This window comes from Dasypus novemcinctus, chromosome 6 (genome assembly GCF_030445035.2).
Source record: "Dasypus novemcinctus isolate mDasNov1 chromosome 6, mDasNov1.1.hap2, whole genome shotgun sequence".
Lineage (NCBI taxonomy): Eukaryota > Metazoa > Chordata > Mammalia > Cingulata > Dasypodidae > Dasypus > Dasypus novemcinctus.
The window spans coordinates 114,906,931-114,979,019 of record NC_080678.1 but is presented as its reverse complement, the minus strand read 5'-3'; the positions used below and the strand labels follow the sequence as shown (position 1 = coordinate 114,979,019).

At 38.6% G+C, this 72,089-nt stretch overlaps 1 long non-coding RNA gene and 1 pseudogene across 1 annotated transcript; both read left to right on the top strand.

Moving 5' to 3' along the window:
• Positions 1-17,653: 17,653 nt before the first annotated feature.
• LOC131278805 (uncharacterized) lies at positions 17,654-53,548 on the top strand. Its single transcript, XR_009186237.1, has 3 exons — positions 17,654-17,741; positions 18,827-18,942; positions 53,246-53,548. It is a non-coding gene; the product is annotated as an uncharacterized lncRNA (long non-coding RNA).
• Positions 53,549-60,319: 6,771 nt separating this feature from the next.
• On the top strand, positions 60,320-60,505 carry LOC131279059 (U1 spliceosomal RNA; annotated as a pseudogene).
• Positions 60,506-72,089: the final 11,584 nt, after the last annotated feature.

The window sequence follows — 72,089 nt, the reverse complement described above, 5'->3', positions numbered from 1 at the left end:
TCTGTTGCTTGGTGACTGGATAAGAGGATGGGGTTGGAAGTTTAGAGCCTTCATGGTCACTCTTTTAGAACTGCCTCATTGAAGCTGAGCTTGCCTCCCCTCCTCATGCCTCTTTTTGTTCTCCCCACCTTGTTGTCCCTGAGTGAGTAGTTGGACAGCTTAAGCCACTTGCTTCATAGTAGAGCAGGGCTGTCTTGAAGCACGAGTGCCATTTGAAATCTTCAGGAGCAACCTTGTTTCCAGAGGTGGCTCAGACTTCACTTGCTAATCACAAGACTGCTGGGAAGTGGCCCAGAGGCTTTCCAGAGAAGGGAGAAGGTGGGGGTGATGAGTTGGGAGAGGGAAGATTTTCAGAGGTGGGAAACTTGTTTCTTTTTTTCCAGCCTTTAGAAGCTCAGGGCTCAAGCCATAAAGTGACCTAGAAATCCAGAGCATTGGCTTTCTCTTCTCCCTTTTAACTTCTCTCAGAGGGAAGATGTCTAAGAAGAAAAGGGTTGTGGCAACATGTGTTTTCTTTTTTCCCTAAGGGTCCAGGACTTCTCAAAGGAACTGATTATACTCTAAGTTCAGAGAAGAATATTTTAACCATGACAAATGAACATCAGTCTTTCTAGGAGAGAATTTATGGACTTAGAATTTTCTAATTGAAAAAAACATTGCTGAATCCCTGTTGTTTTTTTTCCCCCAGTTTTGTTTTTTAAGTTTTCTTCTTATATTTGATGTCCCCTGTTTTAAAGCTTATGTTTGACATGTTAGATAACTAAAGATTAAGAACAAAGGTGGCCTTGAGGCATATGAGGACAAATAATTTGAGAGAGGTTGGGAAGTCCCCTTTCACAAGTTATCTCCCTCACTTCTTGTTTTCCTAACATAGATGCCTTCTTTGTCCTGTAAGTGACTGTTTTTTCAGGAGACCCCCCATGAAAATGCTCATGTATTAAAGGGAATTAATTTAAAGGTAGAATCTTGAGGGAATAGGCAGAGCAGTCATTTCTGAAGAGAGACAATGGCATTTTACATTTTCCTTTGAGTCTACCCTGGCTTAATCTTTTATTGAGTTTCTCATTTTAGACCATATCCACATATGCCTATTGATAGCACATTATGAAACATGTGGCTGGAGTTCCTCTCTTGATAATAGCAGAACAAATTGCATTTTGTTGGAGAAATATATTCTTATATTAAGAAAAACTTGTTACTTAATAAAACATATTTATAAAAACAATCAGATGCAGGCATGCCATGTATGCAAAACTCATTATGGTAAAAGTAATGAAGCATTATATGATTTCTCACTTTGCAGAGGTGGCTGTTCTGAGATTGCCCAGGGATGATGTGCAGGTAGCCCTTGTGTAGGTCTTTCTCTCCTGGCAAATGTGAGGCAGGAAATGCAATTAAGTAGGACCTGCTCATTGAGACAGCAATGTGTTCTCCCAGCGAGGTAAACACTACTGTACCAAGGGTCCCCAAATCCACCCCCAGATTCAGTAATTGACTGGAAGGCCTCATAAGAATCAGCATGAAGTTGTAGGGCTATTACAGTGAATTTATTCATTGTGATATTTACAGTATAAATAATTACACTGTGATGATTACAGTGAATCTATATAATAAATACAGGGTACCAGTTACAAAGCAAAATCAGCAAAAAGGAAAGGCTCGTGGGGTAAGGTCTGAAGGAGACCAGGTACATGCTTCCAAGAGTCATCTCTCAGTGGAGTCACAAAGGCTTCAGTTCCTCCAGCTACAGGTTGTGACAAAACATGTTACTGTAACCTGAGGCTAGGAGTCCAGGGGTTTTATTGGAGGTGAATCATGTAGGCACAGACTCAGGAGACTCTCAGGAGGACAGCAGGTGTTCAACATAAGCCACATTGTACAGTTGCTTCAGCACATTGATCCACTGTTACCAGTTAGTTTTATATCAGTTAGGGAACTGTGTACAAGTCAGGTTCTCAGATGTCAACCAAGGGCCAGCTGTGCAAGCAGGCCCCTCTAAGGTAGCTGTTTCCAGCCTACTCTGTTGACTGTCTTTTGCACAAGTATGTAATGTGCACGTGTTCTTGACTGTCATGATCTCAGGGAAATTGTTCAGTTGTCACCTATAAATCAGTAGTTCCTTGTGTTACATATGCCCAGGTCTTCTAATTGGTGATGCAGGAACTTTGTACTTTGAAATAAAGTCCTGTCTGTAATTAGTGGTAGAGAGGGGAAGGAATGAGGGGAAAGAAAGGACAGATGGACCCAGGGTTCAGGGGCTTGGAGGAGGAAATATGCTGAAGCAATTTACATCATGAAAGAAAGAAACTAGATTATTTACCTTGGCGCCTAAATAGCAGAAGCATCTAGAAAATGGAGTAATTTAAAAGTGCTATTTTAAGTGTTTAGTTATTTTTACTTATTCCATTTTAATAATTGCAAAGCATTTGCTCAGAGTGAGGTTCTGTGTCGATCAGTTGCAATTGTTGGCAGGGGTCCGATCCTTATAATGCAAAAAGGATGATAATGGAACCTGGGACTATCACAGAAGTCCTTGATCTTGCTGCTAACACATGGGATGTGATAGTTCTCCATCATTTCTCTGAGTGGTAGGTAAAAACTTGTTTTTAATGTTTAAACTTTCATTAGTAACTTGATTGTTTTCATGCAATTGCTTCTACATATTTTATTTTAACCTTTATTTTTTAATTAATTGATTTCTCTCCCCTCCCCCCCCAGTTGTCTGCTCTTTGTGTCCATTTGCTGTGTGTTCTTCTGTGTCCACTTGTATTCTTGTCAGTGGTATCCAGAATTGTGTCTCATTTTGTTGCATCACCTTGCTGCTGCGTCAGCTCTCCATGTGGGTGGTGCTAATCCTGGGCCGACTGCACTTTCTTTCATGCTGGCGGCTCTCCTTATGGGGTGCAGTCCTTGCGCTTGGGGCTCCCCTATGCAGGGGACAGCCCTGTGTGGCACGGCACTCCTTGCGTGCATCAGCACTGCGCATGGGCTAGCTCCACAGGGTCAGGAGGCCCTGGGTTTGAACCTTGGTAGGCAGAGGCCCTATCTGTTGGGCCAAATCTGCTTCCCATTTTTACCCTTAATGAAGTGAGTTATTTATCTTCTATGGTTCAAAAATCAACTTTATTAAAATCATTTTACCTTTTAAAAATCAACTTTTTTCAGATACAGTTATGTACAGTAATCTTTACCTGATGAATAAAGTCCCATTTATTTAATTTTTTGGCCTATTTGAATACCCTTATTTCTTTTCCTTGCCCATTAGTATTGGTCAGAACTCTAGTACAATGTTGAATAGCAAGGGTGAGAATGAATGTACTTGTTTTGTTCCTGATCTTAGGTCAAAGCATTCAGTCTTTCACCTTTAGGTATGATGTTAACTATAGTTAGAACTTTTTGGCAGATACCATTTATCAGATTGAGGAAATTCCCTTTCATGCCTAGATTGCTGGTAATTATTATCAGGAAAGGATTTTGGATACTTTTTCAAATGACTTTTTTCCTATATTGAGGTTTTCATATGGCTTTTTAGGTTTGTTATTATGGTGAATTATATTGTTTGATTTTTGAATGTTTGCCAACTGTGAATTCCTGGCACAAAGCCCATTTAGTTATGATCTCTTACCCTTGAAAAACATTGTTGGACTTGATTTGATGAAATTTTGTTTTAAATTTTGCATCTCTGTTCAGTGAATAGTTTTATTTTTTTGTAGTGTCTTTGTCTTATTTTAGCATCCTGGTGATACTGGCTTCATAGAATATATTGGGCATAATTCACTTCTCTTCAATTTTTGGGGAACATTTGTGTAGATTTGGTATAATTTTCCTTTGATGTTTGATAGAATTCACCAGGGAAGCCATCTAGGTCTGGAGATGTTTTGATTTTAAAAATGATTCAGGACTATTCATATTATCTTTTTCTTCCATAATTGAGCTTTTTAGTTTGTATCATTCAAGGAATTTGTCCATTTTAATTAAATTATTGAATTTAATGATATAAAGTTGTTATAGTATTTCCTGATAACCTTTTTTATATCTGTTGAATCTGAAGTGATGTCACTTCTTTCACTTCTGATTTTTGTGGTTTGTATCTCTCTTTTTTTTCTTTATCAGTATGGCTAGAGTTTTATTAATTTTATCGATCTACTCAAAGAACCAGCTTTTGGTTTCTTTGGTTTTCTCTTTTGGTATTTTATTAGTTTTTTCTATTTCATTAATTTCTGCTTTAATATTTATTTAATTTCTTATGACTATTTTGAGTTTTATTTGCTTTTCTTTTCCTAGTTTCTTAAGGTGGAAGCTCAGGTAATTTGAGCTCTCTTTTCTTTTTTAGTGTAAGTGGTAAATTTCTCACTCAGAACTTTTTTAGCAACATTCCATAAATTCTGTTATGTTAGGTTTTAATTTTCATTTAGTCTAAAATATATTCTGACCTCCTTTTTGGTTTCTTCTCTGATCTGTGGGTTATATAAGAGGGAGTTATTTAGCTTCCAAATATTTAGGCTTTTTTCAGAGACCACTCTGGTATTGATATCTGATTTAATTCCATTGTGGTCAAATAATATACTTTGAATAACTTGAATTCTTTTGAATTTTTAAAGATTATTTTATTGTACAGAATTTGCTTTATCTTGGCAAATGTTTCATGTGCACTCAAGAAGAATAATCTTCTGTTTTAGGTAGAACATTCTATAAATATTAGTTATGTCAAGCTGCTGGATGATATTGTTCAAATCTACTATATTTTTTGCTGATTTTCTTCCTACTTGTTCTATCCATTTTTGAGAGTGGGGCATTTAAATCTCCATCTATAATTATGAATTTGTCTATTTTTCCTTAGCAAACCAAAATTCTTGTTTTTTTTATTTTGAAGCTTTGTTATTGGGTGTATAAATGTTTAGGAATATTATGTTCTCTTGATTAATTGACCCCTTTATCAATGTGAAATGACCTTCTTTGTTTCTGGTACCATTCCTTGCTCTGAAATTGTCTTCTGTAATATTAACATCGTCCCTCCATCTTTCATTTGACTAGTGTTAGTATGATATAGCATTTTCCATCTTTTACTTTTAACCTATTTGTGTCTTTATATTTAAAGTGTATTTTAAGTAGCATATAGTTTGGTCTTTCTTTTTTATTCATTCTGATGATATCTGTTTTTTAATTGGGGTATTCAATCCATATACATTTAATATGATATTGTTATAGTTACATTTGAATCTGTCATCTTACTTTTGTTTTCTATTCGTCCTGTCTGTTTTGTGTTCCCTTTTCCATTTTTATTCCTTCTTTTTGATAAAGTAATTTTGTGGTTGCTTCAGAATTTATAGTATACATCTTTAAACTATTACAGTTTACCTTTAAGTGATTGCCTTAGTTTCTCAGCTGTATGGACAAGAAATACCACACAATGGGTTGGTTTAACAACTGGAATTTATTGGCTCCTGGTTTCAGAGGCTAGAAGACTTGCTTCCTCTTGGGGTAGGCAGTGTTCTGGTTGGCTGGCAATCCCTGGCTGGGTTCCTTGACTTTTCTGTCACATGATGTATCCTTTCTTTCTCTTCCAGGCTCCATTGACTTCCTGCTTCTACTTGTCTATGTGGCTTTCTCTTCAAAAAATTTCCAGTAATAGGATTAAAGCCCAGCCTCATTCAGGTGGGCCACACCTTAACTAAAAATAACGTCTTCAAAAGGTCCTATTTTCCATGGGTTCACACCCACAGGAATAGGTAAAGATTCAGAGCATTTTTTTTTCTGGAGTACATAATTCACCCTACCAAAGTGATATTATGCCACTGCACATATGGTGTTAGAATCTTTATTGATAATATACTTCCTTTTCTCCTTGACCTTTATAATATTTTTGAGTGTGTGTGTATGTCTCCCAGTGTGACTCCCTTATCTGTTTGTTTTTGCTCATTGTCTGCTTGTTGTCTGTTTGTTTTTTTCTTTTGGAGGCCCTGGGAACTGAACTCAGGACCTCTCATGTGGGAGGCATGCACTCAACTGCTTGAGCCATAATCGCTCCCCTTTGTAGTATTTTTGTCATGCAACTTACTTATATGGTTGTAAACTGTAAAATGCATTGTTATTATTTTTTATTAGTCAATTTTCTTTTTAAGTGATAAGAATATTTGTGATATATTTATCCTTATTGTTACCATTTCCTGTGCCCTTCATTCCTTTGTATACATATAGATTTCAGTGTGATATCATTTTACTTTTGCCTAAAGGACTTCATGTAACATATATTGTTTTACAGGTTTGCTGATTAAGGAGTTCTTTCAGCTCTTGTATGTCTGAAAAATCTTTATTTTGCCTTTGTTTTTGAAAGAGATTTTCACTGTTTATATATCGCTATATTGTCCATTTCTTTCTATTCTTAAACAAAATTTTTTTGTGTGATGTTCTTCCACTGCCTTTCCACTAGTATCCTTACCTTTGTTCTTTTATCAATAGCATGTCTTTTTTCCTCTGGTTGCTTTTAAAAAATTCCCTTTATCTTTGGTTTTGAGCAACTTGATCAGATGTACCTGAGTGTAGTTTCCTTACTCATTTTTTTGCCTCGATTTCATTAAGTTTCTTGGTCTGTGGTTTCTCATCAGATTTGGAAAATGACCATTCTTTCTTCAAATATTTTTTCTGGCCTCCCTTCTTTCTTTGATGGAATCAAACTACATGCATATTAGACTGTTTGAAGTTGTCTTAGAGCTCACTGATGCTCTTTTCATTTTATTCAAAGATTTTTTTGTCTTTGTGTTTCAGTTTGGGTTTTTTTGTTTTTGTTTTGTTTTGTTTATTTTTTAGGAGATACCAGGGATTGAACCCAGGACCTTGTACATGGAAAGCAGGTGCTCAACCACTGGGCTACACCTGCTTGTGTTTCAGTTTGGATATTCTATTGCTTTGCCTTCTAGTTCACAAATCTTCTCTTTTATAACAACTTTTAATATATTTACCTGCTAATTCATCTGTTAAGGCTCAGTTTTAATTAAGTATTTTCCTTCTTATCTTTGCATGCTAGGTAATCATTTATTGGTAGTCAGACTGAATTTTACTTTGTGGGTACTGGATATTTTTGTTTTCCTAGAAGTCTTCTTGATCTTTATTCTGGGAGCAGTGAAAGTCAGTTGGATTACTATTATATTTCCTCTCTGTGTGATTATGCCACCAAATTTATATAGAGGTTTTTTCCTTTAATTTTGCTTTCAATTTTTAGTGGATCTCATTTTCAAAATTTAATTGTTTCAAAGTTATTTGCATGGTTTCAGAGTTAAATTTACACAAAGCAAGGTTTAGTCCAAAGAAGTCTCTTGTCCAATCTGTCCCTCTACCCTTTATCCTTCCTTCCCTTATATTTAACCATTGTTTTAAGTTTAAAGGTACTTGCTTCCATTTATTAAAAAATGTTTTGTAATGTGTATTTTTGTGTGTGTGTGTATTGGTATTCTCTGTCCTTTCTTTTACTATGTAGTTTATTTAATTGCTTGCTCTATCTTTTGATAATGTTTCAGATATTTGGGCAAGTTTTTATTTTTTTATTTTGTTTTAAGTTACTGTTTTACTAATAATTTTATTGTAAGCTAGTTTACAAATTTTAGGTTATGGTTTTTAACTCATTTGTGGGCGTGCTTTTCTAATGTGCCTTTGTTACTTGAAAGGATATTATTTTTCTCCTGATTTCCTTTTTTATTATAACTTTTTGTGAGCACTGATCTCAGTGTTTTACTGTTGCTCATGTGTAGATGTGAAGAATTTTCCTATGGCTAAGAAAGGGAGAGTGGGTGAGGAGTGCTTTGCTACCTTTGTAGTTCTAGGTGTCCTCTGTTTCCACCAGGTGTTCAAAGTGTGCTTTTTATGACATGCACTGGTTTCCTCCTATCCCCATTCCCAACTTTATTTGGCCCTTCTGTTTCCTTTGATCCTATTTTCCCCCGCTGCTCAATTTGATTTATACTCCTGGCAGTTTCTCTTCACTATGAAGCCTTGTCCTATAAGAAAACTTTCAGCTGGTTAGTTTCAGGACTTTATAGGATTCCCATCACTCTAGTACCCCCCAGCCTTACTATGTTTCCATTGCACTCATCCAAGAATTGGACCCTGCAAAGCCACTTCCAGTTTCAGATGTTGTTCTTCGACAGATTTTCTGAGTACCTATTGGAGATTTGGGGGTTCTGTAACTTTCAAGACCATCAGAAGTCCCTTTTTCTTTCTTCCTCTTTTCTTCTGTACAGTTGCTGATACTATGCAGGAAGTGTTGGTGGAGTTATGCTGAAACCTTTTTTGTTGTATATAATATCTATTTTTTTTGATGGCTATCCAGGTTGCTCTATTTTTGTGAGTAGATTTTAATTGTTGAAATTATGTGAATTTTAATAAGTTTTTGAGTTGTAACAATTCCATAATGCAAGACTGGTAGGATAAAAGGTGCTTTAGCATATTGGTTGGCCTTATAACCAGGAATGGCTTCTGCACATCTGTTGCCCTCTTGTTTTCAGGTGTTCTGGGGTGTTGTGTACACTCAAAATATGCCATAATTCTTAGTTATCTACAATGCCTTGGTATGACTAAGGAGGAAGTGGCTACCTGCCTATAAGATCTAATATTTGAGTCACTGTCTTTTTTCCTAAGGTATGTTTATTCATATTTGTCTAAATCCCTGATATCACATACATGTTATAATATTAACATAAGACTAAGACATTTCATTTTCTGTTCTATGTTTCAGTTTACATTAAAGATTATTTTCCAACATATCCAAATATTTCTGTTTAGGGCTACATAGAAAACTACAATTTGCCAAATTAGATTTTTCAGCAACAACTTTTGTTGCTTCCATATATGCAAATACTAATCTATTGAGTTGAATCTCATTTTATATTCTTAAAAATTCTTCACCCAATATTTCCAGGTCACCTCACAGTTCTACATTGCCTTATTACATGTTTTCAATCATAAGGCTTTTTTCTTTTTTCAAAATTCTACATATAAATTGTATTATTTTCCAGTATGAGTTAGCTGATGTGAAATCCAGCTGAAGGTTTACCCATCTGACCTTCAGAATGGTTGTTTCTTCATTGGAAGAATATTAAAGCTACTAGGAAATGAATGCTCACTGAACACACTCTTTCATATATGACCTGAAAAGTGTTTTAAATAATGTGAATTCCTACATGCCCTGCAAATGTTGCTGTATGAATAAAGGATTTCATGTGGTTTTCATCAAACAGTTTTTCAGCATGAAATATCTGGTATTCCTCCTAGGAGTTTTGTCTTTCTCATAAAGACTTTTCATGATTATTTTTTGTTTTTAGTGATTATTCCTACACTGAATTTTCTTTTGCACACCAAGGTTGGTCCTTGAGTAAATAGTTATACACATCCATTACAAACTTAGTGTTTCTCTTGTTGTGTTCCTTCATTTAATTTAAAGGAGAATATAAACTTAGGCATTCCTCCATTGATTTACAATGTAGAATTTCTCTCACATATCATTTTCCTGGTTTCTTTATAATTTTGAAAAGCAGGTGAAGACTCTTCTATTTTTATTGTATTTATATAATTAGTTCACTCATTTTATATCAAACCATCAATAGAAGGTTTTGCAACAACTATGACATTGTATAGATTTGCTTAGGTAAGATGAAGTAGTTATAAGATAAAAAGCTATTCCCTGTTGATTACAAGCATAGTGTTTCTTCAGTGTGTGAGCTCTGTGGTGTATTAAAGGTTAATTTTATGTTTATAATCTCTTCTGTATATTGAATGTTAGTGACTGCTGTCATATCCTCAGATAAAAACATTGCTTGAGAGCTGTCCCATATACTTGTATTTTATTCCTATTTAAGTTCTTATATATTGCGTAAATTAAAAAAATAAACTTAAGGTCTTCCCATTCATATTAAGACATTCACGCAGTTTCTTTCAAATGTGAGTACACTCATGTCATCTAAGTTCAGAATGAGTGAAAGCTTTCCCACACAGACAACATTCATGTGGTTTCTCCTCATTGGGAATTCTCTCATGTTTCCAAAGGAGAGAACAATGAGTTAGGACTTTATGACATAGGTGATATTCACATGGTTTCTGTTCAGTGAATTCCCTCATGTTCTCTAAGGTAAGAATAATGATGGAAGGTTTTCCAACATAGATGACATTCATAGGATTTCTCTCCAGTGTGGGTTCTCTCATGTCATCTAAGGCCAGAATGAATGAAAGTTTTACTACATAGAGAACATTCATGTGTTTTTCCCTCATTGTGAAATCTCTTATGATGCTAAGGGCTGAACAGTAAGTGAATGTTTTCCCACATAGATGACATTCACAAGATTTCACTTTACTGTGAGTGTTCTCATGTTTTCTAAGGTCAGAACAATGGGTGAAGGCTTTCCCTCATAGATGGCATTACTAGGGTTTTTTTTTTTAACCAGTGTGAGTTCTCTCATGTTGTCTAAGGACAAAAAAAAAAGGCAAAGGCTTTCCCATATAAATGACATTCATAGGGTTTCTCTCCAGTGTGAATTCTCTCCTGTTGACAAAGGCTTGAAAAGTGATTGAAGACTTTCCCACATAGATGACATCCATAGACTTTTTCTCCAGTGTGAGTACTCTCATGTTGTCGATAGTGGGACCAGTGGATGAAAGCTTTGCCACATAAAAGACACTCATATGGTTTCTCTCCAGTGTGAGTTCTCTCATGGCCTTTAAGTTGGGAACTTGTTCTGAAGGCTTTCTCACATAGATGGCATTCATAGGATTTCTCTTGAGTAGTAGTCTTCTCCTGTTTCCTAAGGCCAGAAGAGTGATTCTGTATGTGGTTTTCCCACATACAGCACATGTGAAGGGCTTCTCTCCAGTGTGAAGCCTCTCACGTTGCCTAATGCTAGAAGAAGTGTTGAAGACTTTCCCACATAGATGGTCTTTTTAGGGTTTCTCTCCCTGTGAGTCCTCTGGTGCTAAGGATAGATTCAAAGGCTTTCCCACATATATGACATTCATAGGGTTTCTCTCTGGTGTGAGTTCTCTCATGTTGCCTAAGGGTTAAAGATTGACTGAAGCCTTTCCCACATAGATGACATCTGGAGGGTTTCTCAACAATGTCAGATCCATTGAATCATCTAAGGGCATACGACTGAATAAAGGTTTTACCATTTATGTGATATTCATATGATTTACTTCTACTGTGAACTGGTTCATGTTGAGTAAAAGATGACTGTCACTGAAGGCCTTTCCAAATTGCTGAAACAGGGTTTCTTTCCCTTGTGAGTTGACACATGTTGAAAATCTGTTGATCTTTGTGTGAATTCTTCTTGCAAATATATTACATCTAGAGGGATTCTTTCAAATGTGAAATCTCAATGACATGATGGAAGATACATCTTTCCTGCAGATATTTTGTATGGCTACCATTTATTTTTTTATGGCTGCTTTGCCTGCTTGAACTCTAGTCATGGGGAAATCCTATTCCTTCACTCCACAGTTCCTCTACTTGCTCCAACTGGGAAAAGACATCTGATTTGCAGACCTGAATACCCACCGAAACCAGATGATTGGTGATCTCTGCTGTGACATCTCTGAACACCTTTCCCTGGGACTGGTCCAGGAGAGCCTATTCTTCTTGGGGGAAGTCTATAGCTACATCTTTAAAGGCCACAGACTCCATAGGTTGCATTGGCAGTTGTCAGCTGAGAGCTATATTTTTCTGCATTTCTTTTACAACCAGAAAACCAGTAGTCAGCCAAACTGTGGAAGGCAGGCCATGGGGGTGATTGGTGAGCACAGGCAGCTTGAGACACTTGTTGGTGGCCTGAGAGGGAGATCTAGTTTTCTGTTGTGGTGGTGGTGGTTTTGCTTTTTCTCCTTATTTTGTTTATTTCTCTTTCTTTCATTTCCCCCTCTTTCTTTATTTTTCTTTCTTTCCACCTTCTCTTGTTTGGTCTTTATTTCATTCCTCTCTTCTCATCATTCTGATCTTTTATATTTTTCCTCTTACTTTTATTTCCACCTTTTAAATTTTTATTCCGTTTTTTTCGAGTGTGATTTTTCACTGTTATTAGTCTGGCTCTTTTATTCTTCTTCCATCCTTTCTTTTATTCTCCTTTTTCTCTTCCTCTTTCTTTCCCTTTTAGTGAACTTAATATTTCTTTGGTGGATGTCACATGACTTGTCCCAGAGTCACCAATGCTCCCCTGAGCCACTGTCTTTAAGTAGCAGTAATATTTTCCTATAAGATGACTGCACCTGAATTATGCATATCTGTAAGGGGGAAAGTTGTTGATTTATTTAGAGCAAGTCTAGAATAGTGATTTTTACATCTTTTAAGTGATAAAGATATGTATAAAATTACTCGGAGATGATTACTTAAAATACTGTTTGGAACAGTTGTTTTTGAACTTCTTTTAGTGGAAGAACTTTGTTGAAAAAATTATGGGAGCCTGGAGGGATCCTGGAGCCCTGCCTTCTGTGTCCTTTGCTTTTCGCTCCCTCACTCCACCACACTCGTCTCCACCACCACAGCAGCTCTTGAGGTAGCAGTTCACACCTCTCTTCTCCCTGTTTCCCTGCAACCCTCTCTCCAGACACACATACTGAGAATGGTTAATAAACTACAAAATGAAATTTCCTATTTGTAACTTTACTATTGGTTATCTTTATAGTCAGAAAAATCAACAATAGTAATTCTTAGAAAAAGCATAGTCTGAAAAAACAATTCTTAAAAGGTATAAATAGTGCTGTATAATTTGTAATAGTCCAACATGCTTACACTGGCACTTGGCCACAGGAAAATAGATTTCAGAGGAGGGAACTCCTCTCTTCATAGGACTACAGGAAAGACAGCAAGAGCCATTCAGTATTGGGCACTTGGTCTTCTTTCCTGCCCTTTATTCTAGGCTAATACACGACTCAGTGAATGGGGTATGACAGAACCTTCAGGAGAGTTTGAAGAGTCTCAGCCTGTAGTTAAGAATTAGCCTAGACAAGGTGCTCAGCAGGTCATTTCAACTTATTTATCTTGGCATCTAGTACCTGCTTAAAGTCCATTATGAAGAAGTGGTCTTTGCCAGTATCTGCTAAAGTTTTGAGATAGGCTATAAATAGTACCCCAACTGGATTTACAATAGTTATCATTTGAAAATAAGAATTCATTGGTTCTTCCACTATGTCACCCTAACTTCTGAAGGAAAATGTCATGCTTCTTTTGCCTGGGCAACACAAACACTTGTGTTTTCTTCCTCTTATGATCAAATGGGATCACTTTGCATCAGGTTAGACCACTTTTTCTCTCTCCTGAGTTATGTATCCAGAAACTAGCTCTGCTTTTAGTTTTCTCCCTTCTCAGGGTTAATGCCCTGATTTTCAGCACTCTGGCACCTTCCCCAGGAGTTGGAAGGAAACCTTGAACTTTATCTTTTACAGCCCTTCTCTCAGGGACCGTATAAGACTTCTGAGACTTCCCAGAGTTATTGATGTGGCTGTGTGGACTGATCAGTGATGATACACATTTTCATGAAATTAATTAATCGAACATTTCTTGAGTATTTCCAATGTGCTAGTCACTGAAGAAACAGCAACAATTCTACCCTTAAATGCTTAGATTCTGATTTGTCTGAGAGGAAGCTCCGCTCTGCTGAAGCGGTAGGGAAGGATGAGCCCAGGAGGAGGTCGGCAAGGCTGTCTGCTAAACCTGCTCCTATGAAAGCAGACGTGAAGCCAAAAATGACAGTGGGAAAGGATAAACCTTCAGACTGAAAAGTGCAACCCTCAAAGGGAAAAGGGAAGCAAAGGGAAAACAAGCTGACGTGGTAACCAAGAAACTCAACAGGATTTACTTACAGAAAATGGAGAAACTAAAAATGAGGAGAGTCCAGCCTCTGATGAAGCAGGAGAGAAAGAAGCCAGGTCTGGTTAAATATTGTATACCATGTCTTCTCAGTGGTCCATTTCTCCTTTCTTGTATAACCCAGAGGAATATTTTTATCAGCTTTTTTTTTTTTACATTTTTAAAATTAATGCTAATAGATTGTAAAGAATGTTACATTAAAAAACATAAGCGGTTCCCATATAACCCACTCTCCACTCCCCACCCCACCATTTTTGTAAATTGTATTTTTTTGAAAATATATACATTACCAAAAAAAGTTATTTTATAAATGCAATGTTTTTAGTAGCTCTAGAAGAAACAGTGTTAAGAAGATTGGGATCCCACTTCATCCCATTTTTTAAAGTGTAAATGCTTTTTTTTTTTTTAAGGGGGAAGTCATTTGCTGGTTGTTTATTTCTTGGTACAACCAGAAAATAGTGGATATTGATAGTCTTTGACTATCTTGGATGTCAACTTTTTTTTTTCATTGTAAAAAATATATACACATTTCTGGTATATTAGATGTCAACACTCCATGGCAGGGGGAAGCGGACTTGCCCAGTGGATAGGGCATCCATCTACCACATGGGAGGTCCATGGTTCAAACCCTGGGCCTCCTTGACCCATGTGGAGCTGGTCCATGTGCAGTGCTGATGCACGCAAGGAGTGCCCTGCCACGTCCTTGCATAGAAGAGCCCCCCACACAAGGAGTGCTCCCCATAAGGAGAGCTGCCCAGTGCAAAAGAAAGTTCAGCCTGCCTAGGAATGGTGCTGCACACACACGGAGAGCTGACACACAAGATGACGCAAGAAAAAGAAATACAGATTCCCGTGCTGCTGACAACAACAGAAGCGGACAAAGAACATGCAGCAAATAGACACAGAGAACAGACAACTAGGGCGGGGTGGGGGAAAGGGGAGAGAAATAAATATAAATATTAAAACAAACAAACAAACAAACAAAAACACTCCATGGCGTAGGGGTTGGCAATTTTTGTACCTTGTAATGCATATTAACTGGTGATTTGAAATCACAGTCATGCATTGAATATGGTTGAACATTGTTATTAATCAGGGTTCTCTAGGGAAACAGAATCAACAAGAGATATCTGTCAATTGTATGTTATTTTATGAGTCTGTATTATGCAGCTGTGGGGATGCACAAATCCAGGTTTTGCAGGCAGGCTGCAACCAGGGGCTCCGATGAAAGTCCAATGAAGTTTCTTGATAAGTTCTGGGAGATGTTGGTTGTCCAAAGATGAGCTGGGAAATTATCACGCAATGCTGAAATCACTTCCTCTTTTTTTTTTTTTTTTTTTTAAATTTTTTTATTTTTTATTGACTTTGTAATAATATTACATTAAAAATATATATGTGAGGTCCCATTCAACCCCACCCCCCACCCCCCCTCTCCCCCCCCCAACAACACTCGTTCCCATCATCATGACATATCCATTGGATTTGGTAAGTACATCTTTGGGCACCTCTGCACCTCATATAAATTGGTTCACATCATGGCCCATACTCTCCTCTATTCCATCAAGTGGGCCCTGTGAGGATTTACAATGTCCGGTGATTACCTCTGAAGCACCATCCAGGGCAGCTCCATGTCCCGAAGACGCCTCCACCTCTCATCTCTTCCTGCCTTTCCCCATACCCTTTGTCCACTATGTCCACTTTTCCCAATCCAATGCCACCTCTTCTATGTGGACATTGGATTGGTTGTGTCCTTTGCACCTCTATGTCAAGAGGAGGCTCAGATTCCACCTGGATGGTGGATGCAATCCTCCCATTTTCAGTTGTAATCACTCTAGGTTCCATGGTGTGGTGGTTGTCCTTCTTCAACTCCATCTTAGCTGAGTGTGGTAAGTCCAATAAATCAGATTGTAGGTGCTGGAGTCTGTTGAGGCTCAGGATCTGGCTATCACATTGTCAGTCCAGAGATTCAAATCCCCTAAATATATCTTAAACCCCAACATTAACTGCACCTCCAGCACATTAGCATGAAAGTCTTATGAAGGGAGATCCCATCTGAGTCCAGATTCATCACACATAAACACCATTTCCAAAGAGGGGCCATCTGCCCTGGTAGTTAACCCCATCGGCCATGACCATAACTCCCATGGGTCTCTTTAGCCCTCAAAGGAACCAATATCTGGGGGTTGTATCTGCTTTATCTGTCTCTCTGACTCTGCTCAGTTGTGCATGAGGGCAAACCTTCTGCCAGCCTCCAGACTCTTTTTTAGAAACTCGTAGCCATATAAACTCATTTCTCCTTTCCATTCCCCCCTTACTTTAGGTCAAACAGCATTTTAAAGTCATGGTATTTTATGTAGACATGGATATTCTGCTGATCCGCATTGAACCTTCCGTATAAGGTCATTTTCCAGTTGCATCATCAGTTGGTAGTTGATAGTGGTCCCTCGTTGCCAGGGAGGCTCATCCCCGGGTGTCATGTCCCACGCTGGGGGGAAGGCATTGCATTTACATGCTGAGTTTGGCTTCACTTCCTCTTTTAAGGCATTCAACTGATTGGGTTAAGTGTCACTCACTGCTGATTGCAATCTCCCTGATTGATGTAATTATAATGAGCTCTCTATGATTTACCACTGCAGTAAAGTCAATGGTGACTAAAGTCCATAAATGCCCTTGTATTACAGTTAGCCCAGTGCTTGCTTGACCAAACAACTGGGTACAATTACCTGGCTGAGTTGACACAGTAGCCATCACAAACATTTTAAATTACTTCTATTCCCCTGTTTTTTAGTAGAATTCTTTCTTGAAACCATCCCTTGTCTGAACTGTGTGTACTCTATAACATCCTTGGTCATGGCCATCCAGTTTTTCTAATAACTGTGTTATGTGCTGTGAAAGATTGGAAATGTGTGTTGTGTGTATGATATTGAATTGTGAATTAGTGGGATATAAAGATGGAACAGCTTATCAGCACTTGAAGATGTAGGTACTAGATAGCCTCTTAAGGAAAACTTACATTCAAATTTTAAGCTGGAAAGTAACTGGAATAACTTTAGAAAAACAACTACATGGCTTTTTAGGTTTTTGGTATTTATATTTAGAATTGTGTTCAGATTGTTCATAAATGTCTGTGTACTGAACTTCAAAATGACTGATAAACCTCAATTATGAAAAGAAAAAAACCCCACAGAACAGTGTTTAACCATAAGTTAAACCATGGACTACAGTTAATGGTATAATTATAAACATGTGTGTTCATCATTTGTAACAAAGGTACCACACCAGTGCAAGTTGTTAATAATAGGCTGGTATATGGGAATCCTGTATTTGATGCACAATTGTTCTAAAACCCTCAACTTCTCTAATTAAAAAAATAACCAAAAATCCCCACAGAGATTAGAGGGGAAACACTAATGGCTGCTTACCTAGCCAAACTTGGGAGGAGGTGGGCACTGTATTTCCTGAAAAGTTTTCTTTTGCTTTATAATAAATGAAATAATGATAGTAAGGGTGGGCAGGAGAGGGAACAGGGATTTATATAATTTATTTTTTAAACTTTATGGACTGACTCGGCACTCAGTGTACATTTGTTGATGGTGACTTGTATAAACTGTTACTTAGGCATTATGCTATGTCTAATTTACTGCAGTAGTTGCAATTTAAAATTGAATTAAATATTAATCATCTTAACGTTGGTATTCTTTTATCTAGTTGTACTATGATATACTAGATAACATGTAAGAGAAGAGAAATTCATCCAGTTGATGGACTTTTGTTTTTCTATAGGATTATCTCTGATTCATTACCTAACAAGTCCCAGAAATGGGCATGTGTTTCTAATCAAAACTGTTTGTCCTGGAAGCACTGCTGACTTTGGTGGAAGATTTGAAATTGGTGACTCTTGGTATGAATTAATATGAGTTTCAGTCTATTTATTTGTTTGCTAGAGAGACCTTATCTATGTGTGTGTGTGTGTGTATGTGTGTGTACAAAGAAGATAAGTTGTTTGGGTACAGGGCCATTCACATGTTTATTTCATGTGGGCCATTTATTTAAACCCTGGTACTTGTGTTAAGGGTTTCACTAATTATCAAGGACTGTCTTAAAATTAATTTTCAGACAAAATTTTTAGAGAAAATTGACTTTAGTTGTCTTTAGTTAAAAATATACCAAGTAGTTGGATGGCAGATCCTCTGGTCCTTAGTGGTTCTTCATTAACAAGGAGGTACTTCAATTCTCAGGTATGTGTACAGGGAAAGCTCTTCATTGCCAGTCACCATAGTTCTTCTTTTTGAAAAAGAGATGCCTTTTCTCCTTGTCAAAGTAGAATTAAAAAAAAGTTTACAAATAATATGTCATTTCACTAAGTGTAGGACTCTTAGTCAACAGTAAGCAATGAGTGGACCAAAGTACAATTTCCCTACGTTATTAAATAATCCTTGGGAGGGCCAGTTAAACATTATCCTTATGTGGCATTAAAAGGAGGTGCCACCTACATTTTTGCCTTAAGGAAAAATTTTAAATATTTTTCTTAATATTGTAAATCTCAGAGTTTTTAAAAATGAATCTGTTTAAAACAGTAATTTTTGGTTTCAGGTTACAGTAATCCCATTTCATTTGTAGGTAGCCAGACAAAAAATACTCCAAGCTTTAACAAATGACAGCAATGTAACATGACCTTGCAGTCCAATTATGGCAAATATTAGAGGAAAAAATGCTTTTTTACATGATAATATTTATTGATTGAATCAAGGTGACCACATTTCTTGAGGACAGGCTCTATAGTTAATTCTTATTTATTATTTCCATATTGAATCCCCAGCATCTAATTCAGTGTAGATGTGCTATTTAAGGAATTAAGTATCCACTGAATGACACTGACTGAATAAATGAGTAATGTGTCAGAGCTGTGGAAACACCAGTTGTCTTATAGAAAATCCTTGGCTTTGTGTTTGCCCAAGTGAAGGACTGTTGTGTTCTGGCCCCCAGGGTGCTGACTGGGCCTGCCTGCCTCAGGACACCAAGCTCCATATCTGCAGAAGGCTTTGCGCCACCTCATGCCGGCTATGGCGACATGTCTTTATCCAGGGTCCCAGCAGAGTCTGGTAGGTTCCCACACACTGTTCACTTGGGGAGGGTGTGGGGAGTGGGGGGTGGGGAGAAGAGCAGAGCTTTTCAGACTGAGATGTGCCATCTTGTTAACAGGACAGTTTGGGGTCCCTGGGTCCCCAAGTTAGGTGTTTCTAACAAGCCATCACACTGAAGAGTAACAGTGATTATTGTGTTTTTTGGTCTTTATTTTCCCAAAGAGCATGGGTTCTCTGATTATAAAAGTAATACATGTGCATTATAGAGGATTTGGAAGGTACAAATAAGCACAAAAGCACCCTGTAATTTGCCACAAGTCTCTTAGTATTTCCATATTTTTCTTAGATATGGCTTTAGGGGATATATTTTTCTAAGACTTTTGGTACGTAATACTAATGTGATTTCTTTAAATTAGATGCCAGCTGTCTTCCAACTGACCTGTATTGTCATTACCTTGCCTCAAACCTGAGTAGCTTGCCCTCGTTTTTCATGTCCTTCTATGTTTCCTTGTTCCTTCTGCGTTAGCCCTGTCCCTGTTCCCTCTCCTGCCCACCCTTACTGTCATCAGTGCTGCTCTCCTTCTCTAGAGGTTTAAAGCCACAGCCGTCTGCAGGACAGTCCTTTGCCAGGCTGCTTCTGGGTATGTCTGCTTACTCGCAGAGAGATCGGAAACAGCTTTCTTTCTCATTGTAATATTAATTACTCCATAGCAGATGCATTGTTTCCAGTTTTTTCTTCCCTATTATAGACATTACTATTCATACCATGTTAATATTTGTGACTTTTATTCTTTCATTGAATTGTTTCTTTAGGATAAATTCTCAAGAGTGGTACTCTTCAACTACGGGTGCAAATTTCACATTGCTTTTGCTCTCTGTTGCTATGTTATTTTCCAGAAGTGGTCAAACAATTTACCAGCGTTACTCTATTTACACTGCACCCACACGAGCTTTTGGTGTTATCATAGCAAGAAGAGACCTGATAATTTATTTGTGAAATGATGCCTTGAGCTTCTTTGATTTATATTTCTTTGATTACCACCCAGGATTATTTATCTCCTTTTGTTGTAGCTTAATTTTCTTTTTTATTTGCTTGATACTCTTTCTTTTTTGTAGTAATTGTGCATAAACAATTCTGTCAGTTAATAGTTGGTCTCTTCTGACCTATTCAAGAAACTGATGAAATGATAAATTTTACTAAAGTCATTTTAAGTATGATTTCCACTCAGAGTCTTCCCTATTTTACACAGACACTCTGTGCCTTTATTTTAGCTTCCAATAAAAAGGAAAAGGCAAGCACATAAAAAGATAGTTGAGGCACTCATTTAATACATTTCCTTTGTAAATTAATATTAAGTGGCCAAGCTAGGTGGATTGTCTTAAAAGAAATTACAATGAAAGTAGCAACATTTGTTATATTTTATGGGCAGAAATTTTGAGGTTCTAAATATATTTTATCTGTATTCAAAAAGTACTGCATCATGTTACGTTAATTTATAGTTCTGCTCTTCATTTCCACCTAGTGAATGGCCTCTTCGGGGAAAAGGAATGCTTTGCAAAATTGAAAGGTTAGACAGCTATAGATGGAGAGCCCCTGGTTACTTTAAGTGAATTAGTCTTTAGCCATAGACACAGTACTGAAATCACTAATTAAAAGCATTTACAGTAGTCATGGAATCCCCGCTGGAATGTGTATTCCCTTTTCGGGGCTCCTGTGAAGCTTTATTTATATGCCTATTCAAGTGCTTATTTGTTGTCTAATTCCATTTATTTTTATATTTCTCTAGTGGAGTGTTAGCTCCCTGAGAAAATAGGCCAGGTCTTTTTTCGTGTTCATTTAGGCAGGCTCAGTACTTGGTATGCTGTAGAAGGTTCATAAACATTTGTTGGGTTGAACATTTCCTCAGAGCCACTCTTGGTGGTGTAAGCAACCAGAGAACCAAAGTACTACTAAACAGAAGTTTCTACAGTACGTTGTCCTTTAAGAAACTACTAATTAAAAATCTTGGTTTATGGCATGGTTCCTAATACTAAACAGATGGAGTGTGAGCCCTTAGGAAAGAATGTTATTATCTTTAAGAACTGGCTGAGTTTCTTTAAGTCAAGGTGGGCTAGCCCAGCTTCTAACCGGCATTGTGGAGAGCAGCCCTGGATCATGAAGACGTTCACCTCTTCCTGGTGGGGCAGGCACTCTTCTTCCTAGTTATTAAAACCACCAAACCCCAGGGAATTACTTGCTTAAGTACTTTGTGTCCCTTAAGCCACACTCCCCTTAGGAGGCCAGACAGGGGTGCTTGAGCCTATCATTGTTTTCTGTAATCTAAAACCATCCCTTTTTGATAATAAAAAGGGTAGGATACATAGGAGCTGTGTTAATACTTACCAGTACAGCAAGATCACTGAGATGTTCCATTGGTAAAAGCCTGTGTGAAGGTCATCAGTTTTTTCCATCTTTCAGACTTCTTTAAAACTTAGCCACGATAACCTGAAATTGCTCTATCAGGTCCAATATTCTGAATTACATAGGACCTTATAGGACCTGAGCCAGTGATCAGGGTTTATGTTACTTATCCTCAATTTCTGAGTAACCTCGGAGAGCCTCACCCTTCCTAAGATGCCCAGAATACAGTTCTCATTCTATGCAATGACCTTGCCAAAACAGACCATATGGCTCTTTGTGCTGGCTCACCTTTGTCTCCCCCAGTCAACCCCATTTTTTCGGAAGAGATGTTTCTTTGTGTGCTTCCCACTCATGTGTTGAGAGAGGGCCACATTTATTATGTCTTGCACTTAGAAGACTCTCCAAGATCATGTCCACCTATCAGTAATCCAGAAGGGGCATTTAAGGAGTCACTGGGAAGTACTTTGGGTACTGTGCCTTGTATGGATAAAATAGTAGGCTACAGAGCTACTATTTTAAATGTGCAAGTAGTTAAATTGGCATACACATCTTTCATAGTAATAATGTTTTTCACTTCTAGTTCTATATTTGATCTAGTGCCATCCTGATTCTGGCCATTGGTCAAGGAGTCTCAATCCACCAGTAAGGATTTTAGGATACCCCACCAAAGACCATTTACTAAGCCTCAACTGACACAGCATGGCTCTCCAGTAGACAGTATCGAATTAGGCAATCTAGAATCACTCACCTCCCATGAAATCTCTTTGACCTGCCCATTCAGGAAACTCAAAGACTACATTTTGGGTTCTTCCCAAATTGCTAAAGTAATGAAGGTTGCCACCTTTCTGCCTACCATGGCTTCATTCATATTATCCCTGTCTTTCACTGTCAATTGGCATCCCTTTCAACCATATCCAGCTCCTTTGGACATTGCAGCCAGTACTTTCAGGATGTGCTCCACACACTGCCTCCACCAAGACCTGCTCCAGCACCTGAGTCAAGAAGAGAGATTGGACAACAGAGGAGTACATAGGGACACTATCTCAAATAGATTTTCTTTGGGGTGGGATCTTAACACTGGGAAAAGGAACATCCTGTTCTTATCCTGAGGCAGTACCATCTGTGAATTATAAGACCTGGAGGAACTTTCCCAGCCTAGATTATCAATGAATTTGGGAAAGTACCTTGCCCATTATACTCTACTAATCTAGAATCCATGATGAAAGGGTTCCCAACCATAGTGGAAGTTCTTTGTTTCCCAGGTATATTGGTCAGCTAAAGGGCTACTGATGCAAAATACCAGAAATCGCTTGATTTTTATAAAGGGTATTTATTTGGGATAGAAGCTTTCCATCACAAGGCCCTAAAAAGTCCACCTAAAGGTACTGTAAGAGGTACTTTCTCACCCAGAGTCTGTTGCCACATGTTGGAGCAGGATGGTGGGTGATGCCTGTGAGGGTTCTGTCTTACTCCTCCTCCCAAGGCTCCATGGTCTAGCTTCTTCCAGTCTCAGCCACAGACTGGGACAAGTCTTGGCTCTTTTCCAAGGTTTGTTTCTTTCCAGGCTCAGCTGCTCTGCTCTCTCCACAAGGCCAGCTGTAAACTGTCAGGGGAACAGCTTGACTCTCTTCCTGGGGCCTCTGCAATGTCTAATGGAGCCTTCACTCTTTCCTCATGTATCTGCTTCTTTGTGTGCTTACTTCCTGAACTCCAGGATCAAAACTCCAATTTTCTTCTCTGCCATGTCATTTTCTCTGTGACTACTACTCATGTACTACTGATGTGGCCCAGTCAAAGCCTTAATCATTATTAATCAAGTAAAAGTGAAACCTCTGACTGCAATCCAATCTAATATGCCCAGAGGAACAGACCAGTTCACAACATAATCCAATATATATTTTTGGAAATCATAAATATTATCAAACTGCTACACCAGGTTTGTCAAGACCTGGGAATAGTACTCATTTTACTAGAGAAACATAATAAAATGAACCACACAGTGACAATACAAAATTCCTTTTTTCTAGTTACCATTCTGGACTAGGCACTACATTCTGGGTTGGAAAAAGAGAAGCAGGTAAACATTTTTCCAAGGAGATTATAAAATATTGTAGACATTTATATATAGGTAATTATAATACAAATGGGAATCCTATTATAGTTGCATGAACTAAGTGCTATAGTAAGGTTATCTCAGCAGATCTAGAAAGGAAACTAAACAAGTTTAAATAAAGGAATAAAATTAAAATTTGTGTTTAATGTTAAAATTTTAGCTCTAGAATAATATGATCGAGGTAAACTGTACTTAAAATATATTCAGTGGGCAATTGGTGTATTCTCTTTTTTTTTTTTTCTTGACTGTCTTAGCTAGAGGTTTATCAATTTTGTTCATAATTTCAAAGAACCAGTTTTTGATTTTGTTGAAGTTCTTTATTTTCTTATTTTCAGTTTCACTGATGTCTGCTCTAATCCTTATTATTTTTTTCTGCTTTTTTGGTTTAATTTGATCTCTCTCTTTTTTTTTTTTTTTTTTGAGTTTCCTAAGGTGGAAGCTTATATAAACAACTTGAGATGCATCCAACGAATTTTGATAAGCTGTCTTTTCATTTTTCTGTAGTTCAAGATATTTTTAAAATTTCTTTTGAAACTTCTTCTCTGACCCATGTGTTATTTATGTTTTGTTTAAGCTCCAAATATTTTGGAATTTCCATCTATCTTTCTGTTATTGATTTCTAGTTTAATTCTGTTATGGATTGAAAGTTCTGTTCTTTTACATTTGTTGAGGGGTATCTTATAGCACAGTATGTGGTCTGTCTTGGTGAATGTTATGTGGGCTTGAGGAAAATGTATATTCTATTGCTGTTTGATGTTTCTATAGATGTCAATGAGATCCAGTTGATGGATGGTGCTCCTCAGTTCTAATATACCTTTACTGATTTTCTGCCTGATGAATCTGACAGTTACTCACAGAGGGATATTGATGTCTCCAAATATGAGTGGAGTTGTCTATGTCTCCTAGCAGTTCTATCAGTTTTTGTATCACATATTTTCGTGCCCTGTTGTTAGGGACATACATGTTAAGAATTGTTATTTTTTGGAACATTGACTCCTTTTTCGTTATGTTATTTCCCTATATATCCTTGATAATTTTTCTTGCTCTGAAATACGTTTTGTTTGAAATCAATACAGCTACTCCAGCTTTCTGTTGATTAGTGTTAGCATGGTATATCCTTCTCTATCTCTTTACTTTTATCTATCTTTGACTATGTATTTAAGGTGAGTTTATTAACAAAATATAGTTGGGTCTTATGTTTTAATCCACTCTACTAGTCTCTATTAACTGGTGTATTTAAGTCATTCACATTTAAAGTGATTATTTATATCATTCGATTAATATCTACCATATTTTAACTACTTTTTATTCATTGACATTGTGCTCTGTGTCTTCCAGTCTTTTTTTCCTTTTCTAATTTTAATCAAGCATTTTATACAATTCCATTGTCTCTCCATCTTAGAATTTCAATTATACATATTTTTTAAAAAATTTAATGGTTTCCCTAGAGGTTACAATATACATTTACAAGTAATCTGAGTACTGCTTCATGGGTAGTGCAGGTACCTTATATAACAGAATAATCCCAATTCTCCCCTTCCATTCCTTATAGCAGCCATCATATATTTAATTTATCCATAAACTGTAATCATTGTTGGTATTATAATTTTGAACAAACTTTTATTTGTTAGATCAGTTAAGCATAAGAGAAACAAAATATTTTACCTTCATTTATTTTTTCTTAGCACTCTTCCTTTCTTTTGTAGATCAGAGTTTCTGACCTTTATCATTTTCTTTCTCTCTGAAGTGCTTCTTTTAACATTTCCTGCAGGACAGGTCTGTTGGTAACAAATTTCCTTAATTTTTGTTTGTCTAGAAAGTTTACTTCTCCTTCACTTTTGAAGGATAGTTTGCTGAGTTCTATAATTCTAGGTTGTGTATGTGTGTTTTGTTTGTTTGTTTGTTTTACTTTCAATGCTTTTAGTATTTCACTCCAGTCTCTTCCTGCTTGTATTGTATCTGGAGAGAATCTGATGTAATTCTTACCCTTGTACCTCTATAGGAAGGTGCTTCTTTTTCTATGGCTTCTTTCAAGGTTTTCTTTTTTTCTCTGACTTACTTACATTTGAATAGATATGCCTAGGGGTGGGTTATTTTACATTTATCATGGTTGGTATTTTCTGAACTTCTCAGACCTGTGCTCTGTCATTAATTTTGGAAAACTCTCAGCCATTATTAATTCAAATAATTGTTTTGTTTCTTTTTTTCCTTCTGGTCAATACCTGCATACGTGCATGTTACACCATTTGTAGTAGTCCCACAGGTGTTAGATATTCTGTTCTACTTTTTCAGTTTTTATCTCTCTGCTTTTCAGTTTGGAAGTTTCTAGTTATGTATCTTCAAGCTTACTGTTTTTTTTCCCTCAGCTGTGTCTATTCTGATGGGCCTATCAAAGGCATTCTTTTTTTTTTTTTTTTTTTTTTTTAATTTTTTTATTTTTTATTGACTTTGTAATAATATTACATTAAAAATATATATGTGAGGTCCCATTCAACCCCACCCCCCCACCCCCCCTCTCCCCCCCCCCCCCCAACAACACTCGTTCCCATCATCATGACACATCCATTGGATTTGGTAAGTACATCTTTGGGCACCTCTGCACCTCATATACATTGGTTCACATCATGGCCCATACTCTCCTCTATTCCATCATGTAGGCCCTGTGAGGATTTACAATGTCCGGTGATTACCTCTGAAGCACCATCCAGGGCAGCTCCATGTCCCGAAGACGCCTCCACCTCTCATCTCTTCCTGCCTTTCCCCATACCCTTTGTCCATTATGTCCACTTTTCCCAATCCAATGCCACCTCTTCTATGTGGACACTGGATTGGTTGTGTCCATTGCACTCAAAGGCATTCTTCATTTATGTCACAGTGGTTTTGATTTCTAGTGTTTCTCTTTTATTCTTTTGTAGAGTTTCCATCTCTTTGCTTATGTTACCTGCCACTTTTTGCCTGCTGTCCACTTTTCCCATTAGAGCCCTTAACATACTAATCATAGTTATTTTAAATCTTGCCCTAATAATTCCCAAACTGCTCTCATATATCAGTCTGATATTTACCCTGTCTCTTCAAATTGTGTGTGTGTATTGTTTGTTTGTTTGTTTGTTTTTTTTGGCTTTATGCATGCCTTGTAGTTTTTTATTAAGAGCCAGGCATGATGTATCAGGTAAGAGGAACTGAGTTAAATAGGTGTGCTTAGTGTGAGGTTTTATGTTTATCTGGCCAGAGTTAAGCTGTATTTATTTTTTGCTGTAGCTGTTAATGGAGGCTAAAATTTCCTGTGGTGGTCTTGTTTTTATCTTCCCTGTTGTCTGTGGGTTTCCTGGTATACTACTTCTAAAATACAGTCTGAGTTTTGCCATTTCAACACTAATCCCCTATTTTCCAGGAACCCTACTGATGTGGTTGTCAGAGGTGAAGGAAGGGATAGCTCTACAGTGCTGTGACTAGGTCTCATTCTTTTAATGAGCTGCTGCTCCTACATGGTGACCATCCCAGGTGCTTTGCATCTTTTTTAAAAATCACCCCTTATTGGATAGTGGGGACTGGAATTGGGTATTTCCTCTTCCCCATGTCAAAAGCTAGACATGGAATTCAGTGTTCTTCGTTCACTGGGTTGGTTAGGTTCTGATAAAACTCAAGTAGGTTGGTTCTGGTAAACTAGCTTCTTTCGAGGGCAGCCCTTTGTAAAAGAGAGGAGAGCTCTCTGGGCTTTTTTTTTTGAAGATTTTTTTTCTATCCCCTGCCCTGCTGTTTTAGCTGTCTGTGTCCATTTGCTGTATGATCTTCTGTATTTGTTTCTCTTTTTGTCTTCCCTTCTTCCTCCTACTGGAAACAGAGGGGGTTTGTTATAGTTTGCCAAAAGGCTGTCTATGCAAAGTACCAGAAATCTCTTGGCTTTTATGATGGGGATTTATTGGGAGTAGAAATTTACAGTTCCAAGGCCATGAAATGCCAAATCAAGACATCAGCAGAGATGCTTTCTCACCAAAGTCAGTTGCTGGTGATACTGGCATTGTTGCCACATGGTGAAGCAAGATGGCTGCCCATCTCTACAGAAGTCTCTGCCTTCCCCTCCAGAATCCACCATCTCTTAGAGCTCAGCTGTGAGCAATCAAGCATAAGGCTTGTCTGTTTCTTTTTGGACCTCAGCTCTTTGAGCCTCTCAGGGGCTTCTGTTTTCCTGCAGTTCTCTCTCATGGCAGAGTCAAACATGGCAGCTCTCTTTTCCTGTGTCTGTCTCTCTGTGTCTCCTTTTATATCAGACCCAGCCAAAGGGTTAGACGCAACAAGAATCACACCCCGATGATGTACTCCAGTCAAATGGATCTCACATCCACAGGAATGGATTAGTTTAAAACAATCTTTTTTTTTTTTTGGATTCACACAATTCAAACTGTTATACTCCACCCTATGGATCCCAAAATATATATTCTTTCCATATGCAAAATACATTCACTACATCACAATATTTCAAAAGCCTTAAATCATTTCAGTGCAATGCTAAGTATAAAATTTCATAGAAATCAGTTATAGGTATGCAGTTTGTCTTGGGGAAATATTCCCCTCTGGCGGTAGACCAATGAAACTTACAAAGAAATTATCTGCTTCCAATATACAAAAGAGGGGCATATATAGGATAAACATTTGCTTTACCATAAGGAGAACTTGGAAGGGAAAAGGGTGTCACAGGTCCCAATAGTTCTGAAAACTTGCAGGGCATACTGCACTAGATTTCGAAGTCTGAGAGTCATCCTTAAGATAATGGTTTCTTCTCCTTGGGGCCTCATGGGAGCCCATCCTTTTCGTGGGTTTGCCCAAAGGCCATACTTTCAGCTCCATGTTCCTCAAGCATCTGGGTGGAAACCGAGCTACCGATGTTACCCACCAAGGATATTGGAGTGATGGTCACACTTTCCCCAATCTCTGGGGGACAGGCTCATTCCTCTTAGTACAGTGAAATGGCAGCAATATTCTCTCTAATCTTTGGCATATAGGCCCAACCCCCTCAGAGAAATGGAGTGTTGACCTCACTCTCCCCAAACATTGGGAAATATGCTCCACCCTCTGTAGCCTGGGGAGACCAAACTCTCCCTTAACAATGTGCTGGAACATCCGTCCTCTTCAAAGGCTGGGACAAACTCACCTTCTCTGTACACATGGGTGGGGTCTCTCTCTTGGCCCAAGGGAATATCTTAATTCCAGGCTTCAGCTTCCATGGTTTTCCTTTTGATGCTGTTTCTCCCTCAGTCTCTCCCTCCCCTGACTTTTAGTCCAGGCTGACAGTGGTTTTGTTCATACAGTTCTCACAGAAAGCTTGTTGGTTTAGATGAACCTCACAGGGGTCCAGACATCAGACAGTAGGACTTTCCACCACAGGTCCTTCCTGGATAACTGCGTTTCCAATCTTAACTTACAAGCTCCACGTTTAGTTAAATCCTCACATGGGGCACTATCATCTGGGGGCTTGTTTTCCAGAAGCTTAGAATTTCCCAAATCAGTCTTTGGTTTCTTTGTGCCCAGCAATTTAGTTCTCAGTTTATCTCTTTCCTCTTACATTTTTCTGTAAGCTGCAAGAAAAGCCAGGGTGCATTTTCCACATTTACTTTGAAACCTCCTCAGCTAAATGTCCAAGATTGTCATTTTCAAATTCTGCCTTCCATCTAACTTCAGGAGTCAATTTTGCCAAGTTCCCTGCAACATTAAAACAAAGATCACCTTTCCTCCAGGTTCAAATAATAGTTTCATCATTTCCTTCTAAGGCCTTATCAGCACTATATTTACCATCTGTATTTCTACCAACAGTCTCTTCAAAACAGTCTAGACCTTTTCTATCAACTGTCTCACAGTTCCTGACAGCTGAACTCCAAGAGATGGTTTTATAAAATAAAACTGTTCCAGCATTTTTGGGAATTGCAAACAGCGTGACTCACTCTCCTGGTACCAGTTTCTGTTTTAGTTTGCCAAAGGGCTAAACCTTCCAATTCTACCACCTGAATCCCAAAAAGCCATGTCTTTTCCATGTGCAAAATAAAATATTTCAAAAGCCTTAAATCATTCCAGTTCCAGGGCTGTGAAAAGTCAAAACCGAGGCACCACCAGAGATGCTTTTTCACCAAAATCAGCTGCCACATGTTGAAGCAAGATGGCTGCCAATCTCTGATAAGATTCCAGCCTTCCCCTCTGGGTTCACCATCTCTTGAGCTGCTCTGTGGGCTCAGCCTCTTGAGGCTTCATGCTTAAGCGATCCTCTAGCCCTCTCTCTTACATGACAGGATCAAACATGGTGACTTCCTTTTCCTGTGCCTGTCTGTGTCCCTCTCTCTCTCTGTGTATCTGTTTATATCAGCCCCAGGAAGAAAGTGAAGAATCAAACTGAGTCACAGCTCACTGAGGTAGTCTAATGAAAAGCCCTAAATCCACCTTATCAAGTAATCTGATCAAAGGTCCCTCAACTAAATTTATTGCAATCAGAGAGTAGAGTATCATATCCAGAGGAGTAGATTAGTTTACAAACTAATGATCATTCTCTTTTTGGGATTCATAAAATAATCTCAACCTGCCACATTCTACCCTCTGAATCCCAAAAAGATATGTCTTTCCATATGCAAAATACATTCATTACATCACAATATTTCAAAAGCCTTATATTATTTCAGTAGTAATGCTTTAAAAAAATCTCATAGAAATCGGTTATAGGCTTGCAGTTTGTCCTGGGGCAACATTCCCCTCTGGCTGTAGACCTGTGAAACTTACAAATTATCTGCTTCCAATATCGAAGGAGGGACGTACATAGGATAAACATTTGTATTTTTGCTTTTTGAGATTCACAAAATTCACACTGTCACAGGACTTATCTCTAATCTTCACAGTGAGAACCTGGTTGGCTCCTAGGGGTAAAACTCCTGAAAGTGTGGGCCCCTCCCCCAAGGCTGGGTCTCCAGGAGTTTTTATCTCCCAATCTAGTCCACACTCAGCCTCCAGCAATTAGCCTTTCACTCTGCAAGAAGTCCTATCCAATACTTGCTCTAATCCTGTGAATATCTATAGTGGCAAGTCTTTTTAGTTTCCATGATGATGGTTTGCCTGTGACCTCAGTTGTCAGATGGATCTGGGAAGAGTTGTTGATTTTCAGTTTGTTTCTTTTCTTTTTTTAAATTAATAAACTATTTTTAGAGAAGTTTTAGATTACATAGAAGTGAATAGAAAGTGTAGGGAATTGCCATATAACCCACCCTTCCCCTCCCATATTTTCCCCTGTTAGTAATATCTTACATTAGTGTGGTACATTTGTACAACTGATGAACCAATACTGAAGCTTTGCTACTAGCCAGGGTCTTCAACTTACATGATAGTTTACACTTTTCACTGTGCAGTTTTATAGGTTTTGGCAAAATGTGTAGGGTCTTTATCTGCCATTGCAATATCATTCAGAACAATTCCACTGCCTCCAAAATGTGCTATATTCCACCTGTTCTTCCTCCCCCTCCCCTCAGCAACTCTGGTAATCATATCTTTATATCAATGTTGTAAGTTCTTTGCTACAATATAATAATTCTACTTTGATTGGGGGTTGTATTCCCCCTTTATATTGTTCATTCCTCAATTTTGAGGCTTTTGGGATGATGTTGCCACTTGGCTTCATATTGGAAGAGGGCTTAGATCTTATGGGGCAGATGGAAAGAACTGTTTTGCTGGCAGTTGTATATACTCTTCAGTTTTGGGGGATGGGAGTTGTCCATCCTCAGCATTTTGATAGTTGTCCTGGGCAAATCTAATGGACTGGAGAGTGGGTAACTCTGCTGAGTATCAGGGTTCAGCTGGCATATAAACAGACTAAAGCCTTAGGTCTCTGGAACTTGTATTTAATGGGTATAATGCTAATTATTAGGTTCAAATGAAAGGGATAGAAACCTTAAGTCTCTGAAACTTATATTTAAGGGGTGTAATGCTACTTATAGGTTCAAATAAAAGGGATAGAAGAATTGCCAGTAGGGAAATTATGAATGAGTCTAATTCCTTATATTGGGGAAACAGAATATTGTATCTTACAGAATAAGGTCCGCTGCTGGAATGCTGATTTCGTGAGTATGTGCCTTGCCTGTAGTGACTGGATGTTACTAGAACCCTTGGGAGCACCCCTGTTTGAGGCTTTGTTTACTGTGTCAGTTAGTGAGATCTGCCTGAGACATGCATAAGCATGTCTGAAATGAACTCCTGGCTCACTTTTAGGTCTCTTAGCCATAAGAACTCTTTTGTATTTAATGTTTTCCCCTGTATTAGGGGTCTCTAGGGAAATAGAACCTATGGGAGATATCTGTAAATAGTATGAGATTTTATAAAACGGTCTCATGCAACCATGGGGATGCACAAGTCCAAATTCTGCAGGACAGGTGCAAACCCAGGGCTCAGATAAGAGTCCTCCTTGAATTCCTCAGGAGATACTGGCTGCCTGCAGTAAAGATTGGGATTCTCACTGTGAATGCTGGAATCCCTTCTCCTTTTAAGGCCTTCAGCTAATTGGATTACATGTCACTCATTGCTGATAGCAGTCTCTGCAGTTGATTGTAGAAGTAACCAGCCATCTATGCAATCAACTCACTGATAATTAAAGTCAATGTCATTGTATTACAATTATCCCAGTACTTGGTTGACCAAATAACTGATACCATTACCTGGATGAGTTGACACCATAGCCTAACCATCAAAGTCTACCCCTTGTCAACCTGGCAGCTTTATTATCACCTTAAATCATACTTGGTCTGTAAATAAAAACAACAGATTCATACATATATATGTATATTTCTGCCTAACACTATTCAACTGTACTACATAAATCAGAAACACGCTAATTCCCTCCACAATAGTGTGCAAGTACTTGGGTAGTATTCACTGTTAAACTTCACATCCTTAAATAGTGCGACATAGAGCTGTACACCTTATTTCATATAATAAGGGGAAAGGCTAGGGAAGAAAACAAAGATTCATTTTATGTATATATACAAACATACTCATAACAAAACAAGGAAGGAAGATTCATGATTACAGTTCTTATTTCTGTAACTGGTCATGTGATTGAAGTTCATATTTATCACTATTTTCTTCCACTATCCATTCCATGTTCTCTTTACCATTAACCAGCTCCTCAGCTGGCTGTGGTTCTTTACCTGGTGGGATGACCCAAACTTTCATTCCTGAAGATTCTGGGCCTTTTTTAGTCCTGCCTGAATTGGGTTGGTGCAGTTTTCCATTGTATTTAATCACAGGTCATGGTAGTATTAGGAGCCACCCTAGAGGATCTCCTGTATTCCTATTTCCCCTTGATAGCAGGATCAATTACCCCAGGAAATAGTAATTTCCTTCTTTGCCTGTTAGTAAAGAGGCATGAGGAACCCAAAGTGGCCAGGTGGCAGTCTTAACTTCCAGGTCAGTGGAATCATTGTGTTCCCTGATGGAAGCACTCCTCCTTTTGGCAATACGACCCACAGACAAGCAGAGTTTCAGGTTGCGAAAAAGGAGGCAAAATTTTTTCCTAGTGGATCACTCAGGGTAATAGCTAGTGGTGTCACTCCCATTTCCATCCTTGATTCCTGGACCTGTGAATCCTGGCTATGGGAGAAATAGTACCTTAGAGTGAGTTAGAGCATACACAGCCTCCTGGAGAAACTTGCCCCAGCTGTGTGAAGTATTGCCACCTAGTTGGTGCCAGAACACCGTTCTAACAATCCAGCTTCTTCAGGATGGTCATGAACATGGTAGGGCCAGTGAATTCCATGAGTGTATGCCCATTCCTGCACATCACTTGCTGTAAGGTTAATTCCTTGATCAGAAGCAATGCTATGTGGAATGCAGTGGCAGTGGAAAAAATATTTGATAAGTCCACAGATGGTAGTTTTAGAAGAACCATTGCCTGCAGGGAAGGCAAACCCATATCCATGGTGTATGTCTATTCCAGTTAGAACAAATTGCTGCTCATTCCATGATGGAAGTTATCCAGTGTAATCAACCTGCCACTAGGTAGCAGGCTGATCACCTTGGGGAATGGTGCCATATTGGGGACTGATTGTGGGTCTCTGCTGCTGGCAGATTGGGCATTCAGCAGTGGCTGTAGCCAAGTTGGTCCTGATGAGGGTGGGTAAGTCTATATTGCTGATCCCTTGCATAATCTCCATCCCTACCACCATGGCTACTTTGTTCATGAGCCCATTGGGCAATGACAAGAGTGGCTGGGGAAAGAATCTGAATGCTAGCCACAGAGTGGGTCATCTTATCCACTTGATTATTAAAGTCTTCCTCAGCTGAAGTCTCCCTTATGTGAGCATTTAGGTGGGACACAAATATTTTCAAGTTTTTTTGGCACACTCAGAAAGTTCTGTTCACATATTCTTCATTACCAATTTTTGAATCATGTTCTTCCAAGTCCCTGACCATCCACCTAAACCTTTGGCAACAACCCATGAGTCGTATATATACCACTTCCACTTTATGATGGAGTGCTGCTATGCATGCCAAATTTTATGGTTTGGTGGGTGAGACAATACCCAGCTCATGATAGGCAACTCGGGTCTCATGGTTACTTGGTGGCCTGTAACCAAGCATTTGTCAGATAGATAGCTGCATTCCAGGTACCAGCAGATGTGCTGATTTGCTCAAACAATGGTACCACATCTGGAACAGCAACTGTAATTGGCCTGTAACTTAGTTCAGTGTCAACTAAGGCCCAGTAGCTGGCCAAAAGCTGTTCTCAAAAAGAGAATAAATATCTACATAGGATGGTAGGGCTTTGCTCCGAAATCCTAAGGGTCTGCATTGGGATTCTCATGTAGGGGCCTGCCGAAGGCTCCAGATGGCATCTCTATTTGCCACTGACACTTCCATCCCATTGGATCTGCTGGATCATATGGCCCAAGTGGTAGTGCGGCTTGTACAACAGCCTGGACCTGTCACAGAGCCTCCTTTTATTCAAGTCCCCACTCAAAACTAGCGGCTTTTCTGGTCAATTGGTAAATGGGCTAAGTAGCACACCCAAATGAGGAATGTGTTATCTCCAAAATCTGAAGAGGCCACTTAAGAATTGTGCCTCTTTTTTTTGGTCATAGGAGGGGCCAGAAGGAAGAGCTTATCCTTTACTGTGGAAGGGATATCTTGACATGCCCCAAATCACTAGACACCTAGAAATTTCACTGCAGTGGAAGGACCTGCGGCGGCTTGCTCGGTCGGTAGAGGTGGGGTCTGGCTGCGGACGAGGGGTCGGTCCAGCTCTGGACGAGGGGTCGGTCCCGCTTGGGACGAGGGGTCGGTCCCACTTGGGACGAGGGGTCGGTCCGGCAGCAGACGAGGGATCGGTCTCACAAGGGGTTGCGCGGTTCGGCTGACGGGGTCGCCCGGCGAAGCCGGCGACGAAGGGGTCGCCCGGAGAAGCAGGCGACGAAGGGGTCGCCCGGAGAAGCAGGCGACGAACTGGGGACAAGGGAGGCCAGGCCCTTGTCGGGGGCTCTCAGGACTGGAGGGCGCACGGCAGAAGAACTACCGCGGAGACAAGGTAAACACGCAAGTCCACTTTACTGAGGGAGAGGCAACAGTTTTATAGGGGCTGGGGAAGGCTGATTGGTCGAAGCCACGCCCTGTTCTGATTGGTTGCCGGTGAAAGGTCAGTGGGCGGTACTGGACGGGGGAGGGGTGGTGGTTAGGGATTGGCTGTCGCTGTTGCTGGGGGAAGGGGCAGGGTTTAGGGATTGGTGGCTGCTGTTGCTGGGGTGGAGGGCAGACTTGAGTTTTCCGCCCACGCCTGGCTGTTGCTGCTGTAGGGGAGGGGAAAAGGGCGGGCTGGATTTTTCCGCCCACACCTGGCTGTTGCTGCTGTCGGGGGAGGGGAAAAGGGCGGGCTGGATTTTTCCGCCCACACCTGGCTGTTGTTGCTGTCGGGGGAGGGGAAAAGGGCAGACTGGAATTTTCTTCCCTGCGCCTGCGCAGGGAGAAGGAAGGCATCGTGTGGCGCCATCCGGGAGGAGGGGCGGCCGCGGAAGCATGGCTGCCGAGAAGGGGAGACCCGAGGGCACTCTGCGCCCATGCCGAGCTTCCTTCAGGGGTGGCGGTGAGTTCGACCAGCCACCCTATTATGGGGGCAGCGGCTTGGCCTACCGCGGCCGCTCCCCCGCCAGGCCAGCAAACCACGCTTCAGCCCGAGGGGTGACCGCATTTCCCCCTTCTTTTCAAATAAGGGCCAGGATGGCAGCAGCAACAAGTAGCCGAGGCCCAAGAGGCAGCAAGCAATGAGGGAAGCGGGGCTGAAGAGGGAGGTGAGTATGCCGGGGATATAAATGTACAATTTGGGGGGCGGTATCTTGCCGTTGCAAGCAAGGGTGGCCAATGTCCAATTCTCGTTGATCTCGGTGGCTATAAGGTCCATCTGCTTGTTAAAAGTCCAGGGTGACAGCGCGTTACAGGTAGTTGATCTCTTCTTGGCGGCGAAGAGCGGTAGAGGCAGACTGTGTGATGGTCTGGAGGATAGCAGCGGTGAGGACAAGTCGTGTCAGGGCACCAGCGACAGTGGTGGCGGCAGCGTCGGGAGTGGTGGAGACGTAGGCGAGGACAATAAGAAGGCCAAAGTCTTCACGGGTGCGAGAGAGGCCGATGTTAATGGGGCGGGCCGACATGGGGCGGCCCAATCTGCAACGCAGTAGGGGTTCAAGCGAAAAAAGGAGGGGGGCGGGGGACGAGAAAGGACGCTTTGGAGGCTGAGAAGAGGAGTGAGGTCGAGACAGGAGGAAGCTCCGCAGAAGTATGGGGAGCTGTTAAAAGCAGAAACGTTATTAGATGCTAGAAAGCAGGCCGCAGGCCGGGGAAAGCGGGTTGCGGGTCGTTTAGCAGGGCTGGAGCTGCTTGAGAGCAATGGCGGCATGGGGGGCCGTGGTTACAATCTTCTGGGGTGGTAGTGGCTAGACAGATGGCGGAAAATATTATCAAGAAAGCAAAGGTTATGAGAAAGAAATAGAGTATTAAAGGCTGTGGGGGAAGTGAGAAGATCATTTAGAGGATAGGGTTGAGAATGGTATGTTTAAGACAGAAGCTTTGTGGTTTGTAGGAGACTGCTTTATAAACGAAGGAGAATGAGGGCAGTAAATATAGTAACGATAGATAGGAAGATGACAGTGAGGAGGAGTCTTTGTTTAAGGTTCCAATCGTCCGGCGCAACAGTGGCTAGGCCGATAGCGAGGGGTGTTGCTAAATAGACAATGGCTGCAAAGACAAAACCATTTTTTGTTTCCTTAAGAATAACTTTTCTTTAAATACTTAGTAGCATGCAATATTAGAAACCATTTCCTAAAAGCAAGTTGGCAGGGGAGCTTGGTTGCTGTTAATCTTTGCTGTTATAAAATTACCTTTTATTATTATTATCATCAACTTAGTTTTATATATATATATTTAAGAATGACCTTTTGGAATTAGCCATTTAATACCTTAATGAAGATAAATTTTATCTTTACAGAACACATTCCCTTACGTAAAGTTATCACAATACCTTTTACACTTGCCGCATGCAAATTAAATTTCAAGAGTTTATGAAAAATTAGCCATCTTACTTTAGGACAAAATACGTCTTTTTGCAAAACTTATTACATTTCCGTTAGCATTTTTACAAACTTTTAACCTTTTTAATATTCATATAAGTTTTACATTCTTTATATTATCCTGTGAAGAAAAATAAGTTATTCATTTTAATCTAGGCAAGAACAACTTTTTATGAAGACGTACAGTTAATTTTGTTAATTAAGACTTACAATTTTTTTTAAAATTGTAGATATCTTATTAACATTTAAACTTATGTATTAATATAATAAACTTAAGTATTAATATAAGCACTTATTTAATTTTTGGCCATTTGAATAGAGCTCTTTTAAAGATTTCTAGTAATTTATATTTACCATCCGGAGGTATCACAATATACGTTGACATTGAACGAACAGACAGACAAACACAGAACAATTACAACACATTAACAGAAATATATAATTTATTTACAGTTGACTCATAACTCTTACTTTCTTGGTATAGCTGCTTTTAAATCTTTTTTTATATAGCATATCATAGATTATACCCTTCAAGATTTTTTCTGGACTTTATGTTGCCTGTAATAAGCCAGGAGGGAATCTTTTACCTTCCTGCTCCACAGCAAAAGTGACCCTATCTATAAGGCGAGTATAGGTGTCCGGGTCCCAAAGCTGACACGTGGTAAGCCACGGATTAAAGGGGAGAAGAAGGTCCCAATATACTTGAAGCTGTTTGAAAGAGATCTTACACCGGTGAGTGTCTAGGAGACCGGCGAGAGCCCGAACTTGTGGGGCTCGCTTAGCAGATAGGATGTTACCCATTGCTAATGGCCTTTTGGAGCCGATAAGAAAAGGGGCCCTTACCTTGAGAGCGCGGCGATGGGAGCCGAGGTGCGCGGTGAGACGAGGGGTCGGAGCCGGTGGGGCTCCGACGGTGGTCGCGGGCCAAGAGAAGGCCCCGACGAGGGGAGGGCGGGACGACGAGCAGTGGAGCAAGGCAAAGGGGAGCAAGCGTGAAGGGGAGGAGGCAGAGGTGAAGGCAGGGGTGGAGGTGCTCAGGCACGTGCTCCTGAGAGTTTTATTGGCGCCTCTTAATCATAGCGGGTCGGTATAAGCCCCCGACATGGAAGGAGAAAGCCATCCAGCGATTCTCCCAGACCGCCGTGGATCGTATGAGGTCGCCAAGGTTCAGGAGCAGCAATGCAGAGCGAAAAGATAGGGGTGAGAAGAGAGGAGAGCGTAGGGCTATGGTAGGGTTACTTCAGACGTGCAAGCGCGTGCTCCCGAGAAATCCAAGGCTCCTCTTAATCATAGCGGGTCGGTATAAGCCCCCGACATGGAAGGAGAAAGCCATCCAGCGATTCTCCCAGACCGCCGTGGATCGTATGAGGTAGCCAAGGCTCAGGTAGCAGCAATGTTGCACGAGAGAAGTCCCAAGGTGAGAAGAGAGGAGGGCGTAGAGCTGTGGTAGGATTACTTCAGACGTGCAAGCGCGTGCTCCCGAGAAATCCAAGGCTCCTCTTAATCATAGCGGGTCGGTATAAGCCCCCGACATGGAAGGAGAAAGCCATCCAGCAATTCTCCCAGACCGCCGTGGATCGTATGAGGTAGCCAAGGCTCAGGTAGCAGCAATGTTGCATGAGAGAAGTCCCACGGTGAGAAGAGAGGAGGGGGGGCCGCCAGGTTATGGAGTGAGGCTGTGGTGGGGTTGCCTTGCCCCACATTGTGCTGTGGTGGGGTTGCTTTGCCCCACGTTGGGCGCCAACTGCGGCGGCTTGCTCGGTCGGTAGAGGTGGGGTCTGGCTGCGGACGAGGGGTCGGTCCAGCTCTGGACGAGGGGTCGGTCCCGCTTGGGACGAGGGGTCGGTCCCACTTGGGACGAGGGGTCAGTCCGGCAGCAGACGAGGGATCGGTCTCACAAGGGGTTGCGCGGTTCGGCTGACGGGGTCGCCCGGCGAAGCCGGCGACGAAGGGGTCGCCCGGCGAAGCCGGCGACGAAGGGGTCGCCCGGAGAAGCCGGCGACGAAGGGGTCGCCCGGAGAAGCAGGCGACGAAGGGGTCGCCCGGAGAAGCAGGCGACGAACTGGGGACAAGGGAGGCCAGGCCCTTGTCGGGGGCTCTCAGGACTGGAGGGCGCACGGCAGAAGAACTACCGCGGAGACAAGGTAAACACGCAAGTCCACTTTACTGAGGGAGAGGCAACAGTTTTATAGGGGCTGGGGAAGGCTGATTGGTCAAAGCCACGCCCTGTTCTGATTGGTTGCTGGCGAAAGGTCAGTGGGCGGTACTGGACGGGGGAGGGGTGGTGGTTAGGGATTGGCTGTCGCTGTTGCTGGGGGAAGGGGCAGGATTTAGGGATTGGTGGCTGCTGTTGCTGGGGTGGAGGGCAGACTGGATTTTTCCGCCCTGCGCCTGCGCAGGGAGAAGGAAGGCATCGTGTGGCGCCATCCGGGAGGAGGGGCGGCCGCGGAAGCATGGCTGCCGAGAAGGGGAGACCCGAGGGCACTCTGCGCCCATGCCGAGCTTCCTTCAGGGGTGGCGGTGAGTTCGACCAGCCACCCTATTATGGGGGCAGCGGCTTGGCCTACCGCGGCCGCTCCCCCGCCAGGCCAGCAAACCACGCTTCAGCCCGAGGGGTGACCGCAAGGACCCTGTATTTTTGTTGGATTTATCTCCTATCCTTTCTCACACAAATGCATTACCAGTGAGTCTAAAGTCATTGCTACTTCTTGCTCACTAGGTCCTATCAACATGATATCATCAATATAATGGGCCAGTATGATATCTTCTGGGAGGGAGAGTTGATCAAGGTCCCTGCAGACAATATTATGACTTAGGACTGGAAAGTTGATACACCCTTGAGATAGGACAGTGACAATTTATTGCTGACATTGCCAGCTGGAAAGCAAACTGTTCTGGTGGTCCTTACTAATGGCAATTGAGAAAAAAGCATTTGTTAGATAGATAGCTGCATTCCAGGTACCAGCAGATGTGCTGATTTGCTCAAACAGTGGTACCACATCTGGAACAGCAGCTGTAATTGGCATAATCCACTGTCATCCTCCAAGATCCATCTGTTTTCTGCACAGGTCAGATAGGAGAGCTGAGTGGAGATGTGGTGGGAATCACCACCCCTGTGTCCTTCACATCCTTAGTGGTGGCACTGATCTTTGCAATCTCTCCAGGAATCTACTATTTTGCTAGGTAGAGGTAGTTCCTGTGGCTTCTTTTTGGCCTTTCCTATCATAATAACCCTCACTCCACAAGTCAGGGATCCAATGTGGGGATTTTGCCAGTAGCTGAGTGTATCTGTTCCAATTACATATTCTAGAACTAAGAAAATAGCTACAGAATGGGTCCAAGGACCCACTGGATTCACTGTGAGACATATCTGAGCTAAAACCCCATTGATCACCTGATCTCCATAAACCCCTACAGACTTGTGTACCACAGTGACATTTTGGGTTTTCTGGAATTAATGTCACTTTTAAGCCCGTATCTAGTAATCCCCCAAATACCTGATCATTTCCTTTTCCCCAGTGCATGGTTATCCTATTTAAAGGCCATAAGTCTCTTTGGGGGAAAGGTGGGAGGAAGAATAACAGGATAAATTTTTGGCAGTTTAACAGGGTCCCTCCCCAGGAGTACCTGGCATTCCATTCATTCATGGTGCTCTGGTCCGTATCCTGTCTCAAGTCTGGCAATTGATTAACGGGCTGTGATTCTCTGTGTCTGCAGTTCAGTTTAGGGTTTTATTTACTTGATCTAGAACTCTTCCACTTATACAGATCAAGTCGTAATTTTGTAGACTGCCTATCTATTTCACTTCTAGGTACTCCAGTACTTCATTCCTTTTTACAGCTTTATAATATTCCATCATATGTATATCACTCATTTTATTTATCCATTCATTAGTTGATGGGCACTTGGGTTGCTTTTATTTTTTGCAATTGTGAATATATATTTTAGCACAGTAATATTTTTAAAAAAGAAGCCAGATACATAAGAGTAAAAATAGAGGATCCCGTTTATATAAAGTTCCACAATATGCAAAATTAAACTGTGGTTCAAGAAGTCGAAATAGTGGTTATCCTGGGAAAAAGGGAAATGATTGAAAGGGCATTCATAAAAAGGCACTCCAGCATTCTGGTAATGTTCTGCTTCTTGTTCTGGGTGCTGGTTACACAAAGTACAGTCACTTTGTGAAAAGTCATTGAGCTTATATTTATGAGCACTTTATATATATATATGTATATAATCTTGATTTTCTCCTCTGCTTACTCAGTACTAGCATATAGAAACAATACTGATTTTTGCATGTTGATCTTGTACTCCACCAATTTGTTTATTAGCTCCAGTAGCTTTTATTGTAGTTTTTTAGGACTTTCTGTATATAGGATCATGTCCTGTGGAAATAGTGAAAGTTGTGCTTCTTCCTATCTAATTTGTATGCTTTTTATTTTTTTCTTACCTAACTTCTCTGACTAGAACTTCCAGTAAAATGTTAAATGACAGTGGTGACAGTGCACATCCTGTTCCCAATCTCAGCAGGAAAGCTTTCAGTCTTTTACCATTGATTGTTTTGTTAGCTGTGGATTTTTCATGTATTCCCTTTATCATGTTGAAGAAGGTTCCTCTCTTTTTTTAAAAATATTTATTTCTCCCTGCCCCCCCCCCGCTCCCCGACATTCCCTGCTTTCTGTGTCCATTTGCTGTATATTCTTCTGTGTCTGCTTGTATTCTCATTAGGCAGCTCCAGGAACTGATCCTGGGACCTTCTGGAGTGGGAGAGAGGTGATTACTCTCTTGTGCCACCTCAGCTCCCTGTTCTGCTACATCTTATTTCTTTTCTCTGTGTCTCTTATTGTGTATCTTGCTGTGTAAGCTCTCAGTGTCAGCTGGCAATCCTCTGTGGGGTGCCATTCCCATGCAGGGTGGCACTCCTGTGTGGGGTGGCATTCCAGCATAGGCTGGCACTCTATGTGAGCCAGCTTGCCACATGGGTCAGCTTGCCCTCACTAGGAGGCCCTGGCATCGAACTCTGGACCTTCTATATGGTAGGTGAGAGCCTAGTTGGTTGAGCTGCATCTGTTTCCCAGAATGTTCCTTTTATTCATACTTTTCTGTTTTTTTTTTTTTAAATCAAGAAAGAATGCTGGGTTTTGTTAAATGCCTTTTCTGCATCAATTGAGAGGATCATGTGATTTTTCCTTTTGTTTTGTTAATATAGTGTATTACATTAATTGGTTTTCTTATGTGGAATCACCATTGCATACCTGGGATAAAACCCACTTGATCATGGTATATTATTATTTTCATGTACTGTTGGATTCTGTGTTTGGGTATGTTGAAGATTTTTCATCTATATTCATGTGAGAAATTGCTCTGAATTTTCTTTTCTTGTTGTATGGAATGAGTTAGGTAGTGTTCCCTCCTCTTCAATTTATTGGAATAGTTTGAACAGAATTTGTATTAATTCTTCTTGGAATGATTGGTAGAATTCCCCTGTGAATCCATCTGGTCCTGGGTTTTCTTTGTTGGGTGGTTTTTGATTACTGATTCAATCTCTTTACTTGTAATTTGGTCTGTATAGGTCATCTATTTCTTCTAGAGTCAGTGTAGTTTGTTTGTGTGTTTCCAGGAATTTTTCCATTTCATCTAAGTTGCCTAATTTGTTGTCATACAGTTGTTCAGTTGTTCATAGTATTTCTTAAGTTACTTTTTATTCTGTGGGGCCAGTAGTTATGTCCCTTTCTCATTTTTTATTTCATTTATTTATAACTTATCTCTTTTTTTGTCAGTTTAGCATAGGACTTGTCAATTTTATTGCTCTTCTCCAAGAACCAACTTTTGGTTTTGTTGATTCTCTCTTGTTTTTTTTAATTCTCAATTTCTTGTATTCTTCTCTAATATTTGTTATTTATTTTCTTCTACTTGTTTTGGAATTAGTTTGCTGGGTTTTTTTCCTAGTTCCTTGAGGTATGTATTTAGTTCTTTGATTTTAGCTCTCTCTTCTTTTTTATTATAAGTGTTTAGGGCTATAAATTTTCCTCTTAGCACTGCCTTCACTGTATCTCCTAAGTTTTTTTAATATATATATTTTTAAATTTATTTTTAAAAGATAATAAATCACACAAAATGTTACATTAAAAAATATAGGAGATTCCCATATACCCCACTCCCCACACCCCCCACTTTCCCCACATCAACAACTTCTTTCATTAGTGTTATACATTCATTGCATTTGATAAATGCATTTTGGAGCACTGCTACAGAGTATGGATTATAGTTTACATTGTAGTTTACACTCTCTCCCAGTGAATTCAGTGGGTTATGGCAGAGCATATAATGTCCTGCATCTGTTTCTGCAGTATCATTCAGGACAGCTCCAAGTCCCAAAAATGTGCCCATATTACACCTCTTTTTCCCCCTCCCTGCCTTCAGCAACTCCAGACATTGATTGTCTCCACATCAATGATATAATTTCTTCCATTGCTAGAGTCACAATAATTCTATAGAAGAATACCAGTAAGTCCCCTCAGATCTATATTTTATTCCCCAATCCAGAAGACTCTGGGATGGTGATACCCACTCTACTTCTTAATTGAGAGGGGGCTTCTCTAGACACATTGATCTCTCTTGCAATTTCTTCTTTAACCCACTAATTGTTTGAATATGTCTTTTGTATTTGTGGATTTTTCAGTTCTCCTCCTGTGATTGACTTCTAGCTTCATTCCATTATGGTCAGAGAAAGTGCTTTGTGTAATTTCAATCTTTATAAATTTTTTGAGGCATGTTTTATAACCAAACATGTGGTCTCTCTTGGAGAATGATCCATGTGCACTTGAGAAATATATATATCTTGCTGTTATGGGTTGCAGTGTCCTATATACATGTTAGGTCTAGTTCATTTATCGTATTACTCAAGTTCTCGGTTTCCCTGTTGATCCTCTGCCTAGATGTTCTATCTGTTTATGAGAGTAGATATATTGATGTCTCCATCTATTATTGTAGAGATGTCTATTTCTCCCTTCAGTTTGCCATATTTGCTTCACGTATTTTGAGGCATGATGGCTAGGTGCCTAGATATTTATGATTATTATTTCTTCTTGGTGGATTGCCCCTTTTATTGATACATAATGTCCTTCTTTGTCTCATAAAGTCTGTATTGTCCAGTGGAGGTTTAGCTATGTCAATTATTTTTTGGTTACAGTTTTGTATGGAATATTCTTTACAACATTTACTTTCAACTTATTTGTCTTTGGATGTAAGGTGAGTCTCTTTTAATGGAGGAGTTTAATCCATTAACATTCAATATTATTATTGTAATATTATTACTTTAACAACGTTATCCTTTGGTTTTCATATTTCATCTTTTTGGTCTCTCTTTTTACCTTTTCAATACCTTTATTGATAATTCTCACTTCTTCACTCTATTCCATGCCTCTCTCCTGTTTTTCCTTTCAGACTGTAGAATTCCTTTTAGTATTTCTGCAGGGCAGTCCTCTTGTTGATAAATTCTTTCAATTTTTGTTTATCTGTGAATATTTAAAATTCTCCCTCATTTTTGAAGGACACTTTCTTCCATGAAAGAATTTTTGGTTGGCAGTTTTTCTCTTTCATGATCTCAAATATATCATTTCATTTTCTTCTCACTTCCATGATTTCTGATGAGAAATTGGCACTTAATCTTATTGTGGATCCCTTGTATGTGATAAATCACTTTTCCCTTGCTGTTTTTAGAATTTTATCTTTAGCATTGACATTCTGATTAGTATATGTCTCAGGGCAGGTCTGTTGGGATTTATTCTGTTTGTAGTACATACACTCATAAGCATTGGGAACTTTTCAGCTATTATTTCCTCAACTATTATTTCTGCTCTTTTTCCCTTTTCTTCTCCTTCAAGGATACCCATTATATGTACATTTGTGCATTTCATGCTGTCATTCAAATCCCTGAGACCCTGTTCAATTTTTTTTCATTTTTTCTCTATCTGCTCTTCTGAGTTTCAATTTTCCTGTTTTCTAGTTCACTAATTATTTCTTCTGCCTGTTCAAATCTGCTGTTGCATACCTCTGGGTTTTTTGTTTTGTTATTGAGGTACTGGGAACCGGAGATTGAATCCAAGGCCTTGTATGTGGGAAGCCAGCACTCAACCACTGAGCCACATCAGCTTCCCTGAGTTGACTTTATCATCTGTTTTGCTTGTTTGTTATTTTTTCAGGAGGCATTGGGAACCGAACCCAGGACCTCCCATGTGGGAGGTGGGTGTTCAACTGCTGGAGCCCAATCCACTCCCTGTAGTGTATTTTTAATATCTTTTAATATGTTTCTTCCCCATAATTTCTGCTGTTTCTTTATATACTTTCAAATTGTTCCTTATGATCACAGTGTCTTCTTAATTTCCTTTCTCCCTTTAACTTTATTTTCCTTCATCTCCTTGTATTGATTTAGGAGGTTTGTTTGAATATTTTTATTTAGTTTTCCCAAATTCTGTGTCACCTCAGGTTTTAATTTGTTCCTTTGACTGGACCATATCTTCAAGTTTCTTAGTATGGTTTGTGATGTCTAGACATATGATAATATTGTTGAGTTTGTTTTGAAGGTCAGTTTCTACATCTTGCCCAGGGTTTTATTGTTGGTTGTTTGTGTTAAGGCTTTTCTTTGACACTTGGTTCAACTTACTGTACACTTTTAACTGACCTGATTCTTTCCCTGTATATGTGGTGCAATTTTTAATATTACAGTTTTTGTGAATGTTTTACCCCCAGGAGAAAAATTCCTTTCTTCCTTTCCTGTCTTCCTTCTCTGAGAATCTTTTTTGAGGAAGTACTGGGGCTTGAACCTGGGACCTCATACATGCGAATGAGCACTCAACCACTGAGTAACATCTGCTCCACAATGAGAGGTGGTTTTTTCATTTGTTTTTAGGAGGTACCTGAAATCAAAGCCAGGACTTCATACATGGGAAGCAGGCAGGCACTCAATCATTTGAGCTCTATCTGCTCCCCTCTGGGAATCTTGATCTGTTCTGTTTGTTTCAGTTTTGCCTCTGTAGTTTCATTTACACTTCTTTTGTTGTCTCCAGCTCCCCCTCCCTGGAAGGCAACTCTTGCCTGAAGGTCATTCCAGAAAAGACCTTCTCAAGACCATATTTCCCCACCCAGACATGGCCAGGAATCCACAAAGGGATCAATGACCAATTCCAATGTGTTCTGGGAAGGGGATCAGAAAGGTTGCCAAAATTCTCCCCAGTGGTTTCCCAAAGCTGTGCCTTCTGGCCTGTCCATCAAATGCTGCCCTTTAACAAACTGTTCCCACTACCTCAAGGAGGTGCTTTGTCTTTAAATCTCCACTGCTTCCACCCCTGTCCAGGGTGCAGTCAAAATGGCTTCTGCTGCCCTTATCCAGGGCATGTCGAAACAGTAGCATAAAGATGGGACCCAATGATTCAAATTTGGTAATCAAAAGCCATGATCAGTGCTCTGCCATGCCTATTCCTGTTTTGGGGGAAAGGATATTTATGTTCCTTTCAGCCAGCAGCAGGTAGCCAGGGACTTGACCCCAGGTTGGCCCACCATAAGAATGGGGGATGGGTGTCAGCAGCTGCGGCAGAGAGAGCTACTCACTATTCTTTACTGTAGTTTATCAGTCTCTTCCTCCCTCTCTTCCCTGGATGCTGTTCTGGCCTCTGGAGCCCCAGAACAGTTGTTTCAGATAGTTCCTGCCTGTTTAATAGTTGCTTTGTTGGAAAGACCGAGTGTTAGAGCTCCCTACACTGCCATCTTCCCCAGAAGTTTGTGCCTTGCTTCTCTTTTGAAATCCCATTTTGTTGTTGTTCTGACCTGAGGCAACCACATGCCTTTTCAAAGAAGCATCAGAGTGAAACTAATATCCTACAGATCAGTATCAGGATATAATATGGTCAGTGATGTTGCCAGAATTTCTCTCAGTTCTTGGCTAAACTACATAAAATGAGTTTCAAGAGTGAGCCAGCTTAGTTAGGCCAGTAATTTATTAAGGAAGGGAGGGAAGATAAATGGGAGAAAATAACAGATTACAGGTCCCAAGTACAGGGGAAGGGGTTGAAAAGAGATAAAGAGGGCTGATTTACAGATTACAAATGCCCAGGTTTTACTTGTGTGCTGTTCCAGGCAAGAACAGGGGAGTCTTGTTTTGGCCCTTACCTTTTAAACCATTAATTATTCTTCCCCTTTGCTACTGACAGGGGAGGAGTCCCAGCAGTTTGCTGTTTTGATTGATTACCCCACCCATCAATCCCCTGGGAGGGCCCAATGATAAGGCCTCCTGGAGAAGATCCCGGTCTTCTCCTGTCTTCCAGAGGAAATCTTGTTCTGAATGAGGTTTCTCTCAAGGGTCTTCCAGCAGCCATCCTGGGGGTACCAGTGGCCACATGGGCATCCTGCCAGTTTCCAGATTCATCTATTGATTCCCTTCCTAGCCTGCCTCAGTGAGAACATGGTCAGTTCTCTAGGAATTTTATACAATCTTTAAGTATTTGTAAGTACATTTTATCCATATAAATTCAACCAATAGAAGGTTAGAAAATCTCTTTTAATTTTTGTATTTCCCATGAAATTCCTAACATATCAGAGGAACCCAAAGATTTTTAGCACCATATTTTTACATGATGAAAGAATAAATCCTTTGCAACTGTTTGAAATAAAAGATAGCTTTTAGGGTTTGGTTTTGTGAAGACAAAATACAAAAGTTGTCAGGTTTAAACATTATGTTAAACAGGAAAATGGTCCCCGTAAAACAATATTTATTTCCCTATTTAACCAAAGTGACAATAAAATAATGAAATAAGACTTAATATGATTATAAGAAAAAGTCTTAATTCCTTTAAATAATAGAAGACTTGTCTTCTAAAACAATAAAGGATGGTAAGGTCAACATAAACATTAACGAGGATGTTATTCTAATATGACATAGAATCTTTGTCTTATAAGCAGAATACTTAGATGGCATTAAAACAAACAAACAAAACAAATAGAAATAACCTTATCAAATATTATTCAGCACTGACCACAACAAATAAAATTCATTTCTATGAACCCTCCACAACTTTCTATATCCATTCAGGCTTTTTCTTACACATTCTTGCTTCCCATTCTGTGAAAAACAGTAATTTTATTTTGGGAAAAATCTGTCTTTTTTCTTTAACAAAGAACATCCTGCATACTTTACATACCTGCCACCTTAAGTTACTAAAAAGATCTTTGAAACTGTCTTCAAACATCCTACAAAAATAATTATATTTGAAATAAAGTTTTTAAAAATAATTCAGTTACATTAAACAGAAATTAACTTTTTTCATAATTTTAAGATCTAATAGCCATAATGCAGGCTTATTTTATCAGTAAATCTGTATAAATTTAGGGAGAATATACCCAAGTAGAATAAAATTTTATGTTTGTATTGCAATTAACATGGTAGTACAGAGGACATAGCTATTTTAGTTACGGTTTTCAAAAATATTACTTTCCTCACTTTGCCATTTTATTAGTATTCCAGTGAGATACAGTATGAATAATTTCTGAAATAGTTTTCTGGAGGCAATTAGGGAGGACTGGTTTAAAGCTATGATTTAATGTCAGGCTTATAAAAGTAGCCAGCTTCTTTCCATTCTTTTTTGTCACTTCTTCAAATAATTTTGTACATCTAGATTTCTGTATGACCTTCGCCCGCAGTCCTTAAATTAAATGGTAAAGATATCCAGGCTCCTAAGTCTGAAATAAGACTGAATTATTTGTAATACCCTTTGAGTCTTCAGTAGGGTTTGATGAATCTTATCACTATAGAAGGGGAGGTTGAGTAAGCCAGGACATAGACAAGGAAGACAGGAAGAGTCTGAAGGATATAAGTTTGATGTCCCTAATTCCTGGAAATCCAGGGTACCAATTTACATATACATCTGTGTGTATTTTTAATATTTTCATATGTATATATGTAAACACATATATGTATATTAGCACACATTTATTTTTAAGCAATTTGAATGGAGGTCTCCTAAGAATTTTTTTATTCTTAATTTGATATTACCATTTGGAGGTAGGAAAATGTGCATCAAACAGACAGACGCAAATAAAAAACCATGTAGCATCAGTTAAAATCTTTTTTTTTTAAAGATTTATTTATTTATTTCTCTCCCCACCCCGGTTGTCTTTTCTCTGTGTCCATTTGCTGCGTGTTCTTCTTTGTCCACTTCTGTTGTTGTCAGTGACACGGGAATCTGTTTCTTTTTGCTGCATCATCTTGCTATGTCAACTCTCCGTGTGGGAAGCACCATTCCTGGGCAGGCTGCACTTTCTTTTGCACTGGGCGGCTCTCCTTATGGGGTGCACTCCTTGCACATGGGGCTCCCCTACGTGGGGACACCCCTGCGTGGCAGAGCACTCCTTGCGTGCATCAGCACTGCGCATGGGCTGGCTCCACATGGGTCAAGGAGGCCTGGGGTTTGAACCACGGACCTCCCATGTGGTAGACAGATGTCCTAACCACTGGGCCAAATCCACTGCCAGTTAAAATATTTAGCCATGAGTCAGATACAGAAACACAGAAATGCAGAGATATAAAACTTGTTAGCTTAAATTATAATTTTGTACCTTTTTCTGTAAATTCTCATTCTGATACAAAGACATGAGCTTTTGGGATTTATTTTTAGTTCTCTTCTCTTTTACAGTCTAAACTTAAGAAATACATTTTCTGACCATTTTTCTCTAGATTCAAATTTGTATTGAGGCCAGGGAGTATTACAAAAGAATTTCATCTTTTTCTTTTTCATTGGTTCATAACTGAACATAGACCAATGATCTCAAACAAATTCCAAAGGACTATAGTCATCAGTACTGCTAACATTTCTCATGATTATATTTTTCAGCATGCTAAATTAAGGTGTACACAGAATTAAACTGATTAAATCAGAAATACCAGAAAGCAGAACCAGAATATGAAAATTGTATTGTGAGTACTTCAGTGGCTACCTCTCACAAGCCTGGGACCTGTACCCAGCAACCAGAGCAGAGCTAATGTGGAACTTGAACCACAATTTTGATTAACAGCCAATAACCAGAAAACCAAAATGAATTAATTGGTTTCACCAAAGAGTAGGCACTACAATGAAGTTACTCACCAGAAGATGACTGTACCTGTATCTGTAACTCCCCTCGAAATGGAACTGCACAACAGGGCCAGTGACACTGGCAGGAGTACAAGAGAGTACTGTCCATCGAGCCTGTAAAGTAACTGGGATAGGTGGCCGTGCAGGATCAGTGACTGGGCATCTCTGTCCCACAGGAGCCACAGGGCCTCCAGTAAAGATATTTAAGACTGGGATCACCAGATTATACCACCTGAATGGGCTTATTGCCCAAAGCCCACAGAAATCAATGACCTGATACTTGGATTTCAAGAAGAGGGTTTTTTGCAAAGCACCATAGCAAGGAGACAGGAGACAAGCTCAAATCTGTCTCCCCGAGCTGAAGAGGTTTGAGATTCTTAAATGGTTTGGAGAGGGTTGGTCTAGGGAAGTAATACAGGATTAGGTAAGATGACATGGGTCATGGGGCAGGATTAAGTGGAGCCTGTGCTGCTACAAGTTATGCTAGTTAATGCATTGCACTTTTAAAAATGGCAGCTTAGCATGTTGAATGGTTGTGATTTTTACTATTAAAATTAGATATAGGTAACTTCATAAGGAAGTGCGAGTTCTACGAAAAGGGAAACAAACTTCTGCAAGCTGGTAAGGGAGGGGTTACTTTAAAAGTTGGTTATTATGCAGTGGTTTGAGTATCTGGTAGTAGTAGGGCAAATTTCTCCAGTACTTTCTCCTTTTCCAAAGTTGTCTTTGATGTTCTTAGACCTTGTATTCTATAGCATAAACTTTAGAGTCAGTTTGTCTACATACTCACACCCATGTGTACATGTGTGCAAATTCTACATGAACTTTGATTGGAATTGCATTGCATCTATGGATCCATTTGGGGGATAGTTGCCTTTATTATGATGTTGAGTTTTCTCCTACATGATTAGACCCTTTCTATGTAATCTATCTTTTGTGCTCTTCAATAAAATGTTGCAATTGTCACTATATAATTTTGGTTAAATTTATTTCTAGTTACCTTATACTATTTGTTTCTATTGGGAATCATATTTTCTTTTATAGCTGTATCTGGTTATTATGGAATGCTCCTAATTTATTTATCTTATATCAGTTCTTCTGTCAAACTTTCTTATTTTTTCTAGTAGTTTTACTGTACAGTCTCTTTAATTTTCTATGAAGACAATTAAAGTGTTTGCAAATAAGCTTACTTGCTTCATTTCCATTCCTTATGGGCCTGTTTGTTTGTTTGTTTGTTTGTTTTACTTATTTCACTTTGCCTGAACCCTCTATATTAGCAATATTAAGAAAGGGTGGTGATAGGAACCCTTGCCTTTTCTTTAAAATAATAATGTCTAAAGTTTTATCATTAATTTTCATGTTGGCTCAACATTTTGGATAGATAAACCTTCATTGTAAGTCAAAGAAGTTCTCTTCTATTTCTAGCTCGAATGGCTATTGAATTTTTCAAATGATTTCTTGTGACAAGGTTTAGTCTAGATGCATTTTTTTCTACTGCTTCATTTAGTAATAAATTATTCAGGACTTTTATATTATTGTTCATAACTGAACGTGGCTAAAACTTTTCCTTATTTGGCTAATAATTTTACCTTTTTAATTTTTGTGTTAGAATTATACTAACTTTTAATATAAATTAACTCTAAAAATTTTCAGAAAGTATTTATAGAAGAAAGGTATTTTTGTTCATTAAAAGTTTGATAAAGCCTCTTCTGGATACCTGTTGGGGGCCAGGTGGCTTTTTCTCCCTAAGGAGTGAGCTTTTTATTATTGTGCCAACTTTTTAAATGCTTATTATTTTTTGTCCTTTTGAAACTCTAGAGTAAATTTTTATGATTTATAATTCTCTATAAAATGTCCATTTCATCAACTTTTTCATAAAGTTGTTCATAATATTTGCTTATTATTTTAAAAAATGATCATACCATCTGTTCCTGTGCCATTTTTTATTCCTACTTTTAATTGTGTTTTTTCTCTCCATTGGTTAATAGTGACAAAGTTTTGTGTATTTTTAAAGTTGTTTGTAAAGAACTATTCTTTGTTGTTTTGCTAGTTTTTTTCTTTTAGCTTGTTTTCTATTTGTTATATTCTATTCTTTATTATTTTTTCCTTTCTGCTTTCTTTGGGTTTACTTATTTATTCTTTGCTTGGTCTTTATCATTAAATACAGAATTCATTTTTATTCATTTTTTCTGTCTTTTTTAGCAACACACTTAAAGTTATACTGTTCTCCTTTATACACTGCTTTAGTTCCTTCACCTTTATTTTGGTATGTTGTCCTTTCATTGATATTTCTTAGTATTATATATTTAAATTTTAATTCAGGTGTTATAATAGTTTATAATTTCTTTTTTTTTAACACTAATTAATGAATGCTCTTTTTAGTTTCCAATGTGCTTGTCTTTTTTATTGTTGATGTTGTCATTCTTGATTTTTACTTTATCACAAAATTTCTAAATCATAGTATTTAAGGCTGCCATAATATATTCTGAGAACTGAATTCTGAAATCAGAGAAAACTATCTCGCTTGGCCTCTTATCAGAAAGAGTCCATACAGTGAAATTAACAAAATAAGTAGTAACAATCCTATAATAAACCCAGCAATCAAGTCTCATTGTAATGATATTATGATCTTTAATAAAGCTTTAAACAACTTTCTCTAAAGATTAAGAATTTACTAATTTATATATTATTGGTAATACAAATGTTTAAGTGAGACTTATGGAGCACAGTATTCTTGATCCAAAAGGTAGACTCTGAAACACAAAAGATTTGTGTTCTTTAGATCCTAATGTATAGGTTTACAAGGTTGTATATATCTACGATTTACCTGAAAAGTACTTTCTTAAATAATATGGCCTTTAGGAACAAAAGAACTACTTAAAAATAAAACTCCTGAGGCTCATCCTGGAGGAAAGATTATCTTTGCTATTTGATTTTGTCAAAGCAGGGGGAAAAGAAATTAATATAGGAGATAAAGATGATATGATTCTAGAATAGAGGGGTAGATTAAAACAATTTCCCTGAGTAGCATGACTTTCTCATTTAGGCTTAATCTTTCCATCTGTGTGTTTTTTCCCATTTGATCATGTCTTGTCTTCTCTTTGTTCAGGAAAGGCTCCTGAGGGAGATGACCCTGTTTAGGAAGACCTGAATTCCCTGGAGACTTGGCCTGCATCAAGTCAGGAAACACATAGCTTAATGACTCGGGAGGTAAAACTCAAGAAGAGGGACCTGTGCTCATTGACTGTGCCTATTACCTAAATCACTGACCCCGTCCTCTCCTCACCACGTTAGCTTTTCCATTCTGTGTCACTCTGATGTTGAAGATGACCCAATTAGGAATTTGAAGGAATGGAAATGTTTTACAACTGTAAAGAAAACAAAAACGTGAAGAAAAACCCTTTCAATTCTACCCTGAATTTACGTATTTTAGTATTGATCTTATTTTGTGCTACTAATAGAGATACATGATAAGTTTCACATGAAGTAGGAGGCATGCGTAGATATAGTGTGGATGGCCTTTTAATTAATGAAGACAGTGTGATACGATGTCTTCAAAGCAGAAGAGTAGAGGAATGTGAAAAATTGGTGGTAATAAGCCTTGCTTTAACATATTACCTGCCTTGTGGAGATACTGCCAATATTACAGAACACAAAAGAGGAAATGCATTCTCATCTTGTGGGTGCCTTGTATTTTTTTTCCTTTATCTAATGCACTGAAGCATTGAGACTTCTATGATGATGCTGTCCTCATACTCACTTCCTATACGTTCCTTCATTATTAGAGAGAAAAGTCAGTACCAAGAGCAAACACTGCTTCCCCCAACTTCTCAATTCATTCAGTATCCCCATGCCTGCCTGGCAGTAATGCAGCTTTGAAAAGTGACATGGCAGTTTGGCTCTTCTCTCATGTAGGAAACTGTTCAGTCCTCTGTTATATTTAAAGTCACATTTCTGGATAGGAATCTCTTACTCTTAGGACAGATTTTTAGCTATCAGCCTACGAATAATACTTTTTCTTTGATTACTATTATTTTCTACTTGTAGAGAGATCATTTGAAAGTAAGCAATGTCATAGAATGTCCCAAGTAGATTCTTTATATAACCTTATTCTCTCCATTCTAGAACCGAGTCCATTATTTATGTATGTATTCTTTTTTTTTCCCTAAATTTTATGGCCTAAATTTTATGACCTATCCTGGATGAATTTTTATATCTTTTAAAGTTTCCTTTTATAAAAGAGTGTCTTAGAATATTCCTGGATGTTTTTTAGGTTATCTTTGGAAAATCTTGCTTTACCAGAATTTTCTTTTCTTATATTTCATGTAGCAATTTGATGTTGTAGCCACTTGTACTGTCAGTTATGATGCTGTCCCCTAGGAATTGTCTAGACTCATAGTCCTGTAGGTAGGTTTTGAAGATAGTTGATATGTTTTTATTCCAACATTCATTTTAGAAGTAACATAACTTAGGCCCAAAGAGCTGTCCAAGATTATACAACTCTTCAGTCATAGTGAAAAGACTTAGAAACCAGGCTCTTATCTCCTAGTATAACTAATTTCACTTTGTACTTATAAATCTTTGGCATAATACAGAGCAGAAAAGCTAATTTTAGCTCCTTGGAAAAATCTGTCCAACCTTTTTGACACTAATTTGATTCAGTGAGCAGTCTCCAAAAAGACCTGGAATCTTGATAATTTATTGTATTACTTCCTGGTATTGTTAGCCAAATCACTATTTCATTCCATCAAAGACATATTAGAGTCCTAAGTGAGCCTTCAATTTGAATAGCAACCATCTGGACTGGTTTGCTTCTTTGATAAATATAGTCAAGTTGATTTTGTTGTTTTTTTAATTTATTTTATTTATTTTATTTTATTTTATTTTATTTTTTAAGATTTATTTATTTAATTTCCCCCCTCCCCCGGTTGTCTGTTCTCTGTGTCTATTTGCTGCATCTTGTTTCTTTGTCTGCTTCTGTTGTCGTCAGCGGCATGGGAAGTATGGGCGGTGCTGTTCCTGGGCAGGCTGCACTCTCCCCCGTGCTGGGCGGCTCTCCTCATGGGGCACACCCCCTGCACATGGGGCTCCCCTATGCGGGGGACACCCCTGCGTGGCAGGGCACTCCCCGCGTGCATCAGCACTGCACATGGGCCAGCCCCACACGGGTCAAGGAGGCCCAGGGTCTGAACTGCGGACCTCCCATGTGGTAGACGGATGCCCCAACCACTGGGCCAAGTCCGTTTCCCGAGTCAAGTTGATTTTGGAGCATGACTTGAAATATGTCTTGGGTTTAAATTGTGCTAGGACTTCTCACTCAGGTGGTGTTACTTTTTTTAAGTAAATGAGTTGTGCTCAAATTGCTTTAAAATATATCTAGCTAGGAGGGCAGGGATGGTTGTTAGTGTAGTGGCACTGATAGACTTATTTTCCTCTATTCCATTTCACTGACAACTCCATAGTCCTATTTTGTTATCCTGAAATTAGTTTTTACAGATGTTTTACCAATTAGTGTTGCTTTTTAATTTTCAGGACTAGGTCAACTTTATAACCCATAGCTCATTTCATTTAATTAATTGGTAGATATGTAGTTTAATAAGAAGGGACATTAAGGGGACATCATTTTCCCTTGATATATTAAAAGGATTAAATACACACCAAGAAAAATACAAAGAAAATAAATCTGGTATAACAGTAGTAGTATTAGATAAAATAGACTTAAAAGCAAAAGGCATTAGTGATAAAGGGGTCATCATATAACTTTCTCTTCATATATTTTACACTAAAATGTGTGATAAATTCCAAATTTATTTGTACCTAATAACAACTTCAAAATGTATAAATTGAACAATGGCAGTATAAGAAATGCCTGTACACATCCCCTCTTAGAAACAGCTAAATAAAACAACAGGTTCAACTCACTGGACTCTGTGGAACAATTAAGAATGGAAAAAACTCAATGAATGCTGAATTGAAAAACAAATAAAGCAAACATCTAAAAAAGATAAAAGAGAGGCAAGATGTATTTATTGGTCCAGACCTCTTCCCCATTCTCAGATCTGCCAGGTTTATTTGACTCACAGATGTATTCCTGGTCTGGATACCTCCTACTGCAGTCATTCACTGCAGTTCCACCCACACCAGCAGTTTAATTGAACACACAAATACAGTGACCAAGACTTCACAGACCCACTGCAGCACTTTAAAGATCTTGACCAATACTATAAATGAACTAGATCCTACGGATATGTACAGAACATTGCACCCAACAACAGCAGAATACACATTCTTTTCAAGTGCACATGGGTCATTCTCCAGGATAGACCACATGTTTGGTCACAAAACATGTCTCAATAAATTTTAAAAGATTGAAGTTATACAAATCATCTTCTCTGACCCCAAATGAATGAAAGTAGAGATCATTAGAATACTGGAATATCAACAAATATATGGGAGTTAAAAGAAGATACTTTCTAACAATCAAAGAGTCAAAGAGGGAAACCACAAGGGAAATTAGAAAATGTCTTGTGATGAATAAAAATGTGAACACAACATACCAAAACTTATGGGACCCACTAAAGGCACTTTTCAGAAGGAAATTTGTAGTTATGAATACCTATATTAAAAAAGAACTATCTCAAGTCAATGACCTAACGTCATATCTAGAAGAGGAAATTCATATCTAAGAAGAGAAAATTAAACCTAAAGTAAGTGGAAAGAAGATAGTAAATTTTACAATGAATATAAATGAAATGGAAAATAGGAAAACAATCTAGAGTCAATGAAACCAAAAATTGCCTCTTTGTCACACATGGGTCACTCTCCAGGACAGATCACATGCTAGGCCACAGAACAACTCTCAAAAAATTCAGAAAGATTTAATTTATACAAATAATTTCTCTGACCACAATGGAATGAAGCTGGAAATCAGTAAGGGCCAGAGAACCAGATTAGGCACAAAGATATGGAAGTTAAGCAACATAATCTTAGATAATAAATCAGTAACTACCTGGAAGTGAATGAAAATGAGAACACAACATATCAAAACCTAAGGGATGCAGCAAAAGCAGTGCTGAGAGGGAAATTTATAGCCATAAATGCCTACCTTAAAAAAGAATGAAGAGCTAAAATCAAAGACCTAATTGCATACCTGTAGGAATGAGAAAAAGAACAACAAATTAATCCCAAAGCAAGTATAAAGAAGGAAATAACAAAGATTAGAGCAGAGCTAAATGAAACTGAAAATGATAACACTAGGAAAAATGCAAACAAAAAGCTGGTTCTTTGAGGAAATCATTAAAATTGACAAACCCTTAGCAAGACTAACAAAGAAAAAAAGAGAGAATACATGAAATAAGAAATGAGGAAGGGGATATCACCACTAATTCCACAAAAATAGAGTATCATAAGAGGATATTTTAAAAAATTGTGTGCCAAAAAGATGGATAGCTTAGATGAAATGGATAAATTTCTAGAAATACATGAGCAGCCTTCATTGATGAAAGAAGAAATTGATGAACTCAGCAGACCAATCACAAATAACGAGATTGTCTTAGTCATCAAAAACCTCCCAATTAAGAAGAGCCCAGGACCAGATGTTTCACAGGTGAATTCTGTAAGTCATTCTGGAAAAAACTAACCATAATCCTGTTTAAACACTTCCAAAAAAGTAGAGGGAACATTGCCTAACTCATTCTGTGATGATAACATCACCCTAATACCAAATCCACATAAAGACGCCACAAGAAAAGAAAACAACAGACCAATCTTTCTAACGAAATTGGATGCTGAAATCATCAACAAAATATGTGCTAATTGTATTTAACAACACATCAAACAAATTATACACCATGACCAAGTGAGTTTCATCCCTGGTATGCAAGGATGGTTCAAAATAAGATTAATCAATGGTATACCACATTAACAGATCAAAAGAAAAAAAAATCACATGATCATCTTTAATGATGCAGAAAAAGCATTTGACAAAATACACACTCTGTCTTGACAAAAACACTTCAAAAGATAGGAATAGAAGGAAACTTCATCAATATGATAAAGGCTACATGTGCATAACCCACAGCTAACATCATATTCAATGGTGAAATGCTAAAGGCTTTCCCTCTAAAAACTGGGACAAGACAAGGATGCTCATTTTCACTATTCTTATTTAAAATTGTGTTAGAAATACTTGCTTTAGCACTTAGACAATAAAAAGACATAAAAGGCATCCAAATTGGAAAGGAAAAAGTAAAAATTTCACTTTTTTCAGATGACATGATCTTATACATAGAAAGCCCTGAGAAATCTACAACAAAGCTTCTAGAGCTAATAAACGAGTTCAGTAAAGTGGCAGGATATACGATCAATGTGCAAAAATCCATAGCATTTCTGTACTCCAATAATGAGCAATCTGAGGAGGAAATCAAGAAAAAAATCCATTTACAACAGCAACAAAAAGAATCATTTTTTATTCAAATTTAAAGATGTAAAGGACTTCTATGCAGAAAACTACACAACATTGTTTAAAGAAATCAAAGAACACCTAAATAAATGGAAGGATATTCCATGTTCATGGATTGGAAGACTAAACATCATTAAGATGTCTGCCCTACCCAAATTGATTTACAGATTTAACACAATCCCAATAAAAATTGCAATAGCATTTTTTGCAGAATTGGAAAAGCTAACTATGAAGTTTATTTTGAAGAACAAGAGGCTCCAAATAGCTAAAGATATTAACAAACTAAAATGAAATGGGGGGAACTCACACTACCTGACAAAACATACTGCAAAGCTACAGTGGTCAAAACTGCATGGTATTGGCACAAGGATAGACGTACTGACCAATGGAAGTGAATTGAAAATTCTGATATACATACTCACATATACAGTCATCTGATATCAGAAATCTTGAAAATAAAAAGGCAAACAACCCATTTTTAAAATAGGCAAATGATTTGAATCGATACTTCTCCAAAGAAGAAATACATATTGCTAAAAAGTACATGAAAAGATGTATCCTTAGTTATTAGGTAAATATAAATCAAAACTACAATAAGATATCATCTTACACCTATTATACAGGAGGCTATTATGAAAACAGAGGACTACAAGCATTGGAGAGAATGTGGAGGAAAGAGAACACTTATCTACTGATGGTGTGAATGTAGAATGGTGCAACCATTATGGGAGACAGTTTTGCAGATCCTCAAAAAACTAACTATAGATCTGCCATCTGATCCAGCCATTCCACTGCTGGGTAGATACACAGAAGCATTGACACAGGGACATGAACAGATATATGCACAGCCAAAGTTTATAGCAGTATTATTCACTATTGCCTAAAATTGTAAGCAATCCACATGTCCATCAACAGATGAATGGATAGGCAAACCATGGTATATACAATAAATGGAATATTTCTCAGCTGTAATAAGAAATGCAGTTTTAACACACAGGATAACATGGATGAATCTGGAAGACCTTATGTTGAATAAAGTAAGCCAGTCACTGAAGGACAAATATTACATGACCTCACTGATATGACTTAAGCAAATTGAGCAGACTCACAGAGCTAGATTCTGGAAGATAGCTTAACAGGAGGCAGGTCATAGAGAGTGGTGAGTCAATGCTCATATGGACAAAATCTATGATAAGGTGGAAGGGTGTGGTTGAGCAGTGGATGGGTGTGAGAGTGATGCAGTGATGAGCTTGGGTTCAGTGGTGCTGGTCTGTGAGGGGGAATCGGGTGGGGGCATTTGGTTGGACTATCCATGTAACTGGGGAATGCTTGGAGGAAGGAGCAGGGATTTGGAAGTCTGTGGTTAAAACTACATTGGTGGGAATGTTCTTTTGGCAAATAGGGCAGAGGAGGGTTACTAGTATAGGGAGTTGGGTGTGAGGGATATGCAGGATAGAGCACACCTGGGACATGCCTTTATGAAATATTTAAGTGTTCATCTTGTCATAGTGTGTTATCTCAGTGGGTGGAGACCCACACAATACACAAGAAAATATTAAACTCCTATCCTGGTGAGCCCTGCTATGTTCTCAATTAGAAAGAAAAGAATCTCTCAAGAACATAGGCACTGTGCCTAATAAAAGAAAACAGACCAATATGTCCAGCCCTCAATATTATTGCAAGTAACTATAAATCTTATTTTTCTAAAATTGAAACTTAGTAATACTTACCTGGCAGGGGAGATAACATGATCGTGAAGGGGGTTTTCTCAGGGCAAAGCTTATCCATTGTACTCCATATGTGCTGACTCCTGTCATTTTCCGAAATGCTGGAAATTCGACTGCATAATTTGTGATGGTGGTGAAATAAATAAATAAATTTTAAAAATTGAAACTTAGTGGTTGCCATAAGTTCTGATAACAGGGGGAGAGATGGAACATAGGGCATTTTTTAGGACATTAGAATTGTTCTACATGATCTTGCAGTAACAAATACAGGCCTTTCAAAATTTCATCAAAACTTATAAAAGTGTATGGTGGAAAATGTAAACCATAATGTAAACCATTGACCATGGTTAGTAGCAGTGCTTCAATATTTGTACATCAATTGTTAAAAATGTACCATACACATGTAGAATGTCATTAATAGGGAAGAGTGGAAAAGGGGGAGGGCATTAGGTATATGGGCATCTCCTATATTTTCTATGTGACTTTTCTGTAACCTAAAGCTTCTTTGAAAATAAAATGAGAGAAAAAAAAAAGACAGTGGGGGAACATAGGCAAGAAATTGTCTCTATATATACAACATAATAGATCTTACATGAAAGACAATGTATAAAAATTTTTCATTTCAAATTTTTAATATTTTTTTGTTGTTATTTTAAAATTTGTTATTTTATTAATATTATCATTTTTTGGCTTCATTTTTAGAAAGGTTTTGGATCACAACTGTGGCAGAGGAGGATCATAGGTATGGGGTGTTGGTGATGGGACAGTGTATGTGGAGGGGTACACCTGGGGCATGCCTCTAAGGCATATGAATATGCTCCAGTGTTCCTGAGGTGTTGTTTTGGTGGGTGGAAAACTGCACAATAAACAAAAGAATATTGAATTCCCATCCTGGGGAATACTGCTACATTCTCTATTAGAGTGGCAAGAATCCCCCAAGTAAATGGGCAGTGCCTAGTGAAGGAAGACAGATCATTACACCAGGCCCTTGATATTGATGATTGTATTTATGAACCTTTCTTGTGAAATTGAAACTTAACCTAGTATTATATATTGCCTAAGAGTTATCTCCTGAAAGCCTCCTTGTTGCTCTCTCTAAGCCAAACTCAGCATATAAATATACTACCTTCCCTCTGGTGTGGGACATGACTTCTAGGATAAACCTCCCTGGCACTGAGGGATTATTAGGAAGTACCAGCCAGCAATGTATCTGGAAAAAGACCTTGACCAAAAGGGGAAAATATTAAATACAAATGAATTTTTATGGCTAAGAAATTTCAAAGTGAGTCGGAGGTCATTCCAGAGGTTACTCTTATGCATGTCTCAGCAGGATCTCATTGACTGCTACAGTAAACAGTGCCTCAAACTTTAGGGCTCCTGAAGGCTCTAGAGACAGCCAAACACTATAAGCAGGGCAGACAGGCAGTCAGTGGGCCTTACTTTGGAATTTATGCTCCCCAGTGTAACAGAGTTAGACCATTTGTAGTTTCCCTACACATGGCTCTTCTGCCTCTTTTATTTGAACCTGTAATTAGCATTATACTTGTTAAATATATGTCCCAGAGACTTAAATCTTTGATCTGTTCATGTACCAGTTGAGCCCTGAATCTCAGCAGACTTGCAACACCTACTCTCCAGTTCATTGGACTCACCCAGGACAATTAACAAGGAGATGATGATGGACAACACCCATCCCAAGGAAGAGACAATGTCTGCAACTGCAAGCAAGATAATTCCATCCCTCTACCCCATGGAATGTAAGCCCCCTCTCAATTTTAAGCAGAGTGTGCATTACCATCCTAAATCCTCAAAATAGGGGAATAAACAAGGGACTATATAGACTTGTTATAATTCTGTTATAGATTTACTATTATTCTAGCAATGGACGAACTTTTATCATTGATGTAGATGCAGTGGCCACTAGGGATTCTGAGGGGAGTGAGAGGGAAGAATAGGTGTAATATGGGAACATTTTCAGGACATTGAAATTGTCCTACATGACATTGCAATGGCAGATACAGGCATTATACATTTTGTCAGAACATATAAAATTGTGTGGGGCAAAATGTAAACCCTAAACTACAAGGTTTAGTACAAGATTGGTAGCAATACTTCAATATTTGTTCATCAATTGAAACAAATGTACCGTGCTAGTGGAAGATATTGTTAATGTGGGAAAGTATGGAAGGGGGAGGAAGTGGTGCATATGTGAATCTCCTATATTTTTTATGTAACATTTATGTAATCTAAAGCTTCTTTTAAAAAATTTAAAAATGTTGCTTCCCCGAAAAGATCAATAAAATTGACAAACCTTAACAAGACTAGCAAGGAAAAAAGAGAAAGGATGCAAATACTAAAATGCAGAATGAAAGGAGAGACATTAAAATTGACCTTACAGAAATGAAATGGATTATAAGAATACTCTGAAAACTGTATGCCAACATATTCAATAATTGAGAGGAAATGGGCAAATTCCTAGAAACACACATCTTACCTAAACTGACTCATGTAAATATAGAATATTGCAACATACCTATAACAATTAAAGAGATTGAATAAGTAATCAAAAGCATCCCAACAAAGTAAAACCCAGGACCACATAGCTTCATTGATAAATTTTACCAAATATTCAAAGAAGAATAAGCATCAGTCCTCAAGCTTTTCCAAAAAATTGAAGAGAATGGAACTATTCCTAACTCATTTTATGAAGCAAATGTTACCCTAATATCAAAGCCAGATAATGACATCACAAGAAAAGGAAACTATAGACCAATTTCCTTTATGAACATAGATGCAAAAATCCTCAATAAAATACTAGCAAATCCAATCCAATAGTATATTAAAATAATTATACAATCATGACCAAGTGGGATGTAGGAATGCAAGGATGGTTTAGCATAAGAAAATCAACCAATGTAATAATCCCATTAATAGAATGGAGTAATATATTGACATGGTCATCTCAATTGATACAGACAAGGCTTTTGACAAAATCCAACATCCTTTCATGATTAAAACACTTAGAAAAATAGGAATAGAAGGAACTTCCTCAACTTGATTAAGGACATATCTCTCAGCTACCTGTATACTCAGTGTTGAAAGACTGAATGCCTTCCACTTGAGAACAGGAACAGTACAAGAATGCCTGCTTGCTTTCACCACTGTACTTGTAGTCCTTGCCAGAATAACTAGGCAAGAAAAAGAGGTAAAAAGACTGAAGTCAGAACCAAGGAAGTAAAACCATCTCTATTTGAAGATGACAGGATCCTATATATAGGAGATTCCAAAGAATCCACAATTAGTCTACTGGAAATGATAAATTCAGCAAAGTTTCAGGCTACAATATCAACAACTCCAAATCATTTGTTTCTATATATCACCAAAAAATATTTGAAATTGGAAATAAAAAAAGACTCCCATTCACAATAGCTCATAAAAGGATACATCACTTAGGAATACATTTAACTGAGGAAATGAAGGACTTGTACACTGTAAACTACAAAGTATTTCTATAAGAAATGAAAGTTCTAAATAATTGCTAAGACATCCTGTGTTTATGGATAGGCAGACATAATCTTATTAAGATGTCAGTATTACCCAAAACTATCCACAGATTCAACACAGTACCTAACAAAATCCCTGCAGCCTTTTATTTTTATTTATTTTACAGTAATTGAAAAGCCAGTCTGTAAAATCATATGTAATCTCATGATTACATGATTTAGCTAAATCTATATTGCAAAGAGGAAACAAAGTTGGAAATCTCCACACTTCCCAATTTAAAAACTTACAACTGAGCTACAGTAATCAAAACAGCATGGTACTGGCATTAAGATATTTCTTAGGATTAGAAGTGAGAGTTCAGAAATAAACCTTTTGGCAAGAGTGACAACAAAATTAATTGGGAAAAAAATGGTCTCTTCAACAAATGGTATTGGAAAAGTGGATATCCATATGCAAATGAGAGAATTCAGACCCTTCCTCACACCATATAAAAAAAATTAACTCTAATTGAATTGTGTACCTGAACAAAAGAGCTAATATCCTAGAAGTCCTAGAAGAAAACAGGGTGGGTGGGCATTCATAATCATAGATATGGTATTCATTTCTTAGATAAGACACCAAAAGCAGGAGCAACAAAAGGAAAAATAGATAAAATGGTCTCCATTAAAATGAAAAGTTTTGCATATCAAAAGACACTTTTAAAGTGAAAAGATAACTTACAGAATGGGAGAAAATCATTGTGATCCATATAGTTGTTAAGTGTTTGGTATAGAGAATATGTAAAGAATTCCTACAACTCAATCACAAAAAGACAGCCCAATTAAATTTGGGTAAAGGACTTAAATAGACATTTTTCTAAAGAAGATATGTAAATGTTATATAAATGCCTTGACATCACTGGTCATCAGGGTAATGCAAATCAACATCACAATGATATACCACTGCACATCTACTGGGATGGCTGTTATAAAAACAGGTATAGTAAATGGTGAGGATTCAGAGACAGAAAAACACTTATACTTTGCTGGTGGCAATGTAGAATGGTGCAGCCAGTGTGGAAATCAATTTGGTTGTTTTTTGAAAATCAAAAATAGAATTCTATATGACTTAGAAATTCCACTTCTAGGTATATTCTGAGAAGAATGGAAAGCAGGGACTTAAACAGATATTTGTACACTAATGTTTTAGTGTACATTGTTATTTACAAAAGCCAAAAGGAGGAAAGCAACCCAAATGTCCATCAATGGATGAGTGATTAACAAAATGTAGTATATAAATACACTGGCATATTCAGCTGTAAAAGGGAATGATGTTTTACTGTGTTCTGCAACATGGGTGGACTTCGAAGGCATAATGTTTAGTTAGATAAGCCAGACACAAAAAGACAAATATTGTATGATCTTGTTTATATGAAATATCCAAAAGAAGCAAACTTAACAGAGACAGATGGTAGTTTATAGATTACCAGGTGTGGAGGGCAGAGCTGGGGGGAGGTGGTGTGAGAAGAGGGAGTTAAAGCTTAATAGGTAAGTAGTTTCTGCATGACATGATGAAAAAGGAGGGGTAATGGTTGTTGGTGATGGTAGCACAGTATAGTGAATATAGTTAATACTACTGAATTGTATATTTAATGTGGGTTAAATGGGAAATTTTGTGCTTTATATCATTTACTGCAGTAAAAATTTAAGAAAATGCATCAATTGTTGACAGTTTCAAGGAGGAATTGAGATTTTCAACATGATAGTAGGCTACTTCAAAACATTAATTTTGTTAATAGATCAGACATTTATTTAAGAGTATAGAAATTAAACACGAGTAAGATATATACAATGAACATGTACAGAACTTGAATCCAAAATTAGAGAACATACATTCTTTTCAAGCATGCATGTTAACATTTATGAATATTTACCATGTACTACATTAATGTCAGTCATTATAGTACTGATTGTGCTCTGGCATCGTACAATTCAATTAGAAATTAATCACAATATGATAAAACATATATTTGAAATTTAAAGACATGTAATTTTTTATTTTTAACGTATTTATTTTTCAATACATTAAAAAATATTTTTAAAGATACTTAGATTACACAAAATGTTACACAAAAAAATATGAGATTCCCATATGCCCCAATCCCAACACCTCCCAGCCCTCCCCACATTAGTAACTTACTTCATTAGTATGGTATATTCATTACAATTGATGAACACATTTGGAGCATTGCCACTAAGCATGGATTATTGTTTACACTGTACACTCTCTCCCACTCAATTCTGTATCTGTCTTTGCAAAGATATTCAGGACAATTCCAAGTCCCCCAAATGCCCCCATATTACATCTCTTTTTCCCTCTCTATGCCTTCAGCATCTCCAGTGCCACTGTTTCCATATCAGTGATATAATTTCTTCCACTGCTATAATCATAAGTCCATAGTACAATAGTAAGTCCATTCTAGTCCATATTTTTAAAAGATTTATTGAAGTATATCACTCATAAATAAACAATAAGTGTACAGTAATAGTTGTGAACTTACAAAACAAACATATATATAACATCATACAGGACTTTCACACCTCACCCTACCACTAACACCTTGCATTGTTGTTAAACCTTTTTAACTAATGATTAAAGAGCATTGTCAAAATATTACTACTAACCAAGGTATTTTCCCCCAACCCCCATTATTATTATCTTTATATATTTATATATGAACATACATAAATGATAAGTGTATAGCAAAAGTTGTGTACTTACAAAGCAAACATGCACAGTATCATATAGAGGTCCCATACATCAACCCTCCACCAACACCTTACATTGTTGTGAGATGTTTGTTACAAATTATGAAAGAATGTTGTCAAAATCTTACTACTAATTATACTCCTTTTCTTATATTTGGTGTATTTTTCCCCAAACCAGCCTATTGTTATTTTTTAAATATATTTTAATGACAGAAGTAGTAGACTTATAAAACATGCACATGTGCAGAATTCCCAAACACCTTTCTATCAACACACAACACTATGGTGGAGCATTTGTTACAGATAAGATAATATCATCTGATTGTTACCATGTCCATAGTATACACTTGGCACACATTTTCCATATTGCCCCATTATCAACACAGTACATCTTTGGCATAGATGCAAGAATATTATTACTGCTAACCATAGTCTATAGGTCACTCCAGTTGTATCTTTCCCATGCTTCTCCATATTCCCACCACCGTGCAATAGTGATGTACATTTGCTCTAGCTAACAAAGGACACCCTTGCATCTATACCATCAACCACAATTCTCATTCACCTCTTGGTTTACCATGTTATTCTTTTCCTAGAATATTCTCTAGCATTCTGTTAACTGGCATTTACATCCCTAGACTACCATTTTTAGCCACATCCCCATTTATAAACTAGCTGTTACTATGTGTTGCCATTCACTTTTAGAGTAAAGGTAATTAAAACTCTACATACATTAAACATCAGTGGTAGATCTCAGTCCTTCTCATTTCTCCTTTAAGAATCCACCAACTACCACCGGGTCTTGAAGCTATTTTCCTATAATTTATTCTGGAAGCTTTATGATTACTGCTTTTATTTTTAGGTTTTTTTATTCATTTTGAGGTAATTTTGGATAAGGTGTGAGATAGGGGTCCTCTTTCCTTATTTTGGCTATGGACGTCCAGTTCTTTCAACACCATTTGTTGAATTGACTGTTCTGCCCAAGCTGTTTTGGACAGGCTAGTCAAAAATCACTTGATCATACATGCGAGGGTCTGTTTCTGAACCATCAGTTTGATTCCATTGGTCTATGTGTCTGTCTTTATGCCAGTACCATTCTGTTTTTACCACCATAGCTAGGTAATATAATTTAAAGTCCAGAAAGGAGAGTTTGCTTTTCCTTTTTTAGATGTTTCTGGTTGTTCAGGACCACTTATCCTTTCAAATAAATTTGATAATCATGTTTTCAACTTAAAATAATGCTGGTAGAATTTTTATTGGGATTGCATTGAGTCTGTATATCAATTTGAAGAGAATTGACATCTTAATGATATTTAGTCTTCCAATCCATGAGCATGGAATGTTCTTTCAGTTATTTCAGACTTTTTAATTTCTTTTAACACTGATTTGCAGTTTTCTAAATACAAGTGCTTTACATCTTTGGTTAAGTTTATTCCTATTTGTGTTTTATCTGTCGTATTTTGTTTTCACCACTATTTTGACACTTTTGGTTACTTTTATTGATATAATCTTCATTTCTAGACTCTCTTCTAGGCCCCTCTCTCTCCTGTCTTTTCTTTTCAGGCTCTAGCACACCCTTTAGAATTCCCTAAAAATCTGGTCTCTTGATTAGAAATTCTCTCAATTTCTTTTTATCTGTGAATATTCTAAACTCACCCTCATTTTTGAAAGACAGTCTTGCTGGATATAAGATTCTTGGCTGGAAATATTTGTCCTGTAGTATCTTAAATATATCACTGTCTTCTTGCATTCATGGTTTCTGGTGAGAAATTGGCACTTAATCTTATTGGGTATCCCTTATATGATATGCATTGCTTTCTTATGCTATTCTCAGCATTCTCTCTGTCTTTGGCATTAGACTATGTGTCTCAGAGTTGGTCTATTTGGAGTTTTTTGGATGGGAGTACATTGTGCTTCTTGGATGTGGATATCTATGTCCTTCATTAGGGTTGGGAAATTTTCTACCAGTATTTCTTCAAATATTCCTTCTTCCTCTTTTCTCTTCTCTTCTCCTTCCAGGACACCCATGACATGTTTGTTTGCACATCTTTTGCTGTTATTTAGTTCCCTGAAAACTTTTTCAATTTTTTCCATTCTATTCTTCATCTGTTCTTTTGTATGTTCACTTTCAGAGGCCATTTCTTCAAGCTCACCAATGCTTTCTTCTGCCTCTTCAAATATGCTGTTATATGATTCCAGTGTTTTTAAAATTTCATTTATTGTGCCTTTCATTCCCATAAGATCTGCTATTTTTCTATGTATGCTTTTAAATTCTTCTTTGTGCTCACCCAATGTCTTCTTAATATCCTTAATCGCTTTTGCCATCTCATTGAATTTATTAAGAAGATTTATTTGAACATCTATGATTAGTTGTCTCAACTCCTTTATGTCATCTGGAGGCTTAACTTATTCCTTTAACTGTGCCATAGCTTCCTTTTTCTTGGTGTGGATGTAATTTTTTTTGTTGATGTCCTGGCACTTGGCTTACTAGAGTAATTATTCTGGGTGCAGTTTTTCTCTTTAGTTTAGGGCTTCTTGCCCTTTCTCCCTTGCTGATTGTGCAGTAGAAACCAAGGATGTAGTTGGTGTTATAAGCTGTGGAGGCTCAGGCTGCCCTCATTACCCCAGGGACTGATGAAGCTTCTCCCAATTTTCTCCTTTTCCAGGGATAGGGATGGAGTCACAGCTGTGTGGAATAATTCAAGTTGTTTAGGCCTATACTCTAGTTGCCCAGAGAGACTGATGTCCTTCTTGTCCTTTTCTCCCCTGCCTGGGGTGGTGATGAAGCTGCAGCTGTGGGCAGCAATCTAAGCAGTGTGGGTCCAAGATGACTGCAGTTGCCCTGATAGATTTCTGATTATTCAGTCTGTGCCAATCAAATGTACCTGCAGTTTCCTGCATAGGCTGGTACAGGGCCTGCAAGCCTTCTCCCTGCTAGGGGTGGGGCTGATGCCTAGGCTAGGGCTGTAGGCTGATCTGGGTGAAAGAAACTAGTTCCTACCCTCACTGTGATTTTCCACCAGCCCAGCTTTCCCTCATGCTGGGGTCAGAGTCAAAATGGCAAGTATCAGCGTCTTTCTGACCTGGACAAGTTCAAACTTTATCTATTCTTACGGTTATACTTTAGCCAGTCAAATCTGCCAATCAGTAGCTGAAATCAGTGTCCAACCATCTCCTCCTCCCCTGTTTTAGGGAAATGGAGCTTCAAATTCAAGCCACAGAATAGCTCCTGGAACAGTTTGTGGTGCCAAATTAGGATGATCACTGGCCACTGTGGCTTGGCCAGTAATTTCCTGGAGAGTCTGGCACAGGTCCCCCTGGCTTCCAGGTGGGGTTTGGTCTTATGCTAGAGCTGCAAACTGATCTAGATGTAAAGAAGCCAGTCCCTACCAGCACTGTGATTTTCATTCTGCCCTGCTTCTCCTGATGCCAGTCATGGAGTTAAGATGGTGGTTACTGGCCTCTTTCTGACTTGGACAGATTCAAACTTTAGCTTTCTCAGGATTATACTTGAGCCTGCTGAATTTACTCATAAGTAGCTGAAGTTGGTGAAAAACTGTCTCTTCTTACCCTGTTTTTGGGAAATGGAGCTTTCAGTTCCAGTCCCAGAACAGCTCCCAAGATGGCTTGAGCCTCCAGTAGAGGATGGGCTCTGCCCTCCTTGGCATTGAGGTCTCTACTTATGAGTCTTCTCTGCAGATGGGCAGTCTCCTCTTTCCATTCTTTCCAGGATGTTGCAGAATGCTCTTCTGGTCTCCTGGAAGCCCCAGATAGGTGTTTCAGCTAGCTCCAGATAGCTCTGGGTGTTTACTAACTGCCCTGTAGCAGAAGCTGACTTTAGGAACCCCTTACTCTGCCGCCATCTTGCCTATTGATGGATGGGACTCTCTTGGTTACAACTGTAGACTCTCTCATTTCCTTGGCATGGTGGTTATTCATCCTCACCTTCTCGTTAGTTGTCCTGGTTGAGTCCAATAAACTGGAGAGTAAGTGTTGAAACTCTGCAGAGGCTCAGGGCCTAGCTGGTACATGGGCAGCCCAAAGATTTAAATCTCTTGGACATACACCTAAGAACTCTAGTACCAAATATAGATTCACATAAAATGGGATGGTGGAGGCATGTGTAGAGAAGTCACACCTGAATCAAACTCTGTCACACTGGGGAGCACAAACTCCAAAATAGGGCCCACTGGCAAGGGACCAGACTCTGGAGCTATCTGCTGTGACAGTAGGCCCTGGGTGTCTCCGTAGCACTCAGGAGCCCCACTATTTGGGGCAGTATCTTTGGCAATTTATGAGCTCCTACTGAGACTTATATAAGCATTACCTCTGGAATGACTTCCCAACTCACATTGAAGTCTCCTAGCCATATAAACTCATTTGTCTTTACTCCCCCCCCTTTTTTTTTTTATTTAAAGAAAACACTTATTTATGGTTTTTATTCAAACACACACAGAACAGGTTTTCATATTTTGAACCTTGAGTGCACAGACAGGGATGTCATGCATGGAATAAATGCTTTTCCAGCAGAGCTATTCCCTGATGCATTTAAGTATTAGGATGATTAGGCAGAAAAGAAAAAGACTTACTTGATAGAAATCTGCTCATAAATCTGCTTGAAAAAGGACATGATTTTAACCTTATTCCCCCTTTTATTCAAGGTCTTTTTCCAGTTCCATTGCTTTTGGGTGCTTGGTAGTAATCCCTTGGTGCCAGGGATGCTCATCCTTGGGAGTCATATCTCATGCTTGGAGGAAAATAAAGCATTTTTATGCTGAGTTTGGCTTAGAGAGGCCACATTGTAGCAACAAGGTGGCTCACAGGACGGAAATCTTAGGCACCCTGTAGCACTAGGCTAAGTTGCAATTTCAAGAGCAAATTCTCATAAGCATAATGTCAGTATCAAGGGTCCCTCAATGGACCATTCTTCTTCACTAGTCATTGCCCTGCACTTCGGGGATCAGTGATGTTCCATTAGAGAATGTGGCAGAGCTCCCAGGATGGGAATTCAATATTCTTTGGGTTATTGTTTGAATCTCCACTATGACAATGCCCCATAAACATTTGAACATATTTATGTACCTTATAGGTTTGCCCAGGTGAACTTCCTTCCATGTGTCCCCTATCACTGAAGCCCATACTGTTGTAGAATTTAAGAGAAGTTCAATTATTTGAGTATAGAGAGGCCAGGACTCAGGAATGATTTTGAGAAGGAAAAATGGTTTACTGATGGCCGGCCGGACTCGGGAACTTCTGTTTGAATCCTGAGCCCCAAACAAGATTTTCAAACGTCTTTTATACAGAGAGGAAAGGCCAAATAGTCCCTTTGTTTCAGTTCTCAATAGGCTTCAATTAGCATATATCTCTTCCACATCTTAGGTAAGCTTTTAGCATGGACTCCAGATATTCTAGATAAGCTTTTAGCATATTTGCTTTTTGCATTTCCCCTAAATACTTAAAGTTTATAGCCCTTGCATTGTTAAACATTTCCTGGGACTGGAGCCGCTGTCACTG